This window comes from Loxodonta africana (genome assembly GCF_030014295.1).
Source record: "Loxodonta africana isolate mLoxAfr1 chromosome 14 unlocalized genomic scaffold, mLoxAfr1.hap2 SUPER_14_unloc_2, whole genome shotgun sequence".
NCBI classification, from domain to species: Eukaryota; Metazoa; Chordata; class Mammalia; order Proboscidea; family Elephantidae; genus Loxodonta; species Loxodonta africana.
This window is the reverse complement of record NW_026974833.1, coordinates 177,575-249,663: the sequence shown is the minus strand read 5'-3', so window position 1 is coordinate 249,663 and position 72,089 is coordinate 177,575. Positions and strand designations below refer to the sequence as shown.

At 42.6% G+C, this 72,089-nt stretch overlaps 1 long non-coding RNA gene across 1 annotated transcript; it reads left to right on the top strand.

Moving 5' to 3' along the window:
- The first annotated feature begins 13,054 nt into the window (after window positions 1–13,054).
- On the top strand, window positions 13,055–70,420 carry LOC135229110 (uncharacterized). The gene is made up of 3 exons (XR_010319897.1): window positions 13,055–13,874; window positions 64,758–64,839; window positions 70,224–70,420. It is a non-coding gene; the product is annotated as an uncharacterized LOC135229110 (long non-coding RNA).
- Window positions 70,421–72,089: the final 1,669 nt, after the last annotated feature.

The following is a 72,089-nucleotide window of genomic DNA, read 5'->3' as shown; positions in this document are numbered from 1 at the left end:
CACTGAAGTTCTGTTCTGTTATCTCAGCAGTCAGTTCATGACATGACAGTGCTTTCTTTAAATGCTTGTAGCCAAAAAGAAAAAGTAACATTATCCCAGTCTTTGCAGATTGGCTCTGAACTGGTGCGTTCTTTCAATGCTAAGCAAGAGTGCCTAAGACTCTGCCCTAGCCTTCACTTCCTGCCCCCATGGAGCCCAAAGATCAACCAGAGGTGCAAGCCTAAAGCTTTGTCAGGATCTTTATGAGCATATCTTCATCCTTAGGCAAGAACATTGCACTCCAGATTCCTCAGTATATATGGTAGCCCTTCAAAGCCCTTAAACCACCAACCATTGTCCTCTCAGCCCTTTTTCCAAGCTTTTGGATGTCTCTGCTGTTTTCTCTGTCCTTCATCCTTTGACCCTGGAGGTAGGACCAATTCTTTTTAGCTTCGTACTTCTGAGTTTCCATCACATCATACATTTTTTCTTGTGTGCTGTTGAGTCAATTCTGACTCATAGTGAATATAGGATGGAGTAGAACTTCTCCAAAGGTTTCTAAGGCTGTAATCTTTATGGAAGGGAACGGTCATGTCTTTCTCCTATGGAGTATTTGGTGGATCAAATCAAAAGGTTTAACAGCTGAGTGCTTAACCACTGCACTACTGGGGCTCCTTTTGACATCATGCATCATAATAGATTTTTAACACACCCCTCAGAAACATAGAAGTCCATAAATTATCAAGGATACAGAAGATTTAACATGTAAAAAGAATACCAAATTGATATATGTGTATGTGTGTGTATTATCTAACCATGAAAGAATATACATTCATCTCATGCACATACATAGTGTGTATAAAAATTAACTGTATACTGTGTTATAAAGCAAGTCTCAACAAATTTCAAGAGTCTGCAATAATATAGAGGATACTATGTAAGTACACCATAATTAAAAAAAAAAACCATCTTAGAAAATGAAAATACAAAATCTCCATTTTTTTTTATGTTAGTACACCATAATTAAAAAAAAAAAACCATCTTAGAAAATGAAAATACAAAATCTCCATGTGCTTGGATATTTTAAAATACTATGAGTCAAAAAAGACATCATAATGAAAATTAGAATACATTTTGAAGTGAACAATTATGAACATAGTGCATATAAAAATTTGTGCAGTACAGACAATATAATATAGGAAACTTATAGCCTTAAAAATATAATTGGAAAGAACAAATCTTGAAAAATAAGTGAGTTAAACATCTATTCAAAATGTTGGGAAAAAACCAGAAACAAACATTCATAGGAATTTTTGTTTCTATTAATGATTGAATACATGCAACAGACGATCAACAAAGACTAAAGTTGATTCTTAGAAAATGCTAGTAAAATTGACAAACTTTAGGCAAGATTGATCAAGTGAAAAAGAATGAAGATATAAAAAACGAATATCAGGAATTAGAAAGAAAATGACTACAGATCTTGCAGAACATAAAGATAATGTGAGAATGTTATGAACCGTATTAGCCAATAAATTTGCAAATTTAGGTAAAGTAGGCAAACGTATCATACCATGTAAGTTAATAACAACGATTCAAGAAGAAACAGGAAGCAAAAGTAATTCCACAACTGTTAATACAATTGAATTAGAGCTCAAACTATTCTCAAAAAGAAAACTTCATATCAGATGGCTTTTCCTGCAAATTCTGCCAAATATTCAAGAAATATTTCACAAATTCTTCAATATAAAAGGAAATATATACCCAAACTCATTTTATAAAGCTTGTAGAATGAATATTGATACCAAAACCTGACAAGAGCAGCACAAGATGGGAAAATTACAGGCCAATGTCACTGATGAACATAGATGCAAAATATAAAAATAAATAGGCAAAACAAACCCAGCAATACTCTAAAGAAGAATATATTATGACCAAGTTGGGTCTATCCCAAGAATTCAAGGTTAGTTTAACATTCGAAAATGAATCAGTATAATTTGCCATATGTACAGGTAAAATAAATGTGATTATATTAATAGGTGTAATAAAATAAGTATTTGATAACCTTCAGCATCCACTCATGTTTTTTAGAAGAACATCTAGCATGCCATGAGACCAGAAGAACCAGAAGGTTCCCGGCTGCTGTCGCTGAACATTTTGATCAAAGAGTCCATAGAAAAGCCCTGATCAAAAGGGGGAAAATGCAGAACAGAATTTCAAATGAACCCTAGACTTTTTGGAGCCACTGAGGGTGAATGAACTCCTGAAACTATTGCCGTGAGATAATCTTTAAACATTACACCAAAAGCATTCCCTTGAATCATCTTAAAACCGAAGTATGAAAAAGAAAAAACCAAACTGTTGCTGTTGATTCCAACTCAGAGACTCTGTAAGACAGAATAGCACTGCCCCATAGAGTTTCCAAGCTGCAGGTGGTGGATTCAAACTGCTCTTCTTTTGCTTGGCTACCGTATCACTTAACCACTGTGCCATGAGGGCTCCAGAACATTAGCTTACTTAACTAATAAAAATGGTCTACCTTGAGCATATGCTCTTTTAAGAACTGTCTACATGGCATCAGATTGACAACAGCTACTGAAAAGATTAGATAGGAACCTTAAGGAGCAGTGGGTTTATGTTAATGACAGAGGAACAACTCAGAAAAGGAGGGTAAGAATGGTTGCACAACTTCAAGAATGTAGCCAGTGTTATTAAATTGTACAGGTAGAAACTGTTGAGTTGGTGTATGTTTTGCTGCATATATTCTCAACCAGAAAAAATACAGGTAATAATTAACAAAAAATGTCAAGGAGAGCTAAATATTTTGAAAATAAGACAGAGTTGCATGTGAGGGAATGAGTGGGGTGAGCTGTTTTAGATTAATAGTAAAGGCTTATGGGAGCAGGATATTTGAGGAGATAACTGACCTATATCAAAGGAGAGAATAGCTGTATGAAGTTCTGGAGGGAGGGATATTGCCAATAAAGGAAAGAGTTGTTTCTGAGGCCCTTAAATAACCAAGTGTTTTGGCACGTTTGAGGAAGCTCAGGAAATAAGTCATGGCTAGTGTGGAGTGAACCGAGGGAAGACTGTTAGGAAATGATGTTAGTATGGTGAGCAAGTCCCACATCATGAAAGACCATGGGAAGGATTTGGGAATTTTTCCTAATTGCCATGAGAAGCCACTGAAATGACGCTGTTATGTAGATTATAAGAGGGAAGATCGGTGCATGGAGTCCAGTTTTAACCAAGAGATGATGGTGGATGTAAGGTGGAGGTAGTGAGAAGTGGATAGAGTCAGGATTTATGTTAAGGTAGTGCCAAGAGTCCAGAATATGTCAATGGATTGGATGCAAGATTTGAATAAAGGAGAGAAATCTAGGATGATTTCTAGGTTTTTGTCCTGAACAACCCAGAGGATAGTGAGAACATTTGCTGAGATAAGGAAGACTGGGAGGTAGATAAGACACTTGGACGAAGAATTTTATTTGAACCACATTAAGTTTGAGATGCCTACTAGACATTCAAGGGGAGATGTGAGGTCAGCCATTGGTGAAGGAACAGGGCAGAGTATGTAAATGAGGGTATCCTAGGGCTCAGGTGGAATTGACTGCCATGAATTGGCTCAGATAACCTAGACAGTGAGAAGTGATGAGTGATGTTACTTAAACAGGGCATGGAAATCAGTGAAAAAGGTGTGGGAGTGGCAGGGAAGCTAAGGTAGAGAAGTTTCTCTCTCCCTAAACCTGATTAGCTGGATTTGAAGACATCATAAGTTCCTGTATGAGCAATATCCAGCAAATTACCAGTTGATTTAATAAATTGATAACAAAGTCTACCTTTCAGCCAAAGATTGAAAAGCAAACAAACCAATTGCCATCCAGTGAATTCTAACTCTTAGCAACCCTATAGGACTGAGTAGAACTACCCCATAGGGTTTCTAAGGAGCAGCTGGTGAATTCAAACAGCAGACCTTTTGGTTAGCAGCTTAGCTCTTACCCACTGCACCACCAGGGCTCAGACCAAGAATAACACACGTGAGGAACTTACTCCTTAGTTCAATCAAGTATGCAGACATTGAAATTTGTAATTTTGGAGATTCCCCTCTTTTTTTTTTGAAATGGGGGGCATTGAGATGGAGGATTTTCCTATGCCCACCATCCTAAGGGATTTAATTAACCCATAGTAGAGACATTGTAAACATCTGAAGAAATTATTACCTTTGAGAAATTTGAGGGTGAGTAGGCATATCACCTGGCTCCTCTTAAACTCCTTTTAAAAACCTGACTTGAAGACTCACCTGCCTTTTTGAATAAGTGCCAGCTTGAATAGGCAGGGTTCAGGGAATTGCCAACCAAAAGTATGGTTTCTCCAGAGGCCTCCAAGGGGTGTAAAAGAAGAGCGGAGCCAGACCCCGTGCTTGGGACACACCCTTGGTATGAAATATTTGAGTGTGTGTGTGGTGAGGGGAGCACTGGGTGTGGGAGAGTGGGGTGGGTGGGTAATAGGGAAAAGTCTGTTTTTTTTTTTTTTTTTTTAAGAAACAGTTTTTTTTTTTTTTTTTAATTACAATGAACAGTTCAGTGGAGACACATTCCTTATCTGCAGGGGCTAGTGGAAGTGCTGATAGCTGAGAATGTAGCCTGCTCCCCAAGTGCGAGTTGGCATTTTGGAGAGAAAACTTGATGTTTGGAGCACTGACTGGCCCTGCCCTTTCTAAATAATTAAGGGTGGTGGGGTGGTGGTAAGAGAAAGAGGATGGTCTATGAACACTGACCCTGGAAAATTAACCCGAGTGTGTGGGTTGTGGATAGCAGGAAAAGAACATCACCCGCAAATGACAGCAGTGCCTTTATTTATTTATTTATGCTTCTTTTTAGTTCTGAGTTGTTTTTAAGCCAGAAATTAATGGGGCCACCATGAATTTTCAGAGAATGAGTTTTACAAAAATCTAAGTGTTTTAAATATTGCCAGGATTTACTTATATATGCTGTATATGAGAAAAGTCCTTACAGTTATAGGGAGGAGAAAGAAAGTATATTCAGGAATTAAATTTTCACAGTTCTCTGAATTCTTATATTTCTCCTGTTGTCCATTTTTCTTTTTTTGTCCTTCATCCACCCCTTCCACCTTGACCCACTGTCTTCATCATCTAGTGCTGCCATAACAGAAATACCATGAGTGGATGGCTTTAACCAAGAGAAATTTAATACCTCACATTGAAGTAGGCTAGTAGTCCACATTCAAGGCATCAGCTCTAAGGGAAAGCTTTCTCTCTCTTTCGGCTCTGGAAGAAGGTCCTTGTCCTTAGCCTTCCCATGGTCAAGGAGCTTCTCAGGTGCAGGGACCTTGGGTCCAGAGGACATGCTCTGCTCCTGGTGCTGCTTTCTTGATAGTCTGAGGCCCTCAACTCTCTGCTTGCTTCCCTTTGGTTTTATCTCTGGAGAGATAAAAGGTGGTGCAGGCCACACCCCAGGGAAAGGTGACCTGAGTGAGGGTGGTGTTACAATCAATCCCACCCTAATCCTCTTAAAGTAAAATTACAATCACAAAATGGAGGACAACTACACAATAGTGGGAATCATGGCCTAACCAAGTTGAGACACACATTTTTTAGGGTCATAATTCAATCCATGACACCCACCAAACCAAACTTGTCACCATCAAGTTGATTCCAACTCATAGAGACCCTAGTTGATTCGAACTCATAGAGACCCTATAGCATAGAATAGAACTATTCCATAGAGTTTCCAAGGACTAGTTGGTGGATTCGAACTGCTGACCTTTTGGTTAGCAGCTGAGCTCTTAACCACTATGCCACCAGAGCTCCTCTTGATCCACAGTCCACCCTAATTCACCACTGTGTTAGAAACTAAGGTTTTGCTACTCTGAAATAAGAACGTTTTACTATACTTTTGTGTTCGTGGTTGCTTTTGGTATGTCTTTAAGCACTGCACAGTTACCTCATACCCGTTAAAAACCCATTGCCACTGAGTCTATTCCAACTCATAGCGGCCCTATAGGGCAGAGCAGAACTGTGCCATAGACTTTCCAAGGAGCGCCTGGTGGATTTGAACTGATGACCTTTTGGTTAGCAGCCGTAGCTCTTAAACAGTACACCACCAGCGTGGGAGGGGTTTAATTGATAACATGATGTCTGGGCTCCAAGGGAGATGGAATGGATGTGCAGGAGAAGGGCATGCAGAGTCTGCCTGTATAGTCCCCAGAACTCTGTTCAAGATCATAACACACCTCAGTAATCACTTGAATCTAAACATACAACTTTAACAGTTGATGTAAATGACTTTACACATGAATTTTGGAACTCAGCTCTTTCTCAATGGAAGTTCCTTCAACCTAGCCGTTTGTTTGTATTCCCTTAATAATTATGAAAGCTAACAATTATTGTGTTCATTCTGTGTGTAAGGCCTTTTTCTAAGTGCCTTGTGTGTTTTATTTAACCTGCGTAACAACCTTTTGAATAAGACCCATTTTAGAAATGGGAAACTGAGGCAGTGAGAGGTAAAGTAACGTGCCCAGATCACCCAGCTGATAAATTGAGTTAGGATTTAAACCCAGGCAGTTTGTTTCAGAATTTGCTTATGTAATCACCGTACATGACAGCAGTGAGCCCTAGTGGCTCTGTGGTTAAAGAACTTGGCTGCTAACTGAAAGGTCAGTGGTTCGAACCCACCAGCCTCTCTGTAGGAGACAGACGTGGCAGTCTGCTTCAGTGAAAACCCTATGGGGCAGTTTTACTCTGTCCTTTGGGGTCACTGTGAGTTAGAATCGACTTGATGACAGTGGGTTTTGGCACATAATACTAATGTGCAGTGTATTCTGTATGCCGCGTATATGTTCAGAAACTAATTTTCCGAACATTTATGCCATATATAGATTACCAATCCAGTTGCCGTTGAGTAGATTTTCACTCATGACGACCCCGTGAGTTTTCAGAGTAGGACTGCCCTCCATACGGTTTTCAATAGCTGTGACTATTTGGAGGTAGATTGCCAGGCCTTTCTTCCAAGGCAACTCTGAGTGTATTTAAACTGCCAACCTTTCAGTTAGTAGCTGAGCACTTAACTCTTTGTGCCACCGAATACATATATATACTAGGAGGTTTTCCTCCTTATTTGTACTTTAACGTTTTTTAAACTCTTACGAATACTTGTTCCTGGCAGTGAACTGGATGCTAAAGAACAGAATAGGCACATGTAACTCTCTCTCACCTTCTCCCTCCCCTCTTTCACAGAGATGAAATGAAAAGGAATTAATGAAGACAGATCACTGGATTAGGGCCCATACTCAGGGCTATAACAGCATGGGGGGTTTCTCCTGTCATTTCAGTTCTTGTTCAGGAATTGGTACCTGCTTTTTGTGAATCACAAAGACCAGTGCTGTATATCAAGCCATTTAGATTTGGGGTATGGAGCAGTGATTTAAAAAAATTAAATTTTATTTTCAGAGATTTTTTCTAATAATTGTTTACATTTATTTATTTATTTTTAAAGTTAGACCCTGCTTTATTTTAGAGAGGAACAAACTTTCAAAGTTTTTAAGCAAACATTGGTCAGGGCTGGGCTTTTTTTTTATATTAACTTTTATTGAGCTTCAAGTGAAAGTTTACAAGTGAAGTCAGTCTGTCACATATAAGTTTGTATACACCTTACTCCGTACTCCCACTTGCTCTCCCCCTAATGAGTCAGCCCTTCCAGTCTCTCCTTTCGTGACAATTTTGCCAGCTTCCAACTCTCTCTATCCTCCCATCCCCCCTCCAGGAATTGGCACCTCCTTTTTGTGAATCACAAAGACCAGTGCTTTATATCAAGCCATTTAGATCTGGGGTATGGAGCAGTGATTTAAAAAAATTAAATTTTATTTTCAGAGATTTTTTCTATTAATTGTTTACATTTATTTTAATTGTATATTCTAAAACCCCTACAAAAAGGCATGAAATAATTGTTTAAATTTTAATTCATATGGGTCAAAATGTATGTTAAACTACCTATCGTCACCTTCACAGTCATCGTTATGTTTGAGCCAATTGTTGTGGCCACTTGTTACCAAGTATGACCTGCTTCTCCAGGGACTGATCTCTCCTGACAACATGTCCAAAATATGTGAGATGAAGCCTCGCCATTCTTGCTTCTAAGGAATATTCTGGCTGTACTTCTTTCAAGACAGATTTGTTCATTCTTTTGGCAGTCCATGGTATATTCAATATTCTTTGCAAACACCGTAATTCAATGCCTTCAATTTTTCTTTGGTCTTCCTTATTCAGTGCCCACCTTTCGTGTGCGTATGAGGCGACTGAAAGCACCATGGCTTGAGTCAGGCGCACATTAGTTTTCAAGGTGACATCTGTACTTTTGAACACTTTAAGAGGCCTCTGGCAGCAGATTTGCCCAATGCAATGTGTCGTTTGATTTCTTGACTGCTGCTTCCGTGGGTGTTTATTGTGGATCCAAGTAAAAATGAAGCCCTTAATGACGTGAACATTTTCTCCATTTATCATGATGTTGCTTATTGGTCCAGTTGTTAGGCTGTTAGTCTGTAGTCTTTGATCTTCAGCAGTAAATGCTTTAAGGCCTCTTCACTTTCAGCAAGCAAGATTGTATCATCTGCATATCTCAGGTTATTAATGAGTCTTCCTCCAATCCTGATGCCTTATTCTTCTTCAGACCAGCTTCTCAGATTATTTGCTCAGCATACAGGTTGAATACATATGGTGAAAGGATACAACAGTGATGCACACCTTTCTTGACTTTAAACCATGCTGTATTCCTTGTTCTGTTTAGATGACTGCCTCTTGTTCTATGTACAGGTTTCTCATAAAAACAGTTAAGTGTCCTGGAAATCTCATTCTTCCCCATGTTATCCATAATTTGTTATGAGCTGGAGTAGGTCTCAGAAATAATGTGCCATTTCTTCCAGTTGGTTGTGCATGGCTGCCTACTTCCCTAGGTGGTAGCAGCTAAGGCCTGTCTCAGAAACGCTCTCCTCCCCACTTAGCATGAGTTTTCACACTGCTCCATCTTCTTTCCCTTGTGTGTCTCCTGCCCTCCTCAGTGGCTGGGGAAAATGATAGTAGTCCACTGATGAGATTTATTCTTTTATTATACTTTATTTTATTATTTGTTTTTATAACATAGTTCTGTTAAAATCAAGGGTAATAAAAATGTTTGTATGATGGAAGTGGATAATCCCACCCACTGTGTCCATCTAAAGTTTCATGAGAAAACTGTGCCCACAACAGAGGGCTCCCACTCCTCTGGCTCACTGTATTTTCTCCTTGTTTATTTGCTCTTCCCTCTTTTCTGATGGATGCATGGAACCACTGAGCTTCAGGACTCCACAATTCTGCTTTTCATACCAGTGTTACTGTAATCTTGGGTTCATGGGCTGCCTTGCCACAGATTTACTCATTCTGTTTCTGTTAATTATTTCCTTACTTAAAAATCTCTCATGAATTTTTCCAGAAGTACATTCTATTCCTCAAAAACTTGGAAGCAATGGGAAAGTATGCAAAAAAAAAAAAAAAAAAAAACAAGAAAGCATACGTAATGCATCGAATAAATTAACGTTCCGATATGTCTATTTTCTTGCTTATATTGGCATGTATGTGTATTAGAGTCTCTGGTTGATGCAAATGGTTAATATCTTGAGCTGCTGACAGAAAGTTGGAGTTCAGGTCCACCCAGAATTGCTATGAAAGAGAGGTCTGGCAGCCTACTTCCGAAAACTCAGCCATTGGAACCCCTATGGAGTACAGTTCTACTCTGGCACACTGGTGTCATCATGAATCAGAACTGACTCAGTGGCAACTGGTTTTATGTGTGTATTCGCACACACATTTATGTATATTAACACAGATATTATATCCTGATATTTTCATTCAACATTAGTCTTTTCATGGTAATTTTTTTTGTTTTTTTTAATGAGGGCATTAAATTACTTTGTAATATTCTGTGTGCATGTACTATATGGTTTTTAGCGATTTGACTATAGTTGCAATAATAAATGTGCATGTTTCTAGTAATCTTTAAGCTATACTTACATCTTTTTAACATACATCTCTGCCATTAAATCTCTTTGTTTAAGTGTTGTTTAACACTCATTACGCCTAAGGGATGGTCTCAGAAGCAGCCCTGATCAATTTTTCTCCCTCTTACTCATGAAGCCCCTTAATGTATTTCAAGGTATCAACTACGAAGGATTTTACGTACTTATCCTTTGTTTATTTTTCATTCAGTCAGTATATTCCATGGGCCAGAAGTAGTCTATGTTATGCAGATACAGTGGTGAAAGGTACACACTGTCCCTGTCCTCATGAAGGGGACAACCCAGTGCAGGGGGGAGGAGCACTGGGGAAATGCAGCTGAGAGCAAGGACAGACAACCCTCCAGGAACCACACTGGACTTCAGAGAGGCTTGTTGGCTGCTGTTCACCTGGCAGGCTTCTAGATACCCGAGTACCCTTGGGCTTGGTGCCTGCTCCTCTCTCTACTGACACCCTCCCTCTAGGATGCCTCAGTGAGTTTACTGCTGTCTATTTGTAGCTAAGGACGTGAGGTTTATAGCTCCATCCATTCAAACTCCTCCTGGGTCCAGACTCATATATTCAAATGTCAGCCTAACTCTCTGTATTGACCTCTTTATGCATTATAATGATACATTCCTCATATGGCCATCATGAAAAGCAAACATGAAAGGAAAGCACAGGAGTGCCTGGCACCAGTGTAGGTACTCAATGAACATTAGCTGTTGGTATTATTCTTGACATCTCCGTGTGGGGTGAAGTTTTATTACCTGACATCTCCATGTGGGTATCTAACAGCTGCACCATGTTATCTAGGCTATGAAACAATTCTTGGTTCCAACCACCATTCCGTTCTTATCGATGAATTTCTCAAGGCTTCGGTGATGGGAGTGTGTGTTTTTCCACACAATGGACATGATTAGGAATGGTAGGCCAGGTCCTGCACAATAAATTGCTCCAACATTCCTATGGGTGACCATTGAGACAAGTTTCAGCCACTGAATGTAGCAAAGAATTGGAACTACTCTCAGCTGTTCATGTGAGTACTCTCAATCCAGAATATCTGGTAAGTCGACTGTTAGGGATTGAATTGTGTCCCTCCAAAATGTATGTGGAAATCCTAACCCCTGTACCTGTAATTCTGACCTTGTTTGGAAATAAGGGGCCTGCTTTTATTATGTGAATGAGGTCATACCAATGTAGGGTGGGTCCTAAGCCTAACTCTTCTTAGTTATAAAAGGAGCAGAATACACACAGACAGACACAAACAGGTGAAAAGGAAGACAGACAAAGAAGACAGATGCTTCTAGAAGGCCAGGAACACAAATGATTGCTGGCATCTACTAGAAGCTGAGGTAGACAAGGAAGGACCTCCCACTACAGCCATGCCCTGAATTCGAACTACTACCTGCTAAACTGTGAGAAAATAAATTTCTGTCCTTTAAAAGCCATCCAGTTGTGTTATTTTTTGTTATGGAGGGACTAGGTAACTAACACACCTACCCGTGCTTATAAGTTCAGCCCAGTGCAGAATAATTTTCTTCCCTCCTTGGTCTAGCCCACCCGAACCTCCTCTTTCCCTATCAGTGTCCTTTGCTTTCACCTAAGAGCTATGACAGAGTCCGCTTGATGCTGACGCATTGAAATTTCAATTTATTTTTTATTTATGATTACTATTAATTCCAATATTTTCTACGGTTTTCAATGGAGACAGTCCTATAATCTATGAATAGCAGTTATACTTTTTTTGTACTAGCTTACACTTCCAGTGTTAAATGTTTAATAAAAATAATGATAGAAGCATCCTTATTTTATTTTTTATTAATTTTAAAGAGAATGTCCCACACATCACCATGAACTATCATGCTAGTTGTAGTTTTCCACGTTCGGGAACTCCTTTTCTGTTCCATGTTTGCTCCTAGTCCTTATCTCTCCGTGTGATTGGATTTTATCAACCTGCTTTGCCCCCATCTCTTGAGGTGAGCATATGTCTTCTCCTCTTTCACCTATGCATGTGGTGAATGAAATTACTAAATCTTTAATGTCCACTCAAATTTGTATGCCTACAATAAACCGCCTTGATCATGGCATGTTACGTGGTTTACCCTTTGCTGGATTTCCTTTGCTGGCATCTTATGTAGGGTTTTGCATCTCAGTTACTGAGTGTGCTTGTCCTCTAACTCTTCTTCTACCTTCCTTCTCTAATTTGTTATCATTTTTAAACTAGCCATAAGGATCAAGTTAGGGGAGTATCTCATGGTTTTCTAATCTCTGTTGACTATGTACAAGATTAAAATGACTGTTTCTTGCATGTTTGCTGGAACCTGACTGGAAACGATCTAGGTCTGCCATTTTCTTTGTAGGGAGATCTTGAACTACTGACCCATTTTATTTAGTGGTTAAAGGCCTCTTCTGGTGCTAATTTACTTGTAAAAAATTCTGATGCATGTTCTAGATTGCTCGAATCTCATCTTTAAATATTGATTATCAGGGCTTGTAGCCTCATGCAAGCCAATTAATCAATCCCAGATTTCCCCAAAGTCAGGCTCTGCAACTCTTCCCGGTACCAAATTCCCTCATCTAAGACTTATTTGCAAAGAAAGAGACAACAGTATGCTATCTACGTAGTTGTGTATCCGCAGCCTTCTTGAGTCCATAACGTGAGGTTACAGTCTTCTAATACTTTTTTTGTAATTGTTCTCTTTCTTATTTTTTTTTCCTTTTTTCACTGCCAATACCCCCCCTCCCCAGTCTAGTAGTTTTAAAGTTGTGCGTTTGAGGTTCAAGTCTGTAATCCAGCTGGGATTCTGTGTGTGTGCATGTGTGCATTAAAAGAACACGCTTCTAGAAGCAGAAAGCAGGCAGTGCGACTGTTGGGTGGTTGGCGGGGCGGGGGGAGGGGAGCTGCTGCCCAGAGAGGGCGCCCGAGGGAGGCAGGAAATGCCGGGCTGCCCACTGCAAGCCTGCAGACTCCAAGGAGGTGGAACCTGCGTGCGCCATGAGCCTTTTGAGACAGGCCCAAGCCCGCCCAGCCGGGTGCTAACCTCGCACCCGCCAGGCTTGCGGGTTCCCCCAGGACTAGGGGAAGCCTAAGGCCAAGGAGGGCAAGACCTAGGGTCTGGACCTGGGAACTGGTTCTGCCACGTGTGATCGCAGCACTTATGCTGGGAAGGAGGGCAGGAAGCATATCGCAACGTGCGTCCGGACGATGACCCAGAAGGGCAGGAGTTGTGGTCACCCACGGACTCTGCGTCTGCATATGGAGGCCCCCAGGGTGCAATTCCAGGAGCAGAAGGCAAATCCACAGAGGCCACAGTGCACCTCGCCGATGCTCCCCAGGGGCATTGCCCCAAATCTGGGGAACAGTCCCTCCTCTGGGCTAGGGACTTTGTTTCCTCCATTGTCATCACTGACTGTGAGCAGACTCTTGTCTAGGCAGACTAATGAGGAGTTATCAAAATGAGCTTAAAAGTCCGGATTTGAGTTAAGGATCATAAATTAACACAGAGAAATACGACTTTAGCAATAAGTGCCTGCTTGAAGCCCAAGTTGCCTGAAAACGCGGAATTTCAGTCTTTCAGCTCCTCTGCTAATCTAGGGACTAAGAACAGGATCTCACTGGAGCTCAAAGATGTGGGGCACTGGAAATACTCCTGGGTCTGTCTGCTCATGGCTGATTGCCTGATTCCCAGTTTTATTATACAGCTTAAATACAGACCAGAAGAGGAGTTTGGGGCTTGACACCTGACATCTTAACACCAGTTCCTGTTTCTTGAGGAAGGAAGAGGTAAAATAAATCAGCGTTTACTGTTTCCTTCTCCATCCCCGGAAGTCCTGATGAAGACCCTCTCAGGTAAGGATTGACAGGGAGTGGCTTGGTTTACTATTCAACTTTGTCCTTCAGTAACTTTGTTTATGTCCTGCATGTAAACTATTGTGCATTGAGAAGCATTCTAATTCTTGTGCAGAAGGACTAGACCTCCTGCAGAATGACTATATTGTGCCTCCCTCGGGCACCCCTGTCTGCGCAGCACCCCCCAACGCCAACTGCCCAACCACCTCTCTCCTGGCATTCTGCTTCTAGAAGCATGTTCTTTTGATGCAGAGATGCAGCACACACAGAATCCCAGCTGGATTACAGACTTGAACCTGAAGACCTTATGCAGAATGACAATTTATGAACCACTAAGCTCAGTACTAAAGCAGGTACTTACCCCTCAGAGAAGGCCCTGGGGGAGGTTGACACCTGCATTCCCCAGTGCTCCTGCTGCTCTAGAAGTGCCTGAAATGCCTCTCTGGGAAAGGCCTTCAGAGTAGTAGGCTCATGGCCCACGTGGGAATTCAGGCCTATTTTTCTGTTAGAACATCTCATTTAGCTCTGAAAATATTATTATCCAGTTTATTCACCAGGCATGAGTACAGACATCTCATATTTTCAAAATTAACCCCATTCTCTAATACTAATTTGCCACCAAGAGTATATTCCAAAGTTTTTCCAATAGGCTAGAAAGTCTATCCAAAGAGGGGAGTCCTGCACCATGTTGTGCAGTGACAACAGGGTTGGCATAATATGTTTACCGAGATACCTACCACTTTTTTTTATTTTTTATTGTGCTTTATTTGAAACTTTACAGAGCAAATTACTTTCTTGTTCAACCATTTATACACAATTGTTTTGTGACATTGGTTGCAATATTCATGATGTGTCAATATTTTCCTCTCCTATGCTCCAGTTCCCCGTTTCCATCCGCCATGATTCCTGTTCCATCCTGCCCTCTTTTCAGCGCTTTTGGGTTGGTTTTGTACTTTTGGTCTCATACACATGATTGAACTAAGAAACACTTTCTTCACGTGTGTTATTGTTTGTTTTATAGACCTGTCTAATCTTTGGCTGAACGGCAAACTTCAGAAGGTACTTTCGACTTTGTTGCTTTCCATAATTCCTGAAATTCCAAGCCTGCCACCTGAAGAACTTCCTTTAGTGTTTCATTTAGAGCAAGTCTGGTGGCGATGAATTCTCTTAAGCGTCTTTCACCTGAGAATGTCAATATTTTTCCTTTACTCATGAAGGAAATAACAGCCTATAGAACACTGGGTTAATGTTTCTTTCAGTGTTGAAAAAATGTTGTTTTCACAGCCTTTTGGCCTCCATGGCTTCTGATGATGAATACAGAGTCATTCCAATTGTTTCTCCTGTGTGAGATGAGTTGTTTTCTCTCTAGCTTCTTTGAAGATATTTTCTTGGTCCTTGTTATTCCACAATTGACAATGAGGCATTTGGGCGTAAAATTATGTGAATTTAACTTGTTGGAGTTTGCATAGCTTCTTGAATCTGTAAGTTTATGTCTTTCAACAAATTGGGAAAGTGTTGAGCCAGTATTTCTTCAGATACTTTTTTCTACACCACATATTTTCTCTACACCGTATGGAATTCCAATAAATAAATGTTAGATATTTTTGAGGCTCTGTTCATTTTTTTTGCAATATTTGTTCTCTGTTTTCAGATTGGATATTTTCAATTGAACTGTTTTCATCTCATTGATCCTTTTGTCTGTCAACAGCATTCCGCTGTAGAGCTGATCAAGTGAATTTTTTATCTCCATTTTTCTGTTTTTCCTGTCTAAAATTTTCATTTGTGAATGGTTTCTGTGTATTTTTCTATTTTTCTAAGTTGTGCCTGTTACTTCTTTGAGCATGGTTAAAGTAGCTTTTTAAAGTTTTTGTCTGTGTTTCCAAGACTGTGTCTTACTTCAATCTTACAGAAAATGTCGATGTTGTTTGTTTTAGGAATCACTTGACCCAGTTATGTTCAGGCTGCAGGTTCTTTCCCAACTTCTGTGTGCTGTGGCTCAGATGTCAGTTCAGATTTTGAAGACTTTGCAGTGATATTTGGATGTAATCTATGGGAGTGTCACTCAGTCTGGGACCTTGTTGGTGTTCTAACCCATAATGCAGTTCTCAAAGGATTGATCTACTTTTTAGGGTCAGAGCAAAGCATATGCAACTGTGGGAGTGGGGAGGGGTATGAAAAACAACTTTATGGTATCCCTTTCTTGAGCCGCCTGGTCTCTGTCTCTCTGAGGCTCTCTGATGTCTGAGCAGCTACCTTCCTGGTCCACTGGCAAGAATGTTGGGGCTTTAATCTCTTCATTCTGCTGCGCAATTAAGTGACTGGGTCTGCGTATGAGGCCAAATGATGGTAAGATGGAGAAAATGTAACAGAGATTCCTGTACATTATTTTGTCCTTATATACTTAGGTCAGAGAGAAGGCACACTGTTTCTGGTGATACTTCGAAACAGGTATGGAGAAAAAGGCATTAACAGGTCGATAGCTGCATACTAGGTGTTACAGATTAAATTCTGTCCTCCCAAAATGTATATATCAGCTTGACTAGGCCATGCTTCTCAGTATTGTGCGATTATCCACCATTTTGTCAGCTGATGTGATTTTCCAATGTATTGTAAATCATACCTCTATGATGTTAATGATCGAGGATTTGAAGCAGTTATGTTAAGGAGGCAGGGCTCAGTCTACAAGATTAAGTTGTGTTTTAAGTCAATCTCTTTTGAGATATAAAAGAGAAAAGAGCAGAGAGACAGGGGGACCTCAGTACCACCAAGAAAGAAGTGTCAGGAGCAGTGCATCCTTTGGACCTAGGATCCCTGTGCTGAGAACCTTCTTGTCCAGGGGAAGATTGGTGACAAAGACCTTCTCGTAGGAGTGACAGAGAGAAAAAGCCTTCCCCTGGAGTTGGCACCCTGAATTTGGACTTATAGCCTCCTAGACTGTGAGGGAATAATTTTCTTTGTTAAAGTCATCCATTTGTGGTATTTCTGTTACAGGAGCACTAGATATCTAAGACGCTAGGTACCAGGAGATGTACATTTCCCAGCTCTTTCACTCCCAGGGACACTATGACTAAGTAGCCAATGCCATAAATCCACGCGAGCAGACTGTTCTGATTACTGCTTTGACTCTACTGTCTGTTACGGTAACCACACCCACCTTGTCTTTGTTGATTGAGTGCCACCACTTGGCTGCTACCACCATGGGGTCCAGTCAACTGCATTGTAGTCAGGTGTCTTCATTCAGTTAGGGCAGTTCTCACTGTGGACTCTTACTTACATAAAATAGCAACCACAGAAGTCTTCAATAATGCTGGGGCTTGCTTCCCAAATTTGTACCTCACTGCTATGGTAAAAAGAGAGCCCTCTGGGCACTCCGTGTGTGGGTCTGTGGGTCCAGCCTAATAAATCCATTCTAACATGCCAATTTCCCTCAGCCTTTGGATACCTTCTCCTACAGTATACAATGGCAGATCTGCCATTTCCACTTGATTTATTTTAGGCCACCACTTAATCCATGCTTCAGTAAACCAGCCAAATAAACTATGAGATCCTTTTCTAACCTCTGAAGCTGAAACACTGAATGAAGAATCTATGCTTCCTGGGTCTATATCAATAAACTCAGACTAATCCACCTTTATGTTGCTTGCACCGTTATCCCACACCCATAATAGCCATTCCCACACATATTCACCAGGTTTCTGTATGTATATATTAGAAAAATCAAGCAGTTCTTTTGGAGTTTAGCATAGCTTTTCCTGGGTCACACTTCATAGCTCACCTTTTGGGGCTTGTTGGGACTGAAGCCTAGGTATAGGTCTAGAAGCAAAAATGGACAGTGGCAGTGGGATGTTCAGCCGTGTCTTATAAGGCATCTGCCTAAGGTGATACCCCAGGCAATGCCCCAGACACCACCCCAGGAGACAACTCAAACAAGACACTTCAGGCACAGCTGGGGTAATCTCATCAGATGGAGGTGGAAGGGATAATTGTTTTACTGGGAAGGGTGGCTTAGCCGGCAAAGTTAGAGAATCTCTTCAGATGGGAGTAAGAGGTCTGGTTCTGTTAGGAAGAGCGATTCAACAGAAATTGGAGGTTCATCGTCCCCCGCTTCCTGACTATCTGCCCATATGTCCTCATCCCAAGTTTCAGGATCCCATTTCTTCCCAATCAGTGCCCTTACTTTAACTTCAGAAACCATTTGAGGTTGGATATTCAACTGGCGCTTTAATTCAGTCACTCTTATGATAAGAATCAGAGTTTATTTTTGGCAGCATTAGCCTTGTTACTATAAGAAATATGGTTTTCTTTCTGGGCACAAGTGGCAGCTTTCAGATCTTGTATGTGGTGCTTGAGCTTTGAGTCCATTTCTTTCATTCACCAGTGTGGCTAGCAAAAGCAGGACCAACCAAGCAGCTTCCTTATTATTCTTATTCTGACAAAATTATAGAAAAGTATCAAATATGTAATCAGGCAGAGCCTTGTCTCTCACAAATATTTGATCCAGTTGTAGTAGTATTTTGCGTATTTCTATTGTCACCTCCCACCATGGATTAGCAATAGCCTATTTACTACTGGAGACAGTCATCAGTGCCTTTAAGATTAGCCAGACTTGAGAATCAATTCAGAAAACTCGTCCTTAAGATTTGGTTCCTCTGGAACCAGTGTAGGTACCAAATGTCTTAGCCTGGGATCTCTAGAGATGCAAAACTGGTGAACAGAATATATATATACACACATATATATGAAAAAAAAAAGAGTGTGTGTATATATATGTGTGTGTATATATATATATAAAAATTTTTTTTTTTTTTTTTATATGGAAACCCTAATCGCATAATGGTCAATAGCTGTAGCTGCTAACCAAAAGGTTAGCATTTCGAATCCACCAGGCGCTCCTTGGGAACTCTGTGGGGCAGTTCTACTCTGTCCTGTAGGGTCACTATGAGTTGGAACCGACTCGACGGCAATGGGTATACACACACACACACCCCCATATATGCTTACATATGTTAGTTGTGGCTGTTAGAGGCCATCGATCCTGTGTAAAACAGAATGAAACACCGCCTGATCCTGAACCATCCTCACAATCATTGCTATGTTTGAGCCCATTCTTGCAGCCAGTGTGTCAGTTCATGTTGTTGAGCGCCTTCCTCTTTTTTTCTGACCCTCAGCTTTTCCAAGCATGATGAGCCTTTCCTGGGACAGGTCCCTCCTGAAAATATGTCCAAGGCACGTGAGACGAAGTCTCGCCATCCTTGCTTCTAAGGTGCATTCTTGGTGTACTTCTTCCCAGATGGATTTGTTTATTCTTCTGGCAGTCCATGGTATATTCAGTATTCTTTGCCAACACCATATTTTAAATGAATCAGTTCTTCGGTTTTCCGCATTCATTGTCTAACTTGCTCAAGCATGTGAGGTAATAGAAAATATCATGGCTTTGCTCAGGCACACCTTAGTCCTCAAAGTGACATCTTTCCTTCACAACACTTTAAGGAGGTCTTTTGCAACAGATTTGCCCAATGCAATACATTGTTTGAATTCTTGACTGCTGCTTCTGTGGGCATTGATTATGGATTCAAGTTAAATGAATTGCTCGATGACTTCAGTATTTTCTCTATTTATCATGGTGTTGCTTACTGGTCCAGTTGTGAGAATTTTTGTTTTCTTTATGTTGAGGTGTAATCCATACTGAAGGGTGTAGTGGTTGATCTTCATCAGTAACTGCTTCAAGTCCTCTTTACTTTCAGCAAGGAAGGTCGTATCAGCTGCATATCATAGGTTGTTAGTGAATCTTTCTCCAAAACTGATGCCATGTTCTTCTTCTTACAGACCAGCTTCTCAGATTATTTGCTCAGCATACAGATTGAGTAAGTATGGTGAAAGGATACCACCATGACACATAACTTTCTGATTTTAAACCACACGGTATCCCCTTGCCCTACTCAAATGACTGCCTCTTGGTCTACGTAGATATTCCGCATGACTACAGTTAAGTGTTCTGGAATTCCCATTCTTTGGTAAGCTATCCATAATTTGTCATGAGCCACACAGTTGAGTGTGCTTGTATAGTAAACAAAAATAGGTAAACATCTTAGTTATAGTCTCTACTTTCAGCCAAGATCCATCAGACATCAGAAATGATATCCCACGTTCCATGTCTTCCTCTGAATCCAGCTTGAATTTTTGGTAGATCCCTGTCTGTGTACTGCTGCAACTGTTTTTAAATTAAATTCAGCAAAATTTTTCTTGCATGTAATGTTAATGACATTGCTCGATAATTTCCGCATTGCGTTGGACCACCTCTCTTTGGAATGGGCACGCATATAGATCTCTTTCAGTCATTTGGTCAGGTAGCTGTCTTCCAAATATATTGGAATAGACAAGTGAGCACCTCCAGCACTGCGTCCCTGTGTTGAAACATCTCATTTGGTATGCCATCAATTCCTGGAGCCATGTTTTGTGCCAATGCCTTCAGTGCAGCTTGGAGTTCTTCCTTCAGTACCATCAGCTCTTGATCCTATGCTACCTCCTGATATGGTTGAACGTCGACCAATTGTTTTTGGTGTATTGAGTCTTTGTATTCCTTCCATCTACTTTTGATGTTTCCTCTGTTGTTCGATATTTTGCCCATAGAATCCTTCAGTATTGCACCTAGAGGCTTGAATATTTCCTTCAGTTCTTTTAGCTTGAGAAATGCCAGGTGTTTTCTTCCCTTTTGGTTTTCTAACTCCAGATCTGTTCACATTATATTATCATACTTTGTCTTCTCCAGCTTCCCTTTCAGGTATTCTATTGAGCTCTTTTACTTTATTTTTCCTTCCATTCTCTTTAGCTACTGTACATTCAAGAGCAAGATTCAGAGTCTCTTGTGACATCCTCTTTGGTGTTTGCTTTCTTTCCTGTCTTTCTAATGACTTTTTGTTTTTTTCATATATGATGTCCTTGCTATCATCCCCCAACTAATCTGGTCTTCTATCATTAGTGTGCAGTGCATCAAATCTATTCTTGAGATGGTCTCTAAATTCAGGTTTGATATACTCAAGGGCATACTTTGACTCATGGACTTGTTTTAATTTTCTTCAGCTTCAATTTGAACGTGAATATGAGCAACTGATCATCTGTTCTGCAGTCAGCCCCTGGCCTGATTCTGACTCATGATATTGACCAAGTGAAGAGTGATTCAGAGAAAAACATGGGTAGAGTGTGACCTAATTTCCATAAAAACAAACAAATGAATGTACTTACATGTGTCCCGGCAAAAAGAAGTGTGTAAAAGGGTACATATGTATCTTTGGACACTGGACACTTCAGGGGAGCAGGTACAATATACTTATGTGGGGATGGCTCTTATTATAACTTCTATATACAAATCTCTATTGTTAAATGTGTTATAAGAATGTAAAAGCTTTTAAAGTTTAATACCATCATACGTGTATGTGTGTGTATTTGAAACTTTTTTTCTTTTGACTGTTTTATATATGTGTTTTTTAGTTATCTAGTTTTTTTTTTAGTGTGGCTATAGCAGAGATATCGCAAGTGGATGGCTTTAACAAACAGAAACTTATTCTCTCACAGTTTAAGAAGCAACAAGTTTGAAGTCAGGGCACCAGGTCTAGGAGAAAGCTTTCTCTCTTTGTGGCTCTGGGGGAAGGTCCTTGTCATCTATCTTCCCCTGGCCTAGGAAATTCTCAGCGCGTGGACACTGGGTCAAAAAGACGTGCTCCACTCCAGGCACTTCTTCCTTGGTAGTATGAGGTCCCTCTCATTTCTGCTCACTCTTCTCTTTGTATCTCAAAAGAGACTGACTCAAGACTCACCCTAATCCTGTAGATTGTGTCCTCCCTCATTAACCTAACTGCCTCTAATCCCACCTTATTAACATCACAGAGGTTACAATTTACAACACATAAGTAATCACATCAGATCACAAAATGCAGGACAACCACACAATACTGGGAATCATGGTCTGGCCAGGTTGGCACACATTTTGGGGGACACTATTCAATCCATAACAATAGAGAAGACACTGTCTTCAATGCCAGATTCAGAGACTTTTATCAATCTATGAAGGGCAAACACAGATATTGAACAAAATTCAGACCAGCGAATTATTGCTTGCTCTTGTAACTAATGACTTCTTCTGGTCTCTGTACCTGGAAATGGCCAAAAAGAATTCTGTGAGGATTAATTCAGTTATTGCTAAAACATCTACTGCATTTACATGTCTACAGATAAGGAAGAATGCTGGACACCATGTGTGATTCATTAAGTAACACAGGGACTATTAGACTGTTGTTCTCCTTCTCTGATATGCCACTATCACCTTCTCCCCTTGTTGCTCTCCTGAAAAACCCACACTTGTATATTCTAGGCTTTTTTCCAGGATTGAATTTGCAGGAAGTTGAAGATATATCTTTGAAAGATAAAAAAGACTTTGGCCACATTGTCTTTAGACAGTCGAACTTCCCAGCCAGCCTCTGTGCAGGATGGGAATTCACAATCCCTCCTACTCAGTACCTCTGAGCAGGACAGGATTTCTGTTTCATTATCAGGGGACTGTGGAATTCACCCCTCTTCAGAAAACTTACTTTCCTTTGCCTCAAACTGTCCCTCTCAGGATCTGTCACGGTCACTCTGAGAAATTCACATGGGCAGCCTGTATGGAAGTGCCCATCCTAGAGTCCCTACCCTTCCTTCCTTGCTCCGTAGGGCTTCCTCTGACACTTGGGGTCACATCTCCCAGGGAGTACACACCTCTGGCACTTCCAGGGATTCCCAGGCCCTGGGATACTGTGGATGGGACTTGGAACTCAATCTCTTTCTTCCCATCCTCACCTTTGGTTATCTGTGTTCTGTCTTCACCAGATTTAGGAGGCCTTGTCTTCTCTTTGCTCATTTCATTTCAGTCAGGCTTTTCTATTCCAACTCTCTGATCTCAGGACAGATCAGGTTAGACCACAGAAAAGAGAAAGATCAAGCAAACATCACTGATCTGTGCAGAAGCTGCTGGGAAGGGATTCGATTCTCACTGGTTTAGGGTTTTACGCCCACTGCTCACCGGCAGGCAGGTTCCCCCCAGAGTCTGGCTTCTGTCTGGTACCTTGTACTACAAAGAACTCAGTGACCAGCCCACCTTCACAATCACACCTCCCTTAGAGGTATCTTTGCAGAGGCTCTTTCTCAGACTTCCATGTCCCACTGAAATCCCATTTCTCTTTCCTTACAAACATTGTGCTCATTCTCAGGGCCCTGAGACCTCATCTGCAGGTGAGTCTTGTCCTCTTCTCTCCTTGGCGGGGGGAGCTTTGGAGTGGACCTCATGTCTTTGGACAGCTATCCTGGGGCTTCTTCCACCCTGGTGCTCTAGGGCTGGATCTCTCCATGTACTTGAGGGGTCATGGAAGGGGCACAAGGCTAAAAGAGTGGATCTTCCAGGTGAGGTGGGTTTAAGAAGCCTGAATGAAGTTCTTCCCTGAAGGGTGCGTATTTTGCAGTCCAGACATCCTGCTCCTCTCAGTCTAAGAGTCCTAGCACGTCTTCAGGCGCTTTCTCCTTTGACCTTGAGGCCATGCCTGCACCCTCTGCAGCCAGGTCTCCGACATGTGTAGCAGCACCAGTAGGTGTGGTAGCCTCTTCAGCCCCTGTCTCCTCCTCCAGATGCTCCTGGAGGTGCCTGGCTCTTCTTGCCAGGACTCCAGGATGCTGACCAGGAACTCAGTGTTGGTTAGACTGAGGGCAGACCTGATGGCACTCACTTTCTTCAAAAACTCAGCCTCAAGACCAGGGGCCTTTTCCCGACAGGGGTGTGAGATGTTTTGGTCTGGTCTGCCAGACCATGGCTAACCCCTTGACCTTACACACTTGGGTAGAATACTCATACTTGACCTATAGATCTCTGGAGTAATTTGATGAGTGGGAATTCTGCCTAGTGGAAGCTGATGCAAAAGGCCTCGCTGATACTTGGGGAATCCTCCTGGGCTTGGAACTTGGGCTTTTTGTTCTCATGTTCTACCCTGAGTGACACTTTCCTCTTGGGTTGGGACTTGCAATAATGGAGAGTTAATTTACATGAGCCCTCTGGGCTCTGGTGTCTCAACTGTGACCTAAGTCTCTGGTCTAGGGATCCCTGGAGGCCTCTCCATCACCACCATCCTCCACTTCCACAGTCCCCATGGTTTCTTTCTTCTTCCCCAGGCACAGACCATACTTTAGGGAATTTACTCTGGGCAATAAAGTCTCCTCCAGAAAATTTCAGTGATGGTGCTACCTTATAGCGAAAGTCTGTCGTTTTTCCAAAAATTATAATACATTGATTTAAAAATAAAACTCCCAGTTTTCTTTTAGTAGATTCCAATTCATAGCAACCCTATAGGACAGAGTAGAACTCCCCTTAGGGTTTCCAAGGAGCAGCTGGTGGATTCCAACTGCCAAACCTTTTAGTTAGCAGCCGAAGGTTTATCCTGTGATAGTTTATAATATAAACAGAGGATCGCCACATTAAAAAAAAATTTTTTTTTTTTGCGTTTGTTGGATGGAAGTGAATTTGCTCCTGTGGAATATGGAAGTTACCTCATCCTCTGCACCTTCATGACAATACATGGTTTCTCTAAAAACTGTTTTCTATGAAAGTTATTTTTTTTAGTAAATTTAGAGTGTAAACATTGAAACAGGAGAATCGGTCTCCTCTTTGTAACTTGTTTTCATCCTCCTTTTAAGGGAAGGATTTTCACAGAAGGAATTATACTTAAAGAGACAGCGTAATTGGTACTTTTCTGTGTGATTTAAAACTTCTCGTACCCTTAACTAGCCTACACCAGGAGATTAAAATTGCCTTTCTCTGAACAGAAGCCCATTACCATGTCCTTCAGCGTGAGGCAGAAACAGATGTCCGTATTTGAGAGCCTGATGGCACAAACCTTATTAGCTGAATCACAACCATGCCTCCTGTGTGGGCGAGCGGGGCTTGTATATGTCAGCTGAAGGGTCAGTTTTTTTCTGAGTTTGAGGGAAGGATTGGCGAGTTAAGGAAGAAAGAGAAGGAGTTTGGGAGGGGAGTGTAAGCTCCAGTGACAGACAGAAGATGGGGTGGGGGATCTCTCAAAGGGTATTAGAGGCCAGTCAGAAAAGCAGGAAGCAAGCAGCAGGAAGCAGGGCCAGTGGAGGGCAGCACTGGGTGGAGGAGGACAGCAGAGGTAATAGTAGTGGGGAGGGCAACAAAACTGCCCTGAAAAGAGTGATAGATGACTGATCCTAGATGAAGCTCAGGTTGAGAAAAGTAGGAAAATAAAAAATTCTATCCTGTAGCCATCTTTGTGGTTAGGGGTTGTTAGGCTCTTGAGGGAGGTGGGCAGGAGACACAAGAGGGGAAGGGGAGTTCCTGGATCTAGGAAGGAGTCTACAGCCCTTCTTCTGCCCTCATTGATGTGGGTTCTGGCCTCTTCAACCTACCACTCCCAGAACCTCCTGAGAAATTTCCTTAGTTCTTCACATGGTATATTAATTCCATCTCATTAGAAAATATAATAATGACGTACGCTTCTTGCAACCCACCCTTTCCACCATCCTATACTCTCTGCCCCAGTTGCCCACTGGCTTCCTTCCTTTCCACCATGTTCAGATCCAGAACAAAAGAGTGCCTTTTCTGCAGCTATTCTGGAAAGCTCTCAAACTTACAATTGAATTCTTTCATTTCATCCCTCATTTATTCCTACATTTCTTATTGACAAAATAAACTTTGGTTAATTATCTACTAAATGACAGAATGTGCTTTCTCAGGAGAATCTTTCTTATGACCTTATCCATTCATCCCAAATCCTTCATCTTGTCCTACCATGGCTCTCTTTTCTGCTGGAAGTCAGACCTTTTGTTCTGTAGCACTCATCAATCGGGGACAACTTTTCCTCACCTTTATCTGGAGTCTTAGAGAAAGGCCTTTTCCTCGTGTGTCACTGTTTCATCCTGCTTGGGTGAAGATGTCCAAACATAGTGGTCTGAAGGACCTTTATCCCTTCTCCCAGCAGGAAGCTTTAATAACCTGGGGACTCTGGCTTGCTCCTGAATTTCCTTGATTCAGTAGGTACGGTTTCTCTCCCACGAGACCTGAGATCGGCACCCTTTTCAAAATGCAGCTGAGATCTGAGTTAGCACCAAGGCTTCCGTAATCCTGTGTGACATCATTGCTGACAGTGCTGAGTTCCATGGGCCCAGTTTGAAGCTAAACAGGGCAACCAGAAAAACATGAAACTGTCAGGTAGGCGCTTGAGAAGTGCTAGTGCCAATGTGGGAAGAAGGAGATTAGATACTAAAAATGAATTGAAACTTTTCGGTGCCATGTAAGGGGTTACTATCCCTTGGTGGGTAAAGAGAGCACAGGGAATGATAACAGTATCATGGGCAGCTGCTTTCTCCCAGTCCTCTCATTTGACTCTGTTGGAATCATGTCTCTCCAGCTCTGGTTATAAAATGTCCACTCTGAGCCCCTCTTAGGTCTCCTTAGCCTCTGAGTCTTCACACAGGCTCTGCTCTCTGACTAGGAAATGTTCTCTCCCTTCCCATCTGCTGGCCTACTCTCCCTGGTGAAGCGTGGAGGTGAAGAAAACTGACCCCATTGGAACAGATGAGGTTTATGACTTACCGAAAAGCCCTAAGACTCAGGACTTTTGTGGTCAGCCAGAATGGGAAGTTTGGGAGTTGACTTGGGGAAATCCCATGACAGACTCTGTTTTTGTTTAGGAGGCCATTTAGAAGAGAAACCAGCAAATGGGGAGACCATTTGAGGAAGAAATTAAGAAGGTTGGGGTGGTGATGAGGAAGGAGGAGACTTCTCCAAGGAAAATAAAAGTTCCAACATGGGGATGGTAGGGGCTTGTTTTGTGTGACCCCAAAGGACAGAAGAGGCAGGAATGGTAGGGAAACAATAGAACAAAAGATAATCTGTGCCTGTTCACAAAAGTAACAAATCCCCCAGTGCTTTTACCCTATTTCCTCAGACTTTTCTCATCAAGCCATCCTTCCCCTTTTACTGAAGCCTGTGGAAAATACCTGGGGCTTCCTGGATGCTCGGCCTTTTTTCATCCCTTAACTATTCAGTCATATTCCCAACTTGGTTCAGGCATGACTTCCTGGTTGTAGTCTTCCCTGAATCTTCTCCTGGTAGATGAGTCCACTTCTTGCTCTGTACTCCATTGTACCCAGGAAACCTTTTACCACAGCATAAAACATAATTGCATTTACTACACATTCTTCCCCTCTCTGTGCCCATGCCTTCTATGAGACTCCGGAGCACCTTTCATTAGCAGTAGGAGTCTTCTTCTACCTGTTGAAGGCCGACCTTACGGTTGCTTCAGCCATTGAAATAGTAGCAGAGATGATAGAAGGAGAGAATTGAAAAGATTTTACATTGAGTCTTGCCCTTTTGTTGCTCTTAAACCCTGAGAACCTGTGGGAATGACCCCAGGCCAGCCTGCTGAATGTTGAGGGACCATTGGAAAGAGGATCCAGCGGTTTCCCTGAGTTGATTTTATGAAACTGGCTCGAAGGTGACCTGGAATCAAATTGTAGACAGATGAATAAGCCCTGCTGCGAGCCACTGTGGCTGGCCCAGATCAGAAGAACCCCAAAGTGACAACCTGAAAAATTGTGAGCTTAGTAAATGGTTGTTTTTTTCAGACACTACCTTTTGGAGTCATTTGTTACACAGCAATACGTGACTGATACACCTGTTAACTTGGCCGTTTCTCTCACCAGGCAGTGAGGCAACTTCTCTAAGTCATTTCATCACCAAGAGCATCTGGCCTAGGGTCTGACATGTAGCTGTTTATACAGGAAATCTTTGTTGACTTAATGCATGAATGAGTAATACGAATTTTATGTGTGAGTCTGCACAAAATCATGTATGAATAAAAGCATGATTTTTTTAAAAATAAAATGAATTGAGGCTCAGAACTACCTGCTTACAAAATTGAGGGGAGTTTTTAACCTCACTTACTTTTAGGGTACTCCCTCCTCCAGATATGCAATAATTCCCAGGGTCTAATGAAGGACCAGTGCTTGGAGAAGACCTTGAACACACCCATTGCCTCAGCGTATGTGGGTGATCTCTCTAGAAGCATTCGTTCTGCTGTTTCCATTCTCAGCTGGATCATGAGAACCTTGGTGGGGCTGTCAACAGCATAACAGGGTTTGTCTACTTATGTGTCTGCATCAGCCTTTGAGGTGCTGTAACCTACTCCAGGGCACTATCAAGAAGGAGGTCCTACCCCTTCCCAATGTCTAGGACCCTACTATCTGAGTGTCACTCTTCCCCTGGGCTCCAGTTCACTCAGTGTGATCACCCCAGTGAGCTGAGGCTTTTACCACAGACTCTTCAGAGTCTTGAAGTTTCAGGGCTTCAACACCGTGACACCAGCTATCTCCTTGAAATGAGGTAGGGAAGGAGGAAAAATGTAGAAAGACTTTATTTTCCATTTAATGTTGCAATAAAATTTCTTGCCCTGCGTTTTTGAAGGGTCCTACCTAACAATTCCCTCTGTTCTCTTCCAAGATGTAGGACGATGAAGAGTGAATGTTTGTTGTGTCATAATCTGCAGAAGGCTGCAAAGTGCACATGGGGTCCATTCCCCCGATGCTCACACTAGAGCACCCCACCCATGTGGAAATCTCTGCAAGTGTTACTGAGTCCCTCCCACATCCACAGTGAACAGCTTTCAGGTTCTTGTAAGAGGGAATTGTGTCCTAACACCAGCTGCTCCCTGGAAACCCTATGGGGCAGTTCTACTCTGTCGTATAGGGTCTCTGAGTCAGAATTGACTAGATGGCTACAGGTTTGGCTTTTTCTTTCAGGCGGGTGGTGAGAGTTTGATGTCAGCTCCATAATCGTGTTATTAAAAAATGATGACAAAGTACCAGGTGAAAGTAACAAAACAAAACTGAAATGTAATGGCTTTTTCACATTTATTGGCCCCACAGAGTTCCTTCGAGGTGTTTACTTTTCACTAGATTCGGAGAAATCTTTGTGAGAGAGACACAGCTTGAGATAGCTCCAAAATTACATGTTTCCCTCCTTAATGTTAGGTTACATTAAGAGCTGGTTGGCTGGTTTATGATCTGCCTGCTTCACAAAAATAGAAGGCCCATGCAGGCAGGAACTTGTCTGTTGTGTTTGTCAGAGCATCCTGGTACCTGGCGCCTAAGAAGTGCTAAAAAATGATTTGAGTGAATGTGGGTGGGTTTTTATAAAAAAAACACTGTGTTGCTGTCTTTATTTAGTTAAATAGTGAAAACAGGGATAAGGAAAATGGAGACAATTATTTGTATAATTTAGAGTTACATAAGATGAGAATAGAAGTTGAATAATGAAGAGATAAAAAAATAAGCTGTGTGGATGGAATGTACCCCCTTCCCTTTGCTTTGGAGGGAGACATTTTAAAATTGGATTGTTTTTTCCCTACTGATTTATAGGTTCTATATGTTAATTGAAAAGTTAGTCTTTTAGGAATCACAAATACTTCTATTGAGATACAATTCACCTGCCGTAACACTGCCTTTGAAAATATGCACAATACCGTGGCTTTTAGTATATGGGCAGACTTGGCACAACAGTCACCACTGTCTAGCTTCAGAATATTTTCAGTGCCCAGTAAATAAAGGCCCTTGTTAATAAAGGCGTATTAACAGTCATCCTCATTACTCCTTTCCTCCAAGCCGTAGCAACCACTAATCTACTTCTGTCTGTGTTGGTCTGTTCTGGACATTTCATGTAAATGGAATCATACGCGATGCGGTCATTTGTGTTTGGCTTCTTTCATTTAGCGTAATGTTCTCAAGGTTCGTCCGTGTTGTGGCATGTATCAGTACTTGGTGCCTTTTTGTGGCTGAGTAATATTCCAGTCTATGAATATACCACATCCTGTCTATCAGGTCATGACATGTGGGTTCTCTCCACATTTTGGCTGTTATGAATAACACTACTAGGAATCCTCTGTGTGAGTTTGTATGTGAACATGCTTTTGATTCTCCGGGTGCAGACCTAGGAGTGCAATTGCAGTGTTGTATGGTAATTCTGTGTTTAACTTTCTGCAGAATTGCCAAACCATTTTCCAAAACAATTGGATCATTTTACATTTCCACCAGCGGTATTCCAGCTTCTCCACATCGTCGCCGACACTTGTTGTCCATCCTGTTGAGTTTAGCCATCTTAGTGGTTTTGAAATAATAGTGCACTTTAGTTTAGATTTGCATTTCCCTGATGACTAATGAGGTTACGCTTCTTTTCCTGTGCTTGTTGAGAGTTTCTGTATCTGCTTTTGAGAAATCTCTATTCAAATCCTTAGCCTGCAAACTTTTTTTCAGCTCTTTGCCTGTATTTTTACTCCCTTCATATACTTTTTGATATGCCAAAGATCTATAGATCTTAACAGTTTTAGCCTTCATATTTTGGGATTTTTAAAAAGTCTTTCTCTTTTATCAATAAAAAGAAAATAAAAACTTCTAAAATTTTTATGGTTGCATATTTTAATTTTCAATATTCTATCCATCTGGAATTTTGTTTTGTGTAAGGTATGAGAAAAAGGATGAAAACATTTTTACAGGTGGTCTGAGTGATTACCAGATTGCTACAAACGCTCCTTTTCCCATGACCCATATCTTCACTGCATTTTCCCGTAGTCTGTACAGAGACGCCTTTTTACAAAGGGAGGCCACCATTCCCAGCCATTTCATTTTAAGGTTTGTTTTCTGCAATTAAATCCCTTGTGTATCTTATCTACACACCTTTTCTTTTAAGCTAATACAAATTTTGTGTGAGTAGGACCTTGTCGAGTGTAAGATGGGCTTGAATTTCATAACTGGTTCCGTGTGGTGCAGCCCAGCAGACGGACAGACAGAAGCAAGGGCTGCAGAGGCGACAGAAGCTATGAGAACATGAGCCTCTAGAGATTTGCTGTGGAATTTCAGATAAAGATTCCATGTGCCAGGAATAGTCTACATCATGTGGACGCAGTGGTGAAAGTACACATTGTCCCTGCCATTGTGAAGGGGACACCCAGTGCGGGTGGGAGGGGGACTGGTAAAATGCAGTCCAGAGAAAGGACAGACCATGCTGCAGGAACCACACTGGACTTCAGAGAGCTTTGTCGGCTGCCGTTCATCTGTCCGGCTTCTAGATGTCAGAGTGCCCTCAGGCTCAGTGCTTAGTCCTCTCTCTCTATTGACACCCTCTCTCTAGGATGCCTCAGTGAGTCCATTGCTGTCTGTCTGTAGCTGAGGATGTGATGTTTACACCTCCATCCATTTCAACTCCTCCTGGTTCATGACTTCTATTCAAATGTCAGCGTAACTCTCTGTACCGAGTTCTTCATCTGTAAAATGTGCCTTATAATGATACATTCCTCACATGGGTATCATGCAGAGCAAGTATCTTAAGAGAGGAGAAGCCCTCACAAGAGTCCTGGCACCAGTAAGTGTTAGCTGTCAGTATTATTACCTGACATCTCCACGTAGATGTCTAACAGCTATTCCATGTTATCAACGCCATGAAACAATTCTTGGTCCCAACCCCATTCCACCCTTATCGATGAATTTCTCAGGGCTTCAGTGATGGGAATGTGTGCGTTTTTCCACATAATGGACATGGCTAATAAAGGTTGGCCTGGTCCTTCATAATAAGTTGCTCCAAAGTTTATATGGGTGGACTCAGACAAGTGATAGCCAACTAATATAGACAAAAAATAGAACTCTCAGCTGCTCATATTTGTACTCTCAGCCTAGAATATCTGGTGAGGGTACTATATGGACTGAATTGTGTAACCCCAAAGGTACGTTGAAATCCTAACTACTGTACCTATAAATGTGACCTGATTTGGAAATAGGGGATTTTTAAAATTATTGTAATGAGGCCATACCAGTGTAGGGTGAGTCCTAAACCTAATCCCTTCTGAGTTACAAAAAGAACAGAATAGGCACAGACACAAACAGGGGAAGAGGGAGACAGACAAAGGGGAAGATAATCTACAAGGCCAGGAACGCAAAGGGTGGCTGGAAGCTGCTAGAAGCTGAGGTAGACACGAGCCATGCCCTGAATTCCTACTTCTAGCCTCCCGAACTGTGAGAAAATAAATATCTGTTCTTTAAAGCCACCCAATTGTGTTATTTTTTTCTTATGGCAGCCCTAGATGACTAACACATACCCATGACTATACATGAAGCCTGGTGTAAAATAGTGTTCTCCCCTCCTTGTCTAGCCCACCTGAATCCTGCTATTTCCCTATCAGTGTCCTCTGCCTTCACTAAGACCTACAACAGAGTCGGCTTGATGCTGATGCATAGAAATGCAGTTTATTTTTTAGTTTATATTTATGATTGACTAGCATTAATTTCAATGGTTTGTAAATTTTTCTGTGGAGGCATTTCTGTAATCTATGAGTAATAGCAGTTGCAGCTTTCCTTCTTTTTGTTGTCATTTTGTTCTAGCTTGGGCCTCCAGTGTTAAATATTTAATATAAATTATGATAGAAAGCATCCTTATTTTTTTAATATTTTTGTGTGTGCTTTAAGTGAAAGTTTTCAAATCAAGTCAGTCTCTCACACAAAAACGCGTATACACCTTGCTACACACTCCCAATTACTCTCCCCCGAATGAGGCAGCCTGCTCTCTCCCTCCACTCTCTCTTTTCGTGTCCTTTTCGCCAGCTTCTAAACCCCCTCCACCCTCTCATCTCCCTTCCAAGCAGGAGATGCCAACATAGTCTCAAGTGTCCACCTGATCCAAGAAGCTCACTCCTCACCAGCATCCCTCTCCAACCCATTGTCCAGTCCAATCCATGTCTGAAGAGTTGGCTTCGGGAATGGTTCCTTTCCTGGGGCAACGGAAGGTCTGGGGGCCATGACCACCGGGATCCTTCCAGTCTCAGTAAGACCATTAAGTATGAATTTATGAGAATTTGGGGTCTGCATCCCACTGTTCTCCTGTTCCCTTAGGGTTTCTCTGTTGTGTTCCCTGTCAGGGCAGTCATTGGTAGTAGCCGGGCACCATCTAGTTCTTCTGGTCTCACGATGATGTAGTAGCTGATTCACGTGGCCCTTTCTGTCTCTTGGGCTCGTAATCACCTCGTGTCCTTGGTGTTCTTCATTCTCCTTTGATCCAGGTGGGTTGAGACCAATGGATGCACCTAAGATGGCTGCTTTCTAATGTTTAAGACGCCAGACGCCAGTCTTCAAATTGGGAAAGCATCCTTATTTTAATGCTAAATAATTTTAAAGAGAATGTCCCACATTTTCCCATGAACTATCATGCCAGTTGTATTTTTCCAACTTAAGGAACTCCTTTTCTGGTCCATGATTGCTCAGAGTCCTTATCTCTCAGTGTGATTGGATTTTATCAACTGCCTTGTCCCCATCTCTTGAGGTGAGCATGTCTTTTCTTCTTCCATCTATGCTTATGGTGAATTAAATTATTAAATCTTTAATGTTCACTCAAGCTTGCATGCTGACGATAAACCCCCTTGATGATGGCGTATTACCTGGTTTATACTTTGCTGGATTTCCTTTGCCAGTATTTTATGTAGGTTTTTGCATCTCAGTTACTTGGTGTGCTTGCCCTGTAACTCTTCTTCTATCATCCTTGTCTAATTTGGTGTCAATATTAAACTAGCCTTAGGGATGAAGTAGAGGAGCATCTCATCTTTTTCTCTTCTTTTCTGACTTTGCACAAGATGAAAATGCTCTGTTTCTTGCCTGTTTGCTGCAACCTGAATGAAAGTGGTCTCGGCCTCCTATTTTCTTAGGGAGATCTTGAACTACTGACCCATTTTGTGTAGTGATTAAAGGTCTTTTCTGGTGCTACTTAGAAAAATTTCCACTGCATGTTCTAGGCTGCTAGGATTTCATCTTTAAATGTTATGTTGTTATCACGATTTTCAGTCTCATCCACGTCAATTAATCAATCCCAGATTTTCCCTCATTTTTCCAAAGTCAGACTCTACATCTATTCCTGGCAGCAATTCCCTTATCTAAGACTTGTTTGCAAACAAAAATACAACCCAGCATCTTTGAGTCCATGATGTGAGAATACAGTCCCATATAACTTTTTTGTAACTGTTGTTAAGTGTTTCTCCTCTTTTTTTTTTTGTTCATTTCCCACCTATCTAGCAGTTTCAAAGTTGTGCACTTCAGGTTGAGGTCATTAGCTGGATTGACTCCGTGCAGGGCCATGGGGTGCTAGTTGCAAATGGGCATCAAAAGAGCACTCCTCTAGAACTAGGAGGCAGGAGGAGGTGGTTGGGCGGTTGCGGGAGGGGGGAGGGAACTGGACAGGGCTGTGTGGAGAGGGGCGCCCAGGGGAGGTGCCAGGTCGGAGGCTGCCCCACCACAATCTCACGTGCATCAGGAAGGAGCTGGCTGCAGGAGCCTTTTGCGAGAGTCCCAGCCCACCCAGCCTTGCCCTGAACTCAGACCCGCTAGGCTCACAGGTCCCACCAGAACTAGGGGGACCTGTGAGCTACCGATGTCAAGTCCCAGGGTACACCCCTGAGCCCAGTCACAGTGCTTATGCTGGGATAGTAGGGCAGAGGAGGCGTATGGGGACTTGGGTCCAGAGGGTGACCCAGAAAGGGTGGGAGAGTTGTGGTCACTCTAGGACTCTGGCTCCGCATGTGAAGGGCCCCAGGTTGCACTTCCAGGAGGAGAAGGCGAAGCCACAGAGGCCACACTGCTCACACAGCAATCCCCCACCCCCCTCTGCCCTTTCTCCAGGCGGGACGCCCCTCCTGTGCTGTCCGCAGAAGGGCTCTTCAGGGACCACACCCCTAGTTTGCGAAGCAGCAGAGCCTGCCCCAGTCTGGACCAGGGACTTTATTTCTTCCACTCTCACCACTGGCTGAAGGCAGACTCCTGTCTCCACAGACTAAAGAGGAATTATCAAAATGAGCTCGAAACTCTAGATTTGAGTTAAGGATCATAAATTAACACAGAAAAATACAACTTTAACAACAAAGACCTGTTTGGAGCCCCAGTTGGAATTAAAAAAAAAAAAACTTGAACAGAGGGAGTGATAAAGTCTTCCTTCTTTTGCCACCCTCTCTCGGTGGTCCCAAGCTTTCTCATCTCCTACCTCACAAGACTGTATGAACTGCTTTGAGACTTTTAGAATAAAGATCCCCAGGCATATCACTGCTGTGACCCTGTGAGGATTTCCCCAGTGCTGGGTTAGACTAAGACAGAATCCTTCCAAGGCTTCCAGGGCCTGTGTACTGGACGGTCAACACACGGAGCCTCAGAGCCCACTTCGTTTTTCCTGTAGTTGGGCATGACCCCAGGGACATGACCCTTGAGAGTGCTGACACTTCCTGAAGCCAGTGACCCTCCCCCTGGGCTTCTCTCTGCCTGGGTCTCAGAATCTCTGAGGCCAACTTGTACCCTCGGAAGTGTTTCTGCTGAAGGACATGTAAACAGCACTGTGGATTTGTGTCCTGCAGTCTGCAAAACTGCCTCCCCTGAGTGGGGTGAGGAGCTACTGAAATACTGAAATCATTGAAACTAGCAGAAGCCACAGCTCATGGTGCTGGGAGAAAACTGGGAAGGACGGAGAGGTGAAGAGGCTATAAAGGCCCAGTCATGAAGGCGACCATGGGCCAGGATGTCCTGAAGTCGCAAAGCTGACCAATGCTGAGTGCCCTAAAAGCTGCCACTCCTGTGCACATCTTTTCTTTCAATGGACAAAGTCTTCCCCTGCTCTTATGTGCCTGGCCTGGAAGGGCCTTTGACTTATAACATGAAGCAGCCTCCAGAGCCTCTTGGGGCAAGTGATGGTCAAGGAGGCTCTGCCTAACCCCACCCTGCCCTTCCCACTTGTCAGAGGACCAGGAATTTCAGTCTTCCAGCTCCTGGGCTGATCTAGTGACTTGTAACAGGATTTCTCTGGAACTGGAAGGTGTTGAAGACAGGAAGTACTCCTGGGTTTCTTCACCCAGCTGAATGCCTAGTTCCTGGTCTTATTACACGGCTTACATTCAGGATAAGAAGAGGCATTTGGAGCTTTACGCATGACCTCTTAGCAGAGGTTTCTGTTCAGGAGCGAAGAGGTAAAAAGAAAGCAGTGTCTACTAAGTCCTTTTCCAAGAGTCTCAGGAAATTCTCACGAAGACCTTCTCAGGTAAGGACTGACGGGAAATGCCTTGGTTTAATATTAAACTTTGCCCTTGACACATTTTGTTTATGGAGGGCATATACAATGTTGTCCGCTCAAGGAAGCACTGTAGCTCTTATCTAGACTTTATGTAGAATGAGTATATATAAAACCTAAACTTGGTCCTTAAGCAAGGGGTTACCTCTCAGAGAAGGCCTATGGGAAGGTTTCTACCAAATTCTGTGGTGCTGCCATTGCTCCAAGGATCCCAGGTGGTGCCAAGTTTGAGCACTCGGCTGTTAACCGAAGGTTAGTTTTTTGAACCCACCAAAAGGCTCTAAGGAGTAAAGACCTGGCGAACTGCTTCCGTTAAGATTACAAACCAGGAAACCCTATCGGGGAAGTTCTCCTTTTACACTGGGCCACAATGACTCAGAAACCCACTCGATGGCACCTAGCAATATCAACAGGAAGCCGTTGCCCCCCATGTGCTTGAACTGCCTCTCTGGGGAAGGTTGGCCTTCAGAGCCAGCTCATGGCCACACGGGAACTGAGACTCATGTTTTGTTACCACACCTTAGTTTCAGTCAGTAAATTTATTTTCCAGTTTATTCACTAGACTTGACTACAGACATCTCTCAGGTATTGTCAAAATTAATTCCATTCTCTAATAATGATTTGCCAGGATGTATTTCCAAGCGTTTCCAAGAGACTGGAAAAACTTTCCAAAGAGGCTTGTTCAGCGCCATGTTGTGCAGTAACTACAGTGTTGACGTAGTATATTAACCACATAGTTTCCACATTTTCTGCTTTCCATAAATACAACTGAAATTCCAAGTCTACCACCTGAAGTACTTCCTTTAGTGTTTCACTTAGAAGTCTGGTGGTGATGAATTCTCTCAGTTTTCTTTCCCCTAAGAATGGCATTATTTGTGCTTTACTCCTGAAGGTAATGATTGGACATAGAATTCTGGGTTAATATTTCCATCTTTCAGGGTTGAAAAAATGATGTTTCACAATCTTTTTTTTTTTTTGGCTTCCATGGCTTCTGATAGTGAATACAGAGTCATTCAAATTATTTTTCTCAGGTGAAATGTGTTGTTTTCTCTCTACCTCCTTCCTGAGTATTTTCTTGACCTTTGTTATTCTGCAGTTGATTATGATGTATGGTATTTTTATGCAAGTAACCCATGTTCTATATATATATATATGTGTGTGTCAACTGTTTTTCCCCTCCCGGGTATGTCTGTGAGTACAGTATACTGTTTTTTTTCTTTTTACATGCTGCTGTTAAAAAAAAAAAAAAAAATTAGAGTAATGTACTTACAAATATACTTGGGATGTGGGGTAAGGCCCACTGGGTTGGCAAAAAACCCATAACCAGCAGAATATTTTTGTGAAAATTCGGTATTGGGGCATGGAATTATTTAACTTGCTGTGGTTTGCTGAACTTCTTGAATCTGTAAGTTTATGTCTTTCACCACATTTGGAAAGTGTTCAGCCAGTATTTTTTCAAATACTATTTTCTTCACCACACGTTTTGTCCACTTCTTCTGGAGTTCCAATAAATAAGCTTTTTGTCTAGTTCTTGAGGCACTGTCCATTTTTTTCCATATTTTCCTCTCAGTTTGCAGAATGGATATTTTCTACTGATCTATTTCAAGTATTTAGTTTTTTTCTCTGTCATCACCATTCTGCTATTGTGAAAATATCAACTGAATTTTTGATTTCTACGATTGTACTTTTAACATGTAAAATTTTCATTTGCAAATAGCACCTATTATCTTTCCATTTATTTAAAAAGTGTCCCTGTTATTTCTTGGATTAGAATAGCATTTTAAAATCTGTTTCTTATGATTTTGAGAGTACAAGTCCTGCTTAAATTTTATGGAGAATTTTTTTGTTTTTAGCAGTCAATTGACCCAGTTATGTTCAGGCTCCAAGTTCTGTCCCATCTTCTGTATTCTATGGTTCAAATGTTAGTTCAATTTTTGAAGGCTTTGCAGGTGTATTTAGGTCTAACCTATGTGAGCGCCGCTCAGTATGGAACCTTGATGGCATTCTAACCCATAGTGCGGGTCTTAAAGGATTTGATAATGCTTCTTAGGGTCAGGGCAATGGATACGCACCTGGGGGGTGAACCAGGAGTTCATAGCAAGTCTGCAGAATCTCTTTCTTGCACAGCCTCCTCTTTCTCTTCTGCTCTCTGAGTTCAGAAGGAGTGCTTTCCTGGCCCACTGGCGGGAATGCTGGGGCTTTAATCTCCTCATTCTGTTGTGCACATCAGTGACTGGTTCTGCCTATGGGGCCAAAGCACTGGACAACCAGCCAAAAGGCTGGCACTTTGAACGTGTCAAGAAGCGCCTCAGAAGACAAGCCTGGTGATCTGCTTTTGAAAAGTCTCACCCTTTGAGGCAGAATTGACTAGGTGCCAGTTAACAGCAGAGAGAGAGAAAATGTAATGGAGCTTTCTCTACAATATTTGGTTCTTCCATACTCTGGTCAGAGAGAAGGATTCTCCTCTGCCAGAGATTCAGGTGTTTGCCCACCTGCCCAGCTGCCTGTCTCTCTCCTTTACGGACCTTCTATCCCATTTATATGAGAGAGGGCTTCTCTCGGGGCTGTTTCTGTCCACAACGGGCGTGCAGCTGTGAGATTTGGGCTCATTTAATTTCAGCCTCTAGAATGTTCATACTTTATGTTCTGGTTCCGCCCCGCCCCCATCCACCTTCAACACTTTCCTTTGCAGAGTCCTGAGATAGTGTCCCATGCATTTGTCCAGATACTTAGTTGTCAGATACCAGCATAGCCACCGGGGGCAGTGCTGTTGTTGTTGAGGGGGGAGGGACTGTACACTGAAGGAGCTGCAAGACCTGGCTGCCTTGTGTGAGCAGGACGGGGGTGTGCTGAGGAGTGGGTGCTGAAGGTGCTGAGTCAAGGGGAGTTTAATATAAAGTTGGGTCAAGGATAGTTTGTTGACAAGGATTTATTGCCGTAGCAAGGGTTCTGGAAATGGGTTTAATATGCTGTGGGATTGCTTTTGGAAGCTTAGAAAAGGCAATGGCCCACATTCTCTGAAATGGAAATGCCAGACCTGCTAGGTCAGATGTTGGAAGAGGGATTAAAAGCCTCCAATATGTGGGCATGTCTGAGTTAGTCTTCTATAAGACCATTTCTTGGAGGTCCTGAAGGACACCCATTTCATCAAAAGAATAAGGAATGCGGACATGAGGGAAGCACCAGCAACATAGAGCTTACCAATATGTATACTTTGTAGGGAGTCCCTGGATGCCACAAACAGTTAAGTGCTTGACTATTATCTGAAAGTCTGGCAGTTTGAACATACTCAGAGGGTCCTTGGAAGACAGTCCTGGCCATCAACTACTAAAGGATGAAAGCCTTAAAAACACTATTGAACAGTTAGTTCTACTATGCCCACATGGGGTGGTCATGAGTCAGAAATGACTTGATGACAACTAACAGCAACAATCGTCTATAGGCTCAGGTTGTTAGTGGGAGCTGGGCTGCCTAGTAGCAATGCAAATCATGGGATCCCAGCTCCACAGAGGCCAGGTGAAAGTACTTAACTGTCAGAAACAAGTTGTGTGTGATTCCAATAATGGTCAGCAGGTCAGAGTAGTAGTTATCTATTGGGGCATAATAGATTCTCCCCAAACTTAGCAGGTGTGAGATAAATGGAAAATTAATATTCAACTCATTCTGATAAATTTGGAACTAGACAAAAATTTTGGCATCACTCAACATAGTTTTCAGGTGAAGGAATAAACTAGAAAATTTAAATAACTAGTATAATAAGAGATTTTTCAAAGAATGATGATATAATTGCATACCTGAATAAAAGACGAATACATCAAAATCAATGGTTTGTCTCCAGTATAGACATGAGGGTCTCAAATTGGCAAGGGTGAGAAGGGCAGACCATTCTCTTTCCCCTACTACTTGACTGGATCAAACTGTGTTCAAAACTGTAAAATATTTAGGAAAACATTGTTTTGACCAGAGCATCAAAGGACCTCTATGATGAAAACTAATGTACTAAAATACATAAAATGAAACCTGAATGTATGCAAAAAATATGCCATATTTTCAAATGAGAAGTCTTGTCAATGAAATGGAGGTCCCTAAAACTAATATATAAGTGGAATGTATTTCCAGTCGGAATATTAAGATAGTTGTTTTTGAATTGTATACAGTGATCGTATGCTACAAATACTACAGTAGATAGCAGAGGATGTTGCTGGTGTTAGGAGACTTGGAGTCCATTTCTGACTCATAGTGATCCCATTTCACTGCCCCATAGGGTTTTCTAGGCTGTGATCATTATGGGAGCAGAACAACAGGTCTTTCCCCTCAGTGCCCCCTGGTGGGTTCGACCTGCCAAACCTTCTTTGGATTAGCAGATGAGCACTTAATCACTGCAACACTACGGCTGCTTTAAAAGGTATAGAGAAGAAAAACATGAAAAAGCAGGATACTGACAGGTGTCTACCTCTTCAGGTAACAGAACAAATTGATATTACATAGCATAGAAACTGACAAGTCGACCAATGAAACAAAATCTGCTAAGAAGTCACAATAACCATTGATATAAAGGCGGTATTTTGAGAAAATTATATTTATTTAATAAACGGTGCTGACTCAAGTGACCGTTCTGGGGGACAAAGCTTGCAAAAATGTGATACACAAATGATAGATTTGGAAAATCATGTGAAATGGAGATGACAAGACTTAATAACAATTTCCATTTTACACAGAAGGATAAAAGTTAAGCACTTGAAAAATGAGCAGTGAATTCAAACAGATCGTTCACAGGAAATCCACATGCCCAATAAACATAGTCCAAGTTGCTCAAAAACACTGGTAGTTAAGAAAATATCAAAGTCCCAGTGAAACTGGCACAATTTAAAAATCAACACCATCTATGGCTGGCTGGGCTGTGGGGAAAAGGATACCCTGAGACATGGCTGGAAGGGTGCTTTAGGACAGCCTCTAGGGGAAAGACATGGCCATGGCTCTGTACTTTTAAAACATACTTTGAGCTGGAAATCTCACTCTATGGAGTCTATTGCACAGAAACAGATCCTGTAGTACACAAAGGATAGTTATTATTAGTGTTGACCAAACGTTGACTGTACATTGATGGTTGAATGATAGATAACTTATGGTAAAGCTACATCATCAATAAATGAGTTGTAGTAGTTGAGTGGGAAAAATATCTGTGAGGTATTATTGAAGTATTACTGAAAAAATCTAGGTGCAGAGAAGTGTATATAAAATGAGCACATCTGGGTTAAACAATATCAATTGTTTGAATATGCTTGGATACCTGTTTATGTTTATGAGTGTGTATAAGTCTGTGTGCTTGTTTAAGCAAGGATAAGAGAGACTACTTACCACATTGTTAACCTGAATTATCTTGGATTCACTTGCAGGAAAGAACAGGGGGAGGAGAGGTAGAACACGCAGGAAGAGTGGACTTAAAAAGCATGGATGATAATGTTTCCATTTTAGTAGTGTTATGTATGAACGAACAAATCTGTCTTAAAGGGAGAAAGCCAGAATATTCCTTAGAAGCAAGGATGGCTTTGGCCATGTTATCAAGAGGGAGGGACCAGTCCCTGGAAAAGGACATCATGCTTGGTAAGGGAAAGGTCCAGTGAAAAAGAGGAAGACCCTCAATGAGATTGATACAGTGGCTGCAACAGTGTGCTCAAATATAGCAAAGATTATTAGGATTGCACATGACCGGGTGGTGTTTTGTTCTGTGGTGCAAAGGGCCACTGTGAGTCAGAACTGACTTGATAGCTTCTGACAAGAACATGTAGAAGTCCAGATAAAGTGTACTGAATTGATATCATCTATTTAAATTATTCATGTAAGGTAAAAGATCAAAAAATATAGTGTCAGTGCCATATCTAATGACTCACAGAGAATCAAGGTAGAATATCAAGTGAAATAAGGGGCGAGAGCAATGTGGGTGGAGTGTGACCAGGCTTTCATAAAAGTAAACACCCCAGCAGATATACCTGTGTACCTGTGACTGTGTATATGTGTCCCTGCAGAGAGGTGTAGGGAAGGTTACACATGTGTCTATTAACATTGGATACCCTGGGGGAGCAGGACCAAATTACATATGAGGGTGGGACCCTGACATTAATTTTTTTGTCATACAAATCTGTGATCTTGCAAATGTGATAAAAAACAATTTCAGAGCTTTGGAAATTCATAAACATCATAGATATATGTATATTTTAACGTGTTTTGTTAGATATTTAAAATAGGTGAAAATTCTCCAGAATGACAGACAAAAGATTTGAATCACTGGCAGGAGAGCACACCGCAGAAAGTAATAATCAGATCCAGTGGATTTCTTGTTGTTCTTGGAGCCAGTGAGTTCCTCTGGTCTCTATAACTGGAAATGACCAAAAATAATTTTGGGAAGTCAGTAGAGTTACCCCTCAAACACGTCTTGCAAGCACACGTCTACAGCTAAATGTAGAAGGCTGGACGCCATGTGCAATTCACTAGGTAACTCATGCGCCTCTAGAAGATTCTCTTTCCTGGATATGCTGCTTCCACCTCCTCCCTGCCTAGCCCCACTGGATAACCCACCTTTGTGCATTTTAGGCCCCATTCAGGTCTGAGCATAGATCATAGAGGACATCAACTGGGAAGGTAGCTTTTAAGAAGAAAGATGTTGATGAAAAGATTTCAGAAAGCAGCACCTCCCCAGCCAGCCTCTCCCCAGCCTGGGAATACCAACCCCTCCCACCCTGATACCTCTGAGAATCTCTGAGTTTTCGTTTGGATTCTTAGGAGACTGCAGAATTTACCTGGTCTGAACACCTTGGTTCTTTTCTGCCTGTGACCCTCTGCCTCGCAGGAGCCGTCTCTGTCACTCTGAGGAATACACACAGGACAGACTGTGGACGGAGATGCCCATCCTAGAGGCCCTGCCCTCCATTCCTCTGCCCCTGGGGGGTTCCCTGTGATACTTGTGGTCTCATTTCCTAGAGAGATGGATACACCCCTGTCATGTCCAGGGCTTCCCCAGACTTGGGATTTGATGTTGTGACTGAGACTGGGGCTTTGTTGTCCACTGTTGAGTCTGGGCCTGAATCTGCCCCTTCCCACCATTACCTCTGATCACCTGTGTTCTCGCTCTTCTCCCTGAGTTTGAAGCCTGTCCTCTCTTTTGGTTCTTTCACCTCAGAGGGCCTTTTTCTTCCAGTTCTTTGACCTCGGGACAGGTCAGATTTGACCACAGGAAAACAAAAAAAAAATTAGCATGTTTGTTTGACATGTCAAGAACCGGAATGTACAGCTTGATTTAGGAGAAGAAAAAGTTCCAAAGCTCTACCCCTTCCCCTAGGACATGCTCTACAGGAAATATCCTGCAAGCCCTGGATCAACTCTTATCCAGAAATGGTTAACACCCAGGGGGATTTTTCTACACCACCTCCCACTTACATTCCCCTAATGTGGCAAAAAGGATGCATCCCAATCATAAACCCAAATTCACCCTAGGAGACCAGAAGACATGGCTGGGGTGAGTTCATTTTCCTTCAACCTGCCCTCCTCTCCTCCTACCAAGCCCTGTCTCTTTCTCTGCCTCTATACTGCTGGGAAGGGACCCAGAGTTGTTTGTTTAGGGCTTTATGTCCACTGCTCACCTGCAGACATGTTTCCCAACAGCCTGCCATCTCTCTGATTCCTTCTCCTCCAAAGAACTCAGTGACACCCCCTTCACCATCACACCTCAGCAGGGCCCCCCCCTTACCCTCCCAAGTCCCACTGAAATCCCATTTCCCTTTCCCTATTTATGCTGCGCTCATCCTTAGGGTCCCAAGATCTCACCACCCAGATGAGGCCTGTCCTGTCCTCTCCTGGGCCAGGGGAGCCTCTGAGGGGACCTGGTGTCTGCGGTCAGCTATCTGGGACTTCTTCCATCCAGATCCCCCTTAGGGCTGGAGTTCTCTGTGCACTTGGGTTGGGAGGGTTGGGGTCACAGGGGGAAGGACGGTATGATCTTCCAGGGGAGCTGGGTTAAACGAACCTGAATGGAGGTCTCTCCTGAAGGGCCCACGTTTTCAGCCCAAAGGCCCTGCTCCTCCTAGTCCCAGGGTGCTAGCTCGTCTTCAGGCGCTTCCCCCTCTGGCCTCGGTGGTGCGCCTGCTCCTTCTGCAGCCTGGTCTCCTGCCTCTTCAGCCTGTCCAGCTGGTGCCTCAGCCTCTTCAGTTCTCTCTGCTTCTCCAGCTGCTCCTCCAGGAGTCTGCAGACCGCTCTCTTCTCCCTCACCTCCCTCTTCTTGGCGGCCATCAGGCAACGCCTGGCCAGCTGGTGGCAGCGTCTGGGCCTGTGCTGCACTGAGCCTGGCAGCCGCCTCTCCAGCAGCTCTTCAAAGAAGACCCGGCAGCTGAAGCCCTGAGTCACACCATGCTCCGCGTGCGCAACCAGGGCCTCCCGGGACTCGAACACGCGGCAGCAGGCCACGCAGTGGAAGCCGTGCTTACGGGTCACCAGCCACTCCGGGGTGGTTGCGCGGGGTCTCTCCCCATGCTCCTCCCCTTGGTCGGTGGGCTCCTGGGTACAGGTCTGGGGCCCCTCCTGCCAGGGCTCCAGGTTGCTGACCAGGGACTCAGTGTTGGCCAGACTTGGGGCAGAGCCAATGGTGCTCTCCTCAGAGAGCTCGGCTTCAAATACCTGGGGCATCTTGCCCACGGGGGCAAAGGAGGTTTTGGTCTGCCAGGAGACCGCCACCCCCTTGACCGTGCGCACCTTGGTGAAATATGCGCACCTGACCCATGGCTTTCCTGGGGCAGCCCCGTAGCTGGAGGAGTGAGAGGTCTGCTCCGTGAAAGATGACAGAAAAGAGTTCTCAGATTGTTTTGGAATCTTCCTGGGCCTGGAGCTTCGACTTTTTTCATGGGATGTTGTTGACTGTTGTGCATTTTCCTCTTGGATAGAGACCTCTGAGAATAGAGAGTTAATTTCCTTGAGCTTTCAGGGCCCTTATTCTCACCTGTGACCCCAAAGCTTTGGTCATAGGGACCCCTGGAGGCCTCTCCATCACCACATCCTCCACCTCTGCAGACCCCATGGTTTCTTTCTTCTTCCCCAGAGACCCACCACCCTTTGGGGGCACTGCTGTGGAAGACAAAGTCTCCATTGTAAAGTGGCACTGTTTATGGTAGTTCATTTTTTAAGAAGTTATTTTTCTTTAATTCCACATTTATTGAATTCCAATGAATTTGTTCCTTTGGAACTTAGAAATGACCTCATTCCCATGAAGCTTCATAATAAATGTGTGACTTGATGTTTTGTATGTGAGTGATATTCTTAGTAAATTTGGAGGGTAAACACTCCAGAGCAATGGTCACCTCTTTTCATCCTCTTTTTACTGAAAGGCTTTTTATAGAGGAGTTATACGTAAAGAGAAGAATGTGTATATTTAGTTATGATTCTTACATGTCTACCTCTTCCTTGCACCCTTCTTAACCTAGCCACAGTAGAAGATGAAAATTGTTTTTCTCGGAATAGAAGCCCAGTCCTTAGTAGATGAAGTGAGGCAGAAAGAGATGGCCGTATCTGAGAACCTTGATGCGAGAACTTCAGATGGAGAACACACAACCTCCTCTCCTGTGTATGTCTCAGTGGGTTGTCTGTGTCAACCTAAAGGTCTGTGTATGTTTCTGAATCTGTGGGAAGGACTGCAGAGTTCAGGATGCAGAAAGAGATGGAGCTAGGTCGGGTGTGTTGGATGGAGGGAAAGCTTGAGAGAGAGAGACAAGATTCAGAGAGGGAACATGCCAGCAGTTGGTTAGAAGGATACAGAGATCAAGGAGGGAGCAGAAAGCAGGGCTCAGCCACTGAAGGGCAGAATGGGGCAGCAACAAAGAAGACAAGGCGGGGGCACACTAGTCAGTGAAAGAATGGATGACTAAGAATGATAGCAGAAACTGAGGTTAGCTATAGTTGGAATTTTAAAATTCTTTCCTGCTAGACTTTGAAAACATCATGCTAAATGGAATAAGTTAGTATTTGCCCTAAGTATAGGGCAAAGACTGTACGATCTGACTTATATGAAATAAGCAAATATATAGAAAGCAAAGATTATTGGTCGTTGCCAGTTGTGGGCAGGGGGAAGGGGCAGTTTTTCCATTGGGGCATTGAGGTTATGTTAATGGTTGTAGAAAAGTTTGGAGAAAGGTATTGAGAATGGTTATATGACTTGAAGAATGTAATGAGTATCACTGACTCATACATTAGAAATTATTCAGTTACGTTTTATGTATATTTTCAACACAATTTAAAAAAATAAAACTTTGCAATTACAAGAGAAAAAAAACGATCTATACTATAGCTGTCTTTACCTAGAAGAAATGTTAAACCCTTCGATAAAGATGGTCAGGAGACCTTGGAGGAGAAGGGAAATCCCTAGAGCTAGAGGGGCAGGGCCTTCCTGGACCTTCTTCTGCCTGAGTCCAGGCTGAGGACTGTGGCAGCTTACATTGACTGGGAACTCTGAATGAACGTGTCGTACTGTGCTCCATCACACCACCCACTCCCAAAACCTCCTGATAAATTTGATATATTTTTTTAATTCGCATGATATATTAATTCATTCTCATGAAAAAATGAAGTACAAGTCTCTGTAACCACACTTCTCCCTGGTTCTATACCCACTGCCCCAGTTGCCCACCTGCGTTCTTTCCGCTAACAAAGCAGGAGAGTTCACAAATCTGACTTGTCTGCTACTGTTATGGAAAGCCCCTCAGATGACAGTAGAATTCTATACTTCACTCACATATTTATTCCTTCATTTATTTATTCACACTATAATTTCTTACTGTTTACTAATTGACAGGAAGTTTTTTCAGGGGAAAGCCTCGATGATCCCTTGTGGTCCTTGTTTCCGGGGTGAATCAAACCCCTTGCTGCCCAGCACCCATCGCACAGACTGAATTTTCCTCCCACCCTTACCTCGGGCCTTAGAGAAAGGCCTCTTCCTCATGTATTGCCGCTCCATTCTGGCTGGGTGAAGATAAACCACGAAGGATGGTCACCGGCAAGATGTTTCTCCTCCTCCCACGTAGAGATGATGTCCCAAACTCTCACAAGTTGGGGACCTTGATTTAGGCAGAACCGTTTGTAATTTGGTATCCAAAGTCGCTCTCCCACAGGAGACCTCAGACCCACAAAGAGCAGTTGGGATCTGAGTGAGCACCAAGGTTTCCAGTAACTCTTGTGTGACATCATCGCTGACATCGCTCAGTTCCAAGGGCCCAGTTTGAATCTAAACAGCACACTAGGAAAAAATATGGCAACTGTTGTGGGAGAGGCTAGGAGGCTGGGAGGAGGGAAATTATATCTTAAAAATGAATTGAAATGTTCACTTAAAGAAGTCAACATCTAAGAGGAAGGAAACTGTGAGTTGAGGAAATAGAAGAGTATAATGAGTCGCTATTTCTCCCAAACCTCTTCTCTGGCCCTGAATCAAATCTCTCCAGCCCTAGAAACACAATGTCCACTCTGAACACCTCTCAGGCCTCCTTTGCAACTTAGGCTTCACACAGGCTGTTCCCTCTGACTAGTAGACATTCTCTCCCTTCCTGTTGACTGGTTCCTCCTCCAAGGTACCCAGTCTGTGCTTCTGGTTTATGTATTCAGAGGACCTAGGAATCTTTTAGTAATCCTCCATCATAGCACTGAGTCATAGGAGATGCTCAATTTCCCATTTGTGTCTTCCAAATGTGTTGTAAATAACTTGGGGACAAAGACGAGTTCTGCCTCATATTTGGCAGTCCCAGAAAGTGAGACAGAACCCCACCCATAGGAGATACCCAATATATATCTATTGATTAAATAAAAGAAAACTCTTCCTAAAGACTCACCCTTCGTAGCCATCCATGCAGAATGGAGTTTTTGGTCTGTTGCCTGGAGGTACCATCACTCAGTGGTGGTGTCTAGGCCACTCTCTCTTGACCTCCTGACTCTCAACCCTGTGAAGCCTCTTGGCCTGTCCACATGCTTCTCCCTTGGGGCCACTAAAAAGGGTAGGATTACATCATCACAGAAAAGCACTGAGACTCCGGACGACGTCTATGGTCAACCTGCCTGGGAGGCTTAGGAGAGCCCTCGGGGAAAGGTCCACTGTCCTCTGCTTGATCTCCTTTTTTGTCCAGGGGGCAATTAGAAAAGGAAGAAGCAAATTGTTGAAACATTTTAAGGCAGGGTTTGGGAAGTTGTGCTTGGTAGGTAGAGGAGAGCCTGAGGATTTGAAGGAAAAATAAAGATGTCAACATGGGAGCAGAGGGCTCGCTTTGTGTGACGACAGATGGTAGAATGTGGGCAAGTGGTTGGAAATATATAAAAAAAGAAAATCTCCTAACCATCCACTTGTATTTCACAATTTAGGTCAAGCATCACTTCCTGGTGGAAGCCTTTCCAACCCTACACCTGGTAGAATTTCCCACCCTGCTCCACACTCTATTGTATTTAAGAAACGCTTCTGCCACAACTAGGGACAAACTTGATTGCATTTACATGTTGTGATGGATAGCAAAAATGGCCACATGTTCTAATATGTATGTATCCATACATATTATATGACCTACAGCTCCCTTTCTCAAGAGCAAGATTCTTCCTCCAGTCCTTGAATTTGGACTGATCTATGATTGCTTTGGCCTTTGGGACAGTACAAAGACCAATAGAAGCAGAGACCGAATATAATTAGACACATCGTGACTTGCTCTCTTACCAAAAACGAAACCCATCACTCTCAAGTATATTCTAACTCATAGTGACCCTGAAGGACAGAGTAGAACTGCCCCATAGGGTTTCCAAGGCTGTAATCTTTACAGAAGGAGAGTGCCATGTCTTTCTTCTGCAGAGCAGCTGGTGGGTACAAACTGATTACCTTTCCTTTAGCAACTGAGCCCTTAATCACTGCACCACCAGGGCTCCTCCTTGCCCTCTTGCTGCTCTTCAAACACTGAGAACCCATGGGAACATCCCAGGCCACCCTAATAAATGACAAGAGACCATTAGAGAGAGAATCCAGCTGAGAAGATTTCAGGCCCTCTGCCCGCCAGCTGACATGGTGACTGATTCCCGATACATGAGGGAGCCCAGCCGAGAGCAGCTGAGTCTGCCCCAGACCAGAAGAACCCCAAACTGCCAACCCGGAAACCTGTGAGCGAAGTAACTGCTTGTTCTTTTAAGGCACTTCATTTTTGGGTCATTTCTTATACAGCAATTGATAACTGATTTGTTAACTGGGCTGTTTCTCTCACCAGACTGCAAGGAATCTTTTCTTAATCATTTCTGTATCAACAGTATCTGGCAGAGGGTTGTTCATGTAGTCATTAGACAGTAGAAATTTCTTCTTTTACATCATTTAAAAGTTTCTAACGTTATGTTTTAACTTTCTTTTATAAATAAGATATGGGTGGATTTGCAAGTCTAAGCTGAGTGTACATGTTTTTTCCTTAGGTATTAATCCCTTTTTCTTGCTATTACTCATACATTTAGACATAATTCCAATATTATACTTCATATTCACTGTTCTTTTTTTTATTATTATTATTCTGCTTTTCCTGTTTCTTTTTTTATTGGAATGATGAAATTTCTCTTACTTTCTTTTTCCTTCTAGAGATTTGAAAGTTGTATTTTCAATTCCTATTCTTTTATAGTAAACATGAGATCTTTGAACATTTTAATATTTGGTATATTGTATCAATTTCATATCTCAGTTCTCCTCTCAAACAGTGATTTTTTGCTAGCTGCCATTGAGGTGACTCCGACTAATGGTGAACTTAGGTACCACAGAACTAAAGGTTGCCAGGTCCTGTGTCATCCTCACAAGTGCCAGCAATTTAGATTCCATCATTATGGCTAATGTGCCAGTCCATGTCACCAAGGGTCTCCTACAGCCTTGTTGGCCTTCTTCTTCATCAACCATGATATTCTCCTCTAGGACTGATTAATCTCTCCTGATGACATGTCCAAAGCAAGTGAATTGGACAGTATTCTCTTGTGATCTGTAAGGGTTTAATTGTCCAATTTTCAGAAGTAAATCTCCAGGTCTTTCTTCCTAGTGTGTCTTAGTCTTGAAGCTCCACTGAAACCTGTCCACCATGGATAACCCTGTTGGTATTTAAAATACTGGTGGCCTAGCTTCCAGCATCATAGCAACATCCAAAGCACCACAGTACAGCAAACTAAGAGACAGGCAGTGAGCCGAACAGGGTATTGTTGTTGTTAGGTGTCATCAGGTCAGTTCTAATTTATCGTGACCCTATATACAGCAGAACAAAACACTGGCCAGTCTTGTGCCATCCTCACACTTGTTATTATGCTAGAACCCATTGTTGCAGCCACTGTGTCAATCCATCTCACTGAGGGTCTTCCTCTTTTTCACTTTCTACTTTACCAAGCATAATGTCCTTCTCCAGGGCCTGGTCTCCCCTGATAACATGTCCAAAGTATGTGAGACAAACACTCACCATCTGTGCTTGTAAGGAATATTCTGGCTGTACTTCTTCCAAGACAGATTTGTTTGTTCTTCTGGCAGTCTATGGTATATTCAATATTGTTCACCAACACCATAATTCAAAGGCAGCACTTCTTCTTCGGTTTCCCTTATTCATTGTCCAGCTTTCACATACGTATGAGGCGTTTGAAAATGTCATGGCTTGTGTCAGGCACACCTTAGCCTTCCGAGTGAGATCTGTGCTTGTCACCAGCTTAAAGAGTTCTTTTGCAGCAGATTTGCAATACATCATTTGATTCCTTGATTGCTGCTTGCATGAGCGTGGACTGGGGAACCGAATAAAATGAGATCCTTGATAACTTCAATCTTTTCTCTGTTTATCATGATGTTGCTTATTGGTCCAGTTGTGAAGATTTTTGTTTTCTTTATGTTGAGGTGCAACCCATACTGAAGGTTGTAGTCTTTGATATTCACCACTAAGTGCTTCAGGTCCTCTTCACTTTCACCAAGTTTGTGTTATCTGCATATCGTAGGTTGTTAATGAATCTTCCTCTAAACCTAATGCCACATTCTTCTTCATAGAGTGCAGCTTTTTGGATTATTTGCTCAGCATACAGATTGAATAAATGTGATGAAAGGATAGAACCCTGACACAAACTATTCCTGATTTTAAACCACATAGTGCCCCTTGTTCTCTCTGAAAAACTGCCTCGTGGTCTATGTACAGGTTTCACATGAGCAAACTTAAGTGTTCTAGAATTTCCGTTCTTTGAAGTGTTACCCGTAGTTTGTTATGATTCACACAGTATAATGCCATTTCATAGTCAATAAAACGCATGGAAACATCTTTCTGGTATTCCGGTATTCTCTGCTTTCAGCCCAGATCCATCAGACATCAGCAATGATATTCTTCATTCCATATCCTCTTCTGAATCTGACTTGAATTCCTGTTGCAACTTCTTTTTAATGATCTTCAGCAAAATTTTACTGGGTTTTGATATTAATGATATTGTTTGATAGTTTCTGAATTTTGTTGAATCACTTTCTTTGGAATGTGCACAAACATGGATCTCTTCCAATCGGTTGGCTAAATTATTCAGCCAGTGCTGCATCTGTTTGTTGAAACATCTCAATTGGTACCTGTCAGTTCTTGGAGTCTTGTTTTGCCAATGCCTTCAGTGAAGCTCGGAGTTCTTCCTTCAGTACCATCAGTTCTTGATGACATGCTACCTCCTGAAATGGTTGAACATCGACCCATGCTTTTGTGTGTGTGTGTGTGTCTGTGCCGTGACCCTGTGTATTCTTTCCATCTTATTTTGATGCTTCCTGTGTTGTTCAATATTTTGCCCATACAATCCTTCACTACTGCATCTCGAGGCTTGGATTTTTTTCTTCAGTTCCTTTAGCTTGAGAGATGCCAAGCATGTTCTTCCCGTTTGTTTTTCTAACGCCAAGTCTTTGCACATGTCATTATCATACTTTGTCTTCTCAAGCCGCCCTTTGTAAATCTTCTCTTCAGCTCTTCTACTTCATCATTTCTTTCATTTCCTTTAGCTACTTTACGTTCAAGAGCAAGTTTCAGAGTATCTCTGACATTCATATTGGTCTTTTCTTTCAGTATAAGGGCTGTATTTGAGGGTACCATCATTTTTATAACTTGCTAGTATCCTCTGTCAGGGCAGTTATTGACTGTAGCTGCACGCCACCTAGTTCTTCTGGTTTCAGGCTGATGGCGTCTCTGGTTTATGTGGCCATTAAGGGAAGACCTGTTATTCAAAGAATTATACGTAGAGGAAAATTTGTATATTTATGTATAACTTAAAGCTTCTCCTTTAAGATTGCCTTTCCCTGAACAGAAAGCTCTCACCATGTCATTATGAGAAATACTCTTTCAGTGTGAGGCCGAAAGAGATGTCCATATTTGAGAGTCCGATGGTACAAATCTCAGTAGCCAAGACACAACCACATCAACTGTGTGTGTGGGTGGGTTGTATATGTCAACATAAGGGTCTGTATTTTTCTGAGTATGAAGGTAGGATTGGCGAGTTAAGGAAGAAAGAGATGGAAGCATCTTGGGAGTGGAGTGCAAACTCCGTGACAGAAGTTGCAGCAGGGGATCTCTCAAGAGGGTTTTAGAGGCCAGTTAGAAACCTAGGAAACAAAAGGAAATAGGGCCAGTGGAGGGCAGCACTACAGTAGTGGTGGGGGGTAGCAAAAATAATGGTAGTGGAGAGGGCAACAAAACTGCCCTGAAAGGAGTGGCAAATTAAAGATTCTAGACAAAATTCAGGTTCAGAAAAGTAGGAATGTAAAAAAATTCTATCCTATAGCTCTCTTTGCTGTGAGAGTTTTTTAGGCCCTTCGGGAGATGTGGGGAGAAGACATAGGAGGAGAAGGGGAGTTCCTGAATCTAGGGGAGGAGTCTGCAAGCCATCTTCTGCCCTCAATGATGTGGGCTCTGGGCTCCTTCAACTTCTCACTCCCAGAACCTCCTGAGATATTTTCTTAATTCTTCACATAGTACATTAATATCATGTCATTAGAAAATATAATAAGTACGCTTCTCTCTAACCACCCTTTCCCCCATCCTATACTCTCTGCCCTAGTTATGCACTGGCTTCCTGCCTTTCCACCAGGTACAGATCCTAAACAACAGAGTGCCTGGAAAGCTCTCGAACTCCCAATGAATTCTGTAGCTTGATCCCTCACTTATTCCTACATTTCTTATTGATATAAGAATTTGGTTAATTGCCCACCAAATGACAGGAAATGCTTTCGCAGGACGCTCCTTCTTATGACTTTATCCATTCCCAATTCCTTCATCTTGTCCTATCATGGCTCTCTTTTCTGGTGGAAACCAGACCCTTTGTTCCATAACACACATCAATCTGGGACAATTTTTCCTCTCACCCTTATCTAGAGTCTTAGAGAAAGGCCTCTTCCTTCTGTATCACTGTTTCATCCTCTCTGGGTGAAGATGTCCAATCATAATGATGTTCTGAAGGATCTTTATCCCTTTTCCCAATCTTCATGATGCATGACCGTTTGGTGACTGGGGGACCCCAGTTTAGTCCAGAATTTCTGTGATAGAGTAGTTCCAGGTGCTCTCCCACAGGATCTCAGATCGACACCCTCTCCAAAAGAGTAGGTGAGATCAGCATGAATGGCATGGCTTCCATAACCCTGTGTGACATCATTCCTGACATTGCTCAGTTCCATGGGCCCACTTTAAATAGAAACACAGCAAAAAGAAAAATATGAAACAGTTCAAGTAGGAGCTTGAATACTGCCAGTCCCAGACTGGGAAAAGGGGGCTTAGATATAAAAAAGGAATTGCAACTTTTCTCTGCACTCCATGTCGTTACTATCCCTTGGTGGGGAGAGAGAGAGTACAGGGAATCGTTACAGTGTGACCAGGAGTTGATTTCTCCAAAACTTCTCATTTGACTCTCTTGGAATCATGTCTCTCCAGCCCTGGTCATACAATGTCCACTCTGAACACCTCTCAGGTCTCCTTAGCCTCTGAGGCTTCACACAGGCTCTTCCCCGTGACTAGATTTTCTCTCCCATCCCATCTTATGGCCTACTCTCTGGTGAAGCATGGTGGTTAAGAGAACTGACCCCATTGGAACAGATTGGGCTTATGAGCTCACCATAAAATGCTAAGACTCAGGAATTGTGGTCAGCCAGAATGGGAGGTTTAGGAGTTGACTTGGGGAAAGTCCATGACCTCTGCATCTTCCAGGCTCTGCTTTCACTCTGGAGCCCATATAGAAAAGGAGCTGGTAAATGGAGACAGCATTTGAGGAAGCAATTAAGAGCTTTGGGGTGGTGATGACTTCTCAGAGGAAAATAAAAGTTTCAACAGGGAAATGCTAGGGTCTACTCTTGTATGACTCCAAACTATAAATAGGGACGAGTGGTTGGAAAACAGTAGAACAAAAGATGATCTGCATCTGGTCACAAATGTACCAAATGCCTCAGTGGCTTCAGCCTGTCTCCTCAGACTTCTCTCTGGAGAAGACATGGGGCTTCCTCGACCCGGGCCTTTTTTCACGCCTTAACTATCCAATCATATTCTCAACTTGGTTCAGACATCACTTCCCTAAATATCCTCCTGGTAGATTTGTTCACTTCTTGTTCCCTACTCCATTGTACCTGCAAAACCCTTTACCACAGCATAAAACACAATTGCATTTACTTTTTGTGGTTGATGTAAGAAATGTCTACACATTTATCCTCTCTCTGTGCCCATGCCTTCTATGAGACTCTGGAGCGCCTTTCACTAGCAGTAGGAGTCTTTCTCCATCCCTCAGTTGGGGCTGACGTTATTGTTTTGGACATTGGGATGGTAGAAAACCTGATAAAATGAGAGAGTTGAAAGACTTTACATTGAGACTTCCCTTTTGTTGCTCTTAAACCATAAGAACTCATGGGAACATACTCAGGCCAGCCTGCTAGATGATGGAAGACCAATGGAGGGAGGATCTAGCGGTTTCACTGACTTGATGTTATGAACTGGCTCCCAGCTACCTGGAAGCAAATTGTAGACACATGAGGAAGCCGTGTTGTGAGCCACTGAGGCTGGCCCAGATCAGAAGAGCTCCAAACTGACAACTTGAAAAATTGTGAGCTGGTAAATTGTTGCTCTTTTAAGACACGACAATTTGGGGTCATTTGTTACACAGCAATATATGACTGATACAACTCTTAACTTGGCTGTTTCTCTCACCGGGCATTGAGGGAAATTCTCTGAGTCATTTCATCATCAAGAGCAACTGCCATAGGGTCTCACGTATAGCTGTTATAGTGTAAATATTTGCTGACTTCGTGGATGAATGAATAATATGAATTGTAAGTGAATCAGCACAAATTCATGTGTGCAAGAAAACTTGATATTTCTTTAAATAAACTGAATTCCAACTCAGAGCTCTTGGCTTACAAAATTGGGGTAAAATTTTAACCTTACTTCTTTGCAGGGGTATATTTGGTGTTGGTTTATTTTCTAGGTACCCCGGGGTCTAAAGAAGGACCAAGGTTTGGAGATCTTTAACACACCCATCGCCTCAGCCTATGTGGGTGATCTCTCTAGAAGCATTGTCTCTGCTGCTTCCATTCTCAGATGGAGCATGAGAACCTTGGCAGGGCTGGGAACACCGTAACGTGGTTTGTCTACTTGTGTGCCTGCATTACCCTTTGAGGTGCTGCCACCTAGCCCAGGGCATTATCAAGAAGCAGGCCTCACCCCTTCCCAATGTGTAGGTCTCTGCTGTCTGACTCCCACTCTTCCCTTGGTTTCCAGTTCACTCAATGTGATTACTGCAATGAGCTGAGACTCTTACAACAGACTCTTCAGAGTCTCGAAGTTTCATGGCTTTAACTCTGTGAGTCCAGTTACCTCTTCAAATGAGGTAGGGAAGGTTGAAAAACATAGGAAGATTTTATTTTGAATTTAATGTTTCAATAAAATTTCTTGCCATGCATTTTCAAATGGTTCTGCCTAACAATTGCCTCTGTTCTCTTACAAGATGCAGGACAATGAAGAGGGAATGTTTGTTGTATCATAATCTCCAGAAGGATGCAAAGTGCACATGGGGTCCAATTTCCCCAGTGCTCACACTTGAGCACCACACCCACATGGAATCTCTGCAAGTGTTACTGAGTCCCTCACACATCCACAGTGAACAACTTTCAGATTCTCATAAGCAGGAATTATTTATGTCCATTATTTGTGTCCTAAGACGAGGAACTCCTTGGAGACCCTACTGTGTCCTACAGGGTCGCTGTGAGTCGGAATCGACTGCATGGCATCGGGTTTTGTTTTTGTTTTTTGGGGGGTTGGTTGATGTCAGCTGCAGGATAGTGTTTAAAAAAATGTTGACAGCATTGCAGGTAAAACCAACCAAATGAAACTGAAATGAAATGTCTTTTTTCACACTTACTGACCTCACAGTTCCTTCAAAGTGTTTACTTTCCACTGGGTTCAGAGGCAAGAGGGAACTCTTCATGAGAGAGACACAGCTTGGGACACCTCCAAAATTATATGCCTCCCTCCTGATGTTAGGTAACATTACATACTGTTTGGCTGGTTTATCATCTGAGTGCTCCACAAAAATAGAAGGCCCATGCAGGCAGGACCTTGTCTGCTGTGTTGGTCAGAGTGTCCTAGTTTCTGGCACCTAAGAAGCTTCCAAAAATGATATGTCTGATTGAATGAGTGGGTGGGTTTTTATAAAAACCATGGAAGTGCTCTGTTTATGTAGTTACAATAGTGAAAACAGGCATAAGGAAATGGAGACTAGTTATGTATGATTAGAAATGGAGACTAGTTATGTATAATGAGAACAGAACTTGTTCATGAAGAGATAAAAAAATAAGATGTATTAATAGAATGTACCCCCTTCACTTTGGCTGGAGAGAGATATGGTAAAATGGGTTCTTTTCGCCTACTGATTTATGGGTTCTATATATTTAACTGAAATGTTAGTCTTTCGGGAGTCACAAATATTTCTATTGAGATATAATTCACCGGCCATAACATTGCCTTTTATAATGTGCACAATTCTGTGGTTGCTAGTGTATGGACAGAGTTGTGCAACAATCACCACTGTCTAGCTTCAGGATATTTTCAGTACCCTGTAAATAAACGCCCTACATATTAGTAGTCATCTCATTACTCCTTTCCTCCAAGACATAGCAACTGCTAATCTACTTCCTGTCTGTGTTGGTTTGTCTGTTCTGGATATTTCATGTAAATGGAATCATGTACCATGCAGTCATTTCTGTTTGGCTTCTTTCACTTAGCATAACGTTCTCAAGGTTTGTCCATATACTGCCGTGTATTAGTACCTGATGCCTTTTAATGGCTGAGTAATATTCCATTTTACGAGTATACCACAGTTTATCAGTTCATGACTTTTGGATTCTCTCCACATTTTCGCTATTTATAAATAATTCTACTATGAAAATTCTTTTGTAAGTTATTATGTGAACATGCTTCAGTTGTCCTGGATGCATACCTAGGAGTGGGATTGCTATGTTGCATGCTAACTCTATGTTTAACTTTCTGAACAAGCACCTAACTGTTTTCCAAAGCGATTGGATCATGTTACATGTCCACCAGCAATGTATGAGGGTTCCAGTTTCTCCACATCCTCACCACTTGTGTTGTCCATCCTATTGATTTGAGCCATCTCAGTGGTTTTGAAATAATAGTGCGTTTTGGTTTTGATTCGCATTTCCCTAATGACTAATGAGGTTGAGCTTCTTATCATGTGATTATTGACCATTTCTATATCTTCCAAATCCTTAGCCTATGAATTTTTCTTCAGATTTTTGCCTGTATTTTTGCTTTCTTCATATAGTTTTTCATATGCCAAACATCTATATCTGTATCTTACCAGTTTGAGCCTTCACAGCTTTGGGATTTTTAGAAAATCTTTCTCTTTTACCAACAAAAAGCAAAACAAAACCTCTCATAGTTTCTTCTGAAATTTGTATGGTGACGTATTTTACTTTTAAATATGCTATCCTTTTGGAATTTCATTTCCTGTAAGCTATGAGAAAAAGGATGAAAATATTTTTACAGGTGATCTAAATGATTACCAAATTGCTGCAAGCACTCCGTTTTGCCTTTCTGCATAAGCCATATCTTAACTGCATTTTCCCATATTCCATGTAGAAAAGCATTTTTACAGAAGGAGGCCCGCCATTCCCAGCCATTTCATTTTAAGGTTTTGCTTTGCTACAATAGAAATCCCTTGTATACCTTATCTACACACCTGTTCTCATAGCCAATAAAAATTTTGTGTGAGTAGGACTCCTGTGAATTTATAAGATGAGGTTGAATTTTATAACTGGTTCCATGTGGTGCAGCCCAGCAGAAGGACAGACAGAAGCAGTAGCTCCAGAGGGAACAGAAGCTATAAGAACATGAGCCTCTAGAGATTTGCTGCTGCATTTCACAGAAAGCTCTAGACTTTTCTTTATAAGCTTATCATGATATATGGCCATCACCTTAGAACAGACGAGAATAGTGCTTTTTAAGTGAGGCATTCAGGACAGAACTGGAGAAAAATATAGAACAAAATCCTAATTCAAAAAAAAAAAAAAAAAACCCCAGAATTCTAGGTTGACAGAGACTGGAGAAACCCTGAGAATATGACCCCCAGACATCCTTTTAGCTCAATAAAGAAGTCACTCCTGAGGTTCACCCTTAACCAAAGATTAGACAGTCCCATAAAACAAAATGAGACTCCAGGGGCATACCAGCCCAGGAACAAGGACTAGAAGGCAGGAGAGGACAGGAAAGCTGGTAATAGGGGACCCAAGGTCAAGAAGAGAGAGTGTTGACATGTCTTAGAGTTGGTAACCAATGTCATAAAACAATATATGTCCTAACTGTTTAATGAGAAGCTACTTTGCTCTGTAAACCTTCATCTAAAGAACAATTAAAAACAAAAGTTAGGCATTCAGAAGGAGGGTGTTCATTCCTTAGCAGATGGTTAGACTTATGTGTTTTGGTGAACATATGTACCCATTTCTATTGGGTATGTATCTAGAAGTAGAATTGCTGGGTCATAGAATATATGGATGTTCACAGCTTTAGTAGATATGGCCAAAGCATTTTTAAAGTGGTCGTACCAAATTACACTTTCACTAGCAGTAGATTAGAATTCCAGTTGCTCCATGTTCTACCAAATAGTTGGTATTTCCATTTTTTTTTATTTTTTTATTTTAGCCATTCTGGTGTGCAGGATTAGGATCACATTGTGAGCTTTTATTAGAATTCCTCTGATAACTGATGTAGTCCCTTTCCATATGGATGTTGGCCATACAGAAATCTTTTAGAGAGCGTTCAAGTATTTACTTGTCTTTCTATTGAATTGTTTTTTTTCTTTATGAATCATCCTTTGCATATTTTAGAACCAAGTTTGTAGTAGGATGTATGTATTGCAAATAACTTCTGCTTCCACATGAATTCACCCTTGTAGCTTGTCATGAACTTTCAAATTAAAAAGCATGCCTTTTACAAAAACAGGCAAATGTATAGAGATGAAAGTTCATAGGGATTCCCAGGGACAGGAGGGAGGGAATAAAGGGGTGTTATTGTATTTTTTTTTTTATTGCATATGGAAACTGAGTTTCTGTTTACAATTATGGAAAAATCACACAGATTAAGGGTAGGGTTGCACAGCCGATTAATGTAATTCCTGTCAATAATGTGTACACCTGTACAACTCGTTCACTTGGCAAAGGTTGTGTGTTATATTTACATCAACAACAAAAATGTGTAGCTGCTGAGGCAAAATGATAGTACTGAATTGATGAGATGTTTTCTTTTTTTATTTTATTGTACTCTTTTCTATTTTCTCATTTGTTTTTGTAAGAAGTTACTGTTAAAATTAAAGATAATAAAATGTTTGCATGATGAAAGTGGATAGCAATGTCTATTCCACTAATTGTGTCCCTCTGAAGTTTAAATGAGGAACTACATGCCACTAGCAGACGCCCAGCCTTACTTAGCACTCAGGAAATATTCATTTCTCCTACTCCTCTGGCTCACGGTCTTCTCCCCGTCTTTATTTGCTCTTTTCTGTTTCCAACTGGTTGCATGTGACCACCAGGCTTTCTGACTCCATCATTCTTCTTTCCATACCAATGTTATTGTAACCTTGGAATCTTGGGCAGTGGTGAAAGTTACACACTGTCCCTGCCATTAGGAAGGGGACAAGGCAGTGCAGGTGGGAGGGGCAGTGGGGAAATTCGGCCTAGAGAAAGGACAGACCACCTTCCAGGAACCACACTGGCCTTCAGAGAGCTTTGTTGGCTGTGGTTCACCTGGCCAGCTTGTAGGCGTCAGGGTGCCCTAGGGCTCGGTGTTTAGTCCTCTCTCTGTGTTGACACCCTCTCTCTGAGATGCCTCAGTGAGTCCACAGCCATCGGTCTGTAGCTGAGGATGTGAGATTTACACCTCCAGCCATTTCAACTCCTCCTGGGTCCAGACTTATACTCAAATAGAAGCTTAAATCTCTGTATCGGCCTCTTCATGTATAAAATGTGCATTATAATGATACATTCCGCATAGGGCTATCATGCAGAACAAATATCTTAGGAAAGGAGAAGCCCTTACAAGAATCCTGGCACCACTGCATGTACTCAGTAAGTGTTAGCTGTTAGTATTATTACCTGACATCTCCATGTGGGTATCTAACAGCTATGCCATGTTATCAAGGCCACGAAACAATTCTGGTCCCAACTCCATTCCCCACACTTATCAATGAATTTCCCAAGGCTTCAGTGATGGGAGTCTGTGTGTTTTTCCACACAATGGACATGGGTACAAAAGGTTGGTCAGGGTCTTCATAAAAGTTGCTCCAAAGTTCATATGGGTGACCATTGAGACAAGTTACAAACAACTAATGCAGAAAAAAAAATAGAACCACTCTCAACTGCTCACGCTAGTATTCTCAGTCCAGAGTATCTGGTGAGGGCACTATTATGGACTGAATTGTGTAACCCCAAAAGGTATGTTGAAATCCTAACCACTGTACCCGTAAATGTGACCTGATTTGGATATAGGGGATTTTAAAATTATATTAATGAGGCCATAGCAGTGTAGGGTGGGTCCTAAACCTAGTCCCTTCTGAGTTATAAAAACAGCAGAATAGACACAGCCACACTCAGTGGCAGAGGAAGACAGACAACGGAGCAGATGCATCTACAAGACCAGGAACACAAAGGGTGGCTGGAAGCTGCTAGAAGCTGAAGTAGACGTGAGCCATGCCCTGAATTCAGACAGGTAGCCTCCTGAACTGTGAGAAAATAAATTTCTGTTCTTTAAAGCCACCCAATTGTGTTTTTTTTTTTTTTTTTTCTTACGGCAGCACTAGGTAACTAACACACATACCTGTCCTTATAAATCCAGCCCAGTGTAAAATAGTGCTTTCCGCTCCGTGGTCTAGCCCAGCTGGATCCCGCTGTTTCCCTGTCAGTGTCCTCTGCTTTCAGAGAGCTATGACAGAGTTGCCTTGATGCTGCTGCATAGACATTCACTTTATTTTTTACTTTGTATTTATAAAAAAAAAAATTTATCATTAACTAATATTAATTCTGGTTTTTTTTTTTAATATTAATTCTAATATTTTCTATGGTTTTTAAATTTTTCTGTGGAGACATTCCTATAATCTATGAATAATAAGAATTATATGTTTTTCTTTTTGTACTCCAGTGTTAAATATTTAATAGAAATAATGAGAGAAAGCATCCTGATTTTATTTCTAATTAATTTTAAAGAGAATGTCACACATTTCACCAGGAATTATCATGCGAGTTGTAGTTTTCCACATTCGGGAACTCCTTTTCTGTTCCATGTTTGCTCAGAGTTCTTATGTCTCAGTGTGTTTGGATTTTATCACTGCTTTTTCACCGTCTCTTGAAGTGAACCTATGTCTTTTCTTCCTTAACCTACACATGTGGTGAATTAAATTATTAAATCTTTAAAGTTCACTCAAGCTTCTTTGCTGACACTAAACCCCCTTGATGCTCGCATATTACGTGCTTTATACCTTGCTGGATTTCTTTGCCAGCATTTTATGTAGATTTTTGCATCTCAGTTGCTTAGTGTGCTTGTCCTGTAACTCTTCTTATACCTTCCTTTTCTAATTTGGTATCAATATTAAAGTCGCCTTAGGGAACAAGTTGGGGAGCATCTCATAGCTTTCTCTTCTTTATTGACTGTGTACAAGGTTGAAATGATCTGTTTTTTGCATGTTTGCTGGAACCTGCCTAAAAGTGATCTACCAAACCCAAAACCAGTTGGCCATCGAGTTGATTCCATCTTTGTAGGGAGATCTCGAACTACTGACCCATTTTGTGTAGTGATTAAAGGCCTCTTCTGATGCTACTTTACTTAGACAAATTTCCACTGCATGTTTTAGGCTGTTAGGATTTCATCTTTAAATATTATGTGGTTATCACTGTTTTCCACCTGATCCAGGTCAATTAATCCCAGATTTTCCATTTTCCTGAAGTGAGAGTGTGTATCTACTCCTGGTACCAATTCCCTTATCTAAGACTTATTTGCAAAGAAAGATACAACCCAGCCTCCTTGAGTCCATAATGTGAGGTTACAGTCTCATATTATGTGATTTTTTTGTAGTTGTTTTTTTGTTTTGTTATTTTTTTCTTTTACATATTCTGTAATTGTTTTTTTTTCTTAAATTTTTTTATTTTCCTTTTTTTTTCTTTTTTCATTTCACACCTATCTAGCAGTTTTAAGAAACCTTGTGGAGTAGTGGTTAAAAGCTACAGCTGGTAACTAAAAGGTTGGCAGTTCAAGTCCACCGGGCGCTCCTTGGGAACCCTATAGGGCAGTTCTACTCTGCCCTTTATGGTTCCTATGAGTTGGAATGGATTAGATGACAACAAGTTATTGGTTCTAGTGGTTTTAAGGTTGTGCATTTCAGGATCAGGTCTATAATCTAGCTGAGAACTGACTTCGGGTTCAGTGCGGTGAGGTGCCCAGTTGCACCTGTGCATCAAGAGAAGGCGCCTCAAGAACTAGGGGAGGGGGCGGCAGGGATGCTCAGAGAGGGGCACCCGGGGGAGGCGCGAGGTCCCAGGCAGCCCTGCCACAAGCTGGCGGGGAGCAGGAAAGAGCTGGCTTCAGGAGCCTTTTGTGACAGTCCCAGCCCACCCAGCCCCACCTGTTCCTCAGACCCACCAGGCTGGCAGGTCCCAACAGAACTAGGGGAAGCATAAGGCCATAGAGGGCAAGACCCAGGGTACACACTTGAGCCTGATCACAGCGCATATGATGGGATAGGAGGACAGAGGAGGCATGTGAGGACTTGGGTCCAGACAGTGGACACAGAAGGGTGGGAACTTGTGGTTAGCGTCAGGATCCGAATGTGGAGGCCTTCGAGATGCACTTCCCGGAGAAGAAGGTGAAGCCACAGAAGCCACACTGCCTGACACCCACCCCATCCCCCTCCCAGGGCCCCAGAGTGGACTCACCGCCTGCGCTGCCCTAGGAGAGCTCCCCAAGTGTGGTACTCTTAGTTTGAGGAGCAAGAGGAATTTATTTCCTCTGCTCTCATTATGGGTGTGAGCGGACTCTTGTCTGCACAGACTAAAGACGAATTATCAATATGAGCTCCAGACTCCAGATTTGACTTAGATATCATAAATTAAAACAGAGAAATACAACTTTAGCAATAAGTGCCTGCCTGGAGCCCAAGTTGCATTAAAAAAAAAAACCTGAACAAGACCCCAGAGGGAGTGAGTGATAAGAGGCTCCTTCTTTTGCCACCCTCCTGTGGTCCCAAGCTTTCTCTTTTCCTACCTCAAGACTGTATCAACTGCTCTGAAAATTTAGAATAAAGATCCCAGGAGTATCACTGCTCCCACCCCATGAGGATTTCCCCAGTGCTGGGTTAGACTAAGAAAGAATCCCCCTGAGGCTTCCGGGGCCTGTGTACTGGTTCAGAGTCAGTTCATTTTTCCTGCAATTGGGCATGACCCCAGGACATGACCCTGAGAGCGCTGACACTTGCAGAAGCCAATGACCCTTTCATTGAGTTTCTCTCTGTCTTGGTCTCAGGATCAGTCAGGACAGCTTGTCACCTCAGGAGGGTTTCTGTTGAAGGACACCTAAGCAGCACTATGGGTTTGTCCCTCACACCCTGCAAACCTGCCTCCTCTGAGCGGGACGAGGAGCTACAGAAACACTGAAATCTTTGAAACTAGCAGAAGCCACAGCCCATGGTACTGGGAGAAAAATGGGAGAGAGGTGAAAAGGTATAAAGGCCCAGCTGTGAAGGTGACCAGCGGCCAGGATGTCCTGAAGCCGCAAAGCTGACCGAAGCTGAATGGCCTCAAACCTGCTGCTCCTGAGCCCATCTTTTCTTTCAATGGAAAAAGCCTTTCCCTGCTCTTATGTGACTGGCCTGGAAGGGCCTTTGACTTATAACATGAAGCAGCCTCCAGAGCCTGTTGGGGCAAGTGATGGTCAAGGAGGCTCTGCCCAATCCCACCCTGCCCTTCCCACTTGTCAGAGGACCAGGAATTTCAGTCTTCCAGCTCCTGGGCTGATCTAGTGACTTGTAACAGGATTTCACTGGACCTCGAAACTTTGAAAGATGGGAAATACTGCCTGGGTCCTGGTCTCATTACAGAACTTACATACAGGATAAGAAGAGGAGTTGGGAATTGACACCTGACATCTTAGCAAAGGTTTCTGTTTGTTTAGGAGGGAAGAGGTAAAAAAGAAGGCAGTGTCTACTACGTCCTTTGCCATGTGTGTCAGGAAATCCTCACGAAGAGACTCTCAGGTAAGGAGTGATGGGAAATGCCTTGGTTTACTCTTAAACTTTGCCCTTGAGGCATTTTCTTTATGGAGGCATGTAAAATGTTGTCCATTCAAGGAAACACTCTAATTCTTATGTAGACTTTGTTTGTTGACAAGGATTTATTGCCATAGCAAGGGTTCTGGAAATGGGTTTAATATGCTGTGGGATTGCTTTTGGAAGTTTGGAAAAGGCAGCGGCCCACATTCTATGAAATCGAAATACCAGACCTACTGTGTCAGGTGTTGGAAGAGGGAATAAAAGCCTCCAATATGTGGGCATGTCTGAGTTAGTCTTCTATAAGACCATTTCTTGGAGGTCCTGAAGGACACCCATTTCATTAAAAGAATAAGGAATGTAGAGCTGAGGGGAGCACCAGCAACATGGAGCTTACCAATATGTACCTGTGCAGGGGGTCCCTGGACGCCACAAACAGTTAAGTGTTCTATACTAGCTGAAAGTTTGGTGGTTTGAACCTACTCAAAGGCACCTCAGAAGACAGTCCTGACGATCTGCTTTTAAAGGATCACAGCCTTGAAAACCCTATTGAACACTTCTACTATGCCCACATGGGGTGGTCATGAGTCAGAAATGACCTGATGACAGCTAACAAGAACAATTCTCTATAGGCTCAGGTTTTAGTGGAGGCTGGGCAGCCTAGTAGCAATGTAAATCATGGTATCCCAGCTGAACAGAGGCCAGGTGGAAGTACTTAACTGTCAGAAACAAGTTGTGTGTAGATTACCATAAAGGTCAGTAGCTCAGAGTATTAGTTATCTATTGGTGCATAACAAATCCCCAAACTTATCAGGTGTGAGATAAATGGAAAAATATTAAACCCATTCCGATAAATTTGGAACTAGACAAAAATTTTGGTATCACTCAACAGTTTTTAGGTGAAGGAATGAACTAGAAAATTTAAATAACTAGTACAAGTATTAAAAGATATTTAAAATAATGATGATATAGTTACATACCTGCATAAAAGACAAATGCATCAAAATCAATGGTTTCTCTCCAGTATAGAATAAGGGTCTAAAATTGGCAAGGGTGGGAAGGGCAGACCCTTCTCTTTCCCCTACTACTTGACTGTACCACACTGTGTCCAAAAGTGTAAAATATTTAGCAAAACATTGTTTTAACCAGAGCAGCAAAGGACCTCTATGAGGGAAAACAATGTATTAAAGTACATAAAATGAAACCTGAATATATGCAAAAATATGCCATATTTTCAAACGAAACGTCTTGTCAATTAAATGGAGGTCCCTAAAACTAATATATAAGTGGAATGCATTTCTAGCCGGAATATTAAGATAGTTGTTTTGAACTGTATACAGTAATCATATGCTACAAATAGTACAGTAGATAACAAAGAATATTCCTGTTGTTATGAGACTTGGAGACGATTTTTGACTCAAAGCGATCCCATCTGACTGCCCCATAGGGTTTTCTAGGTCGTAATCATTACGGGAGCAGAACACCAGGTCTTTCTCCCTTGGAGCCACCTGGTGGGTCCGACCTGCCAAACTTTCTTTGGATTAGCAGTTGAGCACTTAATCGCTGCAAAACCAGGGTGGTTTTACCAAAGTAAAACATGAAAAAGCAGGATAGTAACAGGTGTCTATCTCTTCGGGTAACAGAACAAATTGATATTATATAGCATAGAAGCTGACAAGTCGACCAATGAAACAGAAAATCTGTTAAGAAGTCACAATAACTTACAAAGGTAGCATTTCAAGAAAATTATATTTATTTAATAAATGGTGCTGACTCAAGTGATTGTTCTGGGGGACAAAGCTTGCAAAAATGTGATACACAAATGATAGATTTGGAAATCATGTGAAATGGAGATGACAAGGCTTAATAACAATTTCCATTTTACACAGAAGGATAAAAGTTAAGCACTTGAACAATGAGCAGTGAATTCAAACAGTTCATTCAGAGCAAATCCACGTGCCCAGTAAACATAGTCCAAGTTAAGAAAATATCAAACTGCCAGTGAAACTGGCAGAATTGGAAAATCAGCACCACCTATGGCTGGCTGGGCTGTGGGGAGAAGGATACCCTGAGACGTGGCTGGAAAGGTGCATTATGGCAGCCTCTAGGGGAAAGACATGGCCGTGGCTCTGTACTTTTAACATTCTTTGAATTGGAAATCTCACTCTGTGGAGTCTATTCCACAGAAACAAATCCTATAGTATAGAAAGGATAGTTATTATTAATATGAGGAAACTTTGTCCATTGATGGTGGAATGATAGAGAACTTATGGTAAAGCTACATCCTCAATAAAACAGGGAGTCCTTAGAATGAAAAAGAGTTGTAGTAGTTGAGTGGGAGAAATCTCTATGAAGTATTATGGAAGTATTACTGAAACAATCAAGGTGCAGAGAAGTGTATATAAAATGAGCACATCTGGGTTAAACAATAACAATTGTTTGAATATGCTTGAATACCTGTTTATGTTTATGTGTGTGTATAAATGAGAAGATGAGGATACATGTATGTCTGTGTGTGCTTGTTTAAGCAAGGATAGGAGAAACGACTTACCACATTGTTAACCTGAATTACCTTGGATTCACTTGTGGGAAAGAACAGGGGGAGAAGAATTAGAACATGCAGGAAGAGTGGACTTAAAAAGCATGGATGATAATGCTTCCGTATTAGTAGTGTTGTGTATGGACAAATAAATCTGTCTTGAGCAGAGAAAGCCAGAATATTCCTTAGAAGTAAGGATGGCTTTGGAGATCTTATCAAGAGGGACCAGTCCCTGGAAAAGAACATCATGCTTAGTAAAGCAGAGGTCCAGGGAAAAAGAGGAAGACCCTCAATGAGATTGATACAGTGGCTGCAACAGTGTGCTCAAATATAGCAACGATTATTAGGATTGCAATGACCGGACCGAGTTTTGTTCTGTGGTGCCTAGGGTCACTGTGACTCAGAACTGACTTGATAGCTTTTAACAACAACATATATAAGTCCAGATAAAGTGTACTGAGTTGATACCATCTATTTAAATTATTCATGTAAGTTAAAGACCCCAAAATATAGTGTTAGTGCCATATCTAATGACTTACAGAGAATCAAGGTAGAATGTCAAGTGAAAGAAGGGGCGAGAGCAATGTGGGTAGAGTGAGACGAAGTCTCCATAAAAGCAAACACCCCAGCAGATGTACTTGTGTACCTGTGACTGTGTGTATGTGTCCCTGCAGAGAGGTGTAGGAAAGGACACACGTGTCTATTAACATTGGATACCTTGTGGGAGCGGGAGCAAATTACATATGAGGGTGGGACCCTGACATAACTTTTTTGTCATACAAATCTGTAATCTTGAAAATGTAATAAAAAATAATTTCAGAACTTTGGAAATTGATAAACATTATAGATACATGTATATTTTAATGTGTTTCGTTAGATATTTTAAATAGGTGAAAATTTTCTATAATGACAGACAAAAGATTTTAATCACTGGAAGGAGAGCACACCACAGACAGTAATAATCAGATCCAGTGGATTTCTTGTTCTTGGAACCAGTGAGCTCTTCTGGTCTCTATAACTGGAAATGACCAAAAATAATTTTGGGAACTCAGTAGAATTAACCCCCAAACACGTTTGCAAGCACATGTCTACAGCTAAATGTAGAAGGCTGGACACCATGTGCGATTCACTAGGTAACTCATGGCGCTCCAGAAAATTCTCTTTCCTGGATGTGCTGGTACCACCTCCTCCCTGCCTTGACCCAGTGTATAACCTGCCTTTGTGCATTCGAGGCCCTTTGAGGTCTGAGCCTAGAGCATAAAAGAGGACATCAACTGGGAAGGTAGCTTTTAAGAAGATGTTGATGAAAAGATTTCAGAAAGCAGTACCTCCCCAGCCAGCCTCTCCTCACCCTGGGAATGCCAACCCCTCCCACCCTGATACCTCTGAGAATCTCTGATTTTTGTTTTGGATCCTTAGGAGACTGCAGAATTTACCTGGCCTGAACACCTTGGCTTTTCTCTGCCTGTGACCCTCTCCCTCACAGGAGCTGTCTCTGTCACTCTGAGGCATACACACAGGACAGACTGTGGATGGAGGTGCCCATCCTAGAGGCCCTGCCCCCTCCTTTCCTCTGCCCTCTGCGGTCTCATCGCCCAGAGAGATGGATGCATCCCTGTCATGTCCAGGGCTTCCCCACACCTGGGATTTGATGTTGTGACTGAGACTTGGTCTTTTTTGTCCACTGTTGAGTCTGGTCCTGAATTTGCCTCTTCCATCCATACCTCTGGTCACCTGTGTTCTCGCTGTTCTCCCCAGGTTCAGAAGCCTCTCCTCTCTTTTGCTTCTTGCACCTCAGAGGGCCTTTTTCTTCCATTTCTTTGACCTCGGGACAGGTCAGATTTGACCACAGGAAAAAAAAAAAAAATTAACAACATTTATTGACGTGTCAAGAACCAGAATGTACAGCTTTATTTAAAGGAGATGAAAAAGTTCCAAAGCTCTGCCGCTTACCCGAGGACATACTCTACAAGAAATACCCTGCAAGCGCTGGATCAACTCTTATCCAGAAATGGTTAACACCCAGGGGGATTTTTCTACACCACCTCCCAGTTACATTCCCCTAATGAGGCAACAACAATGCTTCCTAATCATAACCCCAAATTCACCCTAGGAGACCAGAAGACATGGCTGGGGTGAATTCATTTTCCTTCACCGGGCCCTCCACTCCTCCTGCCAAGCCCTACCTCTTTCTCTGCCTGTATGCTGCTGGGAAGGGACCCAGAGTCCTTGGTTTAGGGCTTTATGCCCACTGCTCACCTGCAGGCAGGTTTCCTGACACCCTGCCATCTCTCTGATTCCTTCTCCTCCAAAGAACTCAGTGATACCCCCTTCACCATCACACCTCAACAGGGTCCCCCTTAGCCTCCCAAGTCCCACTGAAATCCCATTTCCCTTTCCCTACTTATGCTGTGCTCATCCTTAGGGTCCCAAGATCTCACCATCAAGATGAGGCCTGTCCTGTCCTCTTCTGGGCCAGGGGAGCCTCTGAGGGGACCTGGTGTCTGCGGTCAGCTATCTGGGGCTTCTTCCATCCAAATCCCCCTTAGGGCTGGAGCTCTTTGTGCCCTTGGGGTGGAAGACTGGTGATCAGAGGGGAAGGAGGGTAGGATCTTCCAGGGAAGCTGGGTTAAACGAACCTGAATGGAGGTCTCTCTTGAAGGGCCCGGGTTTCCAGCCCAAAGGCCCTGCTCCTCCTAGTCCCAGGGTGCTAGCAGGTCTTTAGGCGCTTCCCCCTCTGGCCTTGGTGCTGTGCCTTCTGCGGCCTGGCCTGCCTCTGCAGCCTGTCCAGCTGGTGCCTCAGCCTCTTCAGTTCTTCTCTCTGCTTCTCCAGCTGCTCCTCCAGGCGCCTGCAGACCGCTCTCTTCTCCCTCACCTCCCTCTTCTTGGAGGCCATCAGGTAACGCCTGGCCAGCTGGTGGCAGCGTTGGGGCCTGCGCTGGACTGAGCTTGGCAGCCGCCTCTCCAGCAGCTCTTCAAAGAATACCTGGCAGCTGAAGCCCTGGCTCACAGCATGCGCCGCGTGCGCAACCAGGGCCTCCCGGGACTCGAACACGTGACAGCAGGCCACGCAGCGGAAGCCGTGCTCACGGGTCACCAGCCACTCTGGGGTGGCTGCGCGGGGGCTCTCCCCATGCTCCTCCTCTTGGTCGGTGGGCTCCTGGGTACAGGTCTGGGGCCCCTCCTGCCAGGGCTCCAGGTTGCTGACCAGGGACTCTGTTGGCCAGTCTGGGGGCAGAGCCGATGGTGCTCTCCTCAGAGAGCTCGGCCTCAAAGACCTGGGGCATCTTTCCCACAGGGGCAAAGGAGATTTTGGTCTGCCAGGCGACCGCCACCCCCTTGACTGTGTGCACCTGGGTGAAATGTGCTCACCTGACCCATTGCTTCTCTGAAGTAGCCCCGTAGCTAGAGGAGTGAGAGGTCTGCTTGGTGGAAGATGAAGGAAAAGAGCTCTCGGATTGTTTTGGAATCTTCCTGGGCCTGGGGCTTTGACTTTTTGTTTGGGATGTTGTTGACTCTTGGGCATTTTCCTCTTGGATAGACACCTCTGAGAATAGAGAGTAGATTTAGTTGAGCTTTCACGGTCCTTATCCTCACCTGTGAGCCCAAAGCTTTGGTCATAGGGACCCCTGGAGGCCTCTCCATCACCACATCCTCCACCTCTGCAGACCCCATGGTTTCTTTCTTCTTCCCCAGAGACCCACCACCTTTTGGGGGCACTGCTGTGGAAGACAAAATCTCCATTGTAAAGTGGCACTGTTTATGGTAGTTCATTTTTTAAGAAGTTATTTTTCTTTAATTCCACATTTATTGAATTCCAATGAATTTGTTCCTTTGGAACTTAGAAATGACCTCATTCCCTTATAACTTCATTATAAATGTGTGACGTCATTGAAAGAAGTTTTCTATAAGGGTGATTTTCTTAGTAAATTTGGGGTATAAGCACTCAAACGAGAGCAATGCTCACCTCTTTCAACCTCTTTTACTGAAAGGCTGTTTTACGGAGAAGTTATACTTAAGAGAAGAATGCGTATATTTAGTTAAGACTCTTACATGTATACCTCTTTCTTGTACCCTTCTTAACCAAGCTACAGTACGGGATTAAAATTGCTTTTCTCAGAATAGAAGCCCTTGTCCTTATTAGAGAAACTCCTTCAGCGTGAGGCAGAAAGAGATGTCCGTATCTGAGAACCTGATGCCAGAAACCTCAGATAGACAGCACACAACCACCTTGACTGGTTGTGTCTAGGTGGGTTGCCTATGTCAACCTAAAGGTCTGTGTATGTTTGTGAATATGTGGGAAGGACTGTAGACTTCAGGATCCAGAAAGAGATAGAGCTAGGTCGTGTGTGTTGGATGGAGGGAAAGCTCCAGAGACAAGATCCAGAGACGGAACCTGCCAGCAGTGTGTAAGAGGGATACAGAGACCAAGGAGAGAGCAGAAAGCAGGGCTCACCCACTGAAAGGCAGAATGGGGCAGCAACAGAAGAGACGAAGGGGGTACACTAGTTGGAGAAAGGATGGAGAACTGGGAATGATAGCAGAAACTGAGGTTAGCTATAGTTGGAATTTGAAAATTCTTTCTTGCTAGGCTTGAAAACATGATGCTGATTGAAGAAAGTTAGTCACAAAAAGACAACTACTGTATGATCTTACTTATATGAAATAAGCAAATTTATACAAACCGAAGATTATTGGG